The 72,089-nt window shown below is 37.8% G+C and overlaps 1 protein-coding gene and 1 long non-coding RNA gene across 9 annotated transcripts; one reads left to right on the forward strand and one right to left on the reverse strand.

The window, feature by feature from the left end:
* Positions 1-19,236: 19,236 nt before the first annotated feature.
* On the reverse strand, positions 19,237-19,779 carry LOC138871141 (uncharacterized). Its single transcript, XM_070149001.1, has one exon. The coding sequence runs from the start codon at positions 19,777-19,779 to the stop codon at positions 19,237-19,239; it is 543 nt and encodes a 180-aa protein (XP_070005102.1).
* Positions 19,780-30,115: 10,336 nt separating this feature from the next.
* Positions 30,116-40,662, forward strand: LOC104245431 (uncharacterized). 8 transcript variants are annotated; one of them, XR_011400201.1, is made up of 6 exons: positions 30,116-30,324; positions 31,636-37,984; positions 38,145-38,237; positions 38,316-38,414; positions 38,502-40,327; positions 40,417-40,662. It is a non-coding gene; the product is annotated as an uncharacterized lncRNA (long non-coding RNA). The 8 variants fall into 8 exon arrangements; XR_011400198.1 differs by having other exon boundaries at positions 30,117-30,324; positions 38,316-38,857; positions 40,278-40,327; XR_011400197.1 differs by having other exon boundaries at positions 30,117-30,324; positions 31,636-37,676; positions 37,775-37,984; positions 38,316-40,327.
* The last annotated feature ends 31,427 nt before the right edge of the window (positions 40,663-72,089 follow it).

A 72,089-nucleotide genomic window follows, 5' to 3' on the forward strand; every position in this document is an offset into this window, starting at 1 on the left:
GGATTATTTCTTGAGAAAGAAGCACATTATCAGTGATTAGCCGGCCCTTCACGAATCTACTTTGATTCTCTGAGATTAGCTTAGGCAGCAATGGATTCTGTATTCTGGCCAATATTTTAGAAATGATCTTAGCAGAGAAGTTGCTCAGACTTATTGGTTTGAAATCATCAAATGTGGCTATAGATTAAACTTTTGCTATTAAAACCAAGAATGTATGTGAGTAGAACCTTGTAAGCTTGTTGCCATTGAAGAAGCTCTTTACAAATTCTATGACATCTCTAGCAATAATAGACCAGCACTTATGGTAAAAGGTGCCATTAAATCCATCTGGGCCTGCTGAACTTGTTGGACTCATATCTAGGATCGCTTCTCTGACCTCATCTCCACTCATCATTTATGATAGGAAGTCATTATCTTCCATGGTTATGCATTCTGTAATGCAACTAATTACATCCATATTTACAATAGTAGAATTCAGATTGAACATAGACTTAAAATGTCGAACTGCAGCCTTGGATATCTTTCCATCCCCTTGAATCCATCTTCCTCTATGATTCTTCACTCTTCGGAGTTGTAATCTTCTTCCTCTATCCTTGATAGCATTGTGAAAGTATCTACTATTGCAGTCTCCTTCCTCGAACCATTTTATTTGGGATTTTTTCTTGAGCATAGATTCTTGCATTGCCATCCATCGAACATACTCTGCTTGAGCTTTGTTCAAATCTGTTCTTGATTGTTCTGAATTGTTTCTTTGGTCGAGTTCTTCCATTCTTTGTACTACTCTTTCTCATTCATCAACCTTTTTATACACATCTTTGATGACTTCTCTAGACCATTTTCTAAGTCTCCTGCCCAGTGCTTTTAGTTTCTATTGAAGTCTCCATATAGGATTCCCATTCACCTGTGTATCCCACACCTCTTGAACTAATTCATAGAATCCTAGTTGATCGACCCAGAAGTCTAAGAATTTGAAGTACTTAATATGGTCAACTTGATCCTCTTTATGTTTCACTAGTAAGGGTCTATGGTCTGATCCTGATCTACTAAGATGCCTCATTACTATATTCTGGAATTTGTAAATCTATGAATCATTAGTGAGGACTCGATCGAGCCTTTTCTAGACTCTTTTCCTGGGACACCAATTATTACACCAAGTATATATCTATCCAACATACGCTGCATCTGAAACCCTGCAAAGATCAAGATATTCTACAAAATCATAGCTTCTTGAAGCTCTATTAGGCCTCCCTCCGAGTTTTTCACAAGGTTCTAAAATAACCTTGAAGTCACCACCTATACACCATGCACCATCAACTTGCGATTCTATATTCACCAAGCCTTCCCAAAGGTCTTTCCTTTCCCCAACAGTACACTTTGCATAAACCGCAGTTATGAAGATCCCAACATCATCATTATTTGATTCAAATCGTAGAGTTATTTGTTCATCATCTATGCTTATCAAAGTAGCATTCACATATTCTGACCAAAAGCACCATATTTGTCCAATATCATTAGACATACAGTGTTCAAATTCCAGGAACCTTTTGTATACCTCTATTTTTTGTTTATAAACAAATAGTTCAAATATTGCAGCAAACTAAACCTTATTCTTCTTTACTAAATTTTTAAGCCAATGATCGGTTTTTTGAGACCTTATTCCCCTAATATTCCAGAATATTGCATTGATCATCAATTAGTTACGATTGTTGGCTTTGTATCCTCCCCTCAGAGTGAGGTCTGGATTTTAGGTTCATTCCTTTCCACTTTTCTTGAATCTACTTCTGCTTCTGCCTTTGCTTCTTCCTCTAGATGACAACCCTTCATTATTCATCACTTGTTTTAGATGTTGTTGGTAGCTATCTTCTTGCACATCAATCAGGCTATCTACTTGTTCATCTTCCGAGCTATTAGGAGCCTCCTCCTCAAGCTGCTTTAAACAGTCATTGTTTGTTGTTTGTAGAGCCATCTTGTTTGTAGTTTTGAGAGTCATCTGATGCTTCCCCAGATCCACCACCAGCTGTATACCCGGTTGGTTCTTAATTTCTGATCCTAGGATTGACAACTCCATTATAGACTTCTCTACTCTCTAAATGTTGTTGCCAGATTTTTCAGTATAGACCTGCTTTGCTTTTCCTTGGACTTCTGAGCTAATTTGTGGTATTTAATTTGTCTTCTTCTCCACATTGTATATATTATTAGAGGTCTCCAATTATTTGAGTTGTCCCTGCCATTTGGTCCTCTTTTTGACTTGCCTGTTCCCCCCTCGATGAGGTTCTCTATGATCCTTTGCTTTGCCCTATTTCTGTTCTCTATCTTCTTGCTTGTCCCCGGTTTGAAAGTCATATTTGGTTTCTTTTTAGTAGCTTTCTTTGCACTTCCATTCCTCTTCTTCTTCCTTCTTGTTCTCTTCCTCATTGTGTGTTCTTCTTCTGTGTTATCTATCTTTTCTGCGATGGGTACTTCTTCTTTCCTTGTATTTTTCAATTTGGAAGTTTTATCTCTTTCTGCATTCTCAGGCTGGTATTAATTTTTATCATCTTGTTTTTCCTTGGTTTCATTAACTTTCACCCCTCCCTGTTCTTTCCTCTTTTCTACTCTGACTGTTCCTCTGCTACTTGCCTCATCGTTGGGATTAATTAGTTGTTGAATAGCTTGTTGTGGTTTACCCTTCTCTTTGATTTCATCAGTCATCTGGTTTGTCGCTCCATTACCCTCTTGTGTTTTTTCTTCCATTCTTTCTATCTCCCTTTGTTCTGTCTTTTTCTTCTTCTCCAATACCCTACATTCGATCAATGAATGCCCGAGTTTTTTACAATGCCTACAGTACTTGGGAACTCCTTCATACTCCACCATTTGTGTAATACAGTACTTGGGAACTCCTTCATACTCCACCATTTGTGTAAAGCCACTCAATGGAGAGTCTTCATCTTCTAATCCTACCCAGACACTGGTTGGCAGTGGCTTCATTAGATCAACCTCCACTCTAACCTTTGCCATACTAGGACGGGTCCTTCAGGCATTCGTTATGCCCATCTCTAATGGGATTCAACTTCACTCGTTACCTGCTTGACTTAGTGCCAAGTGTCTATGTGAAATGGAAGTTGAGGTAATAGAATCCAAACTGGGACAATTGGGATGCCTTCTTGTAGTTTAAAATCTAACGTCCATTTTTGGAGCCACATTTGACGACCTTCAGTTTCGATAACCCTTTTGAACCATATTGTATTGACATCCTCACCGTTAGTAAAATCCAGAAACACATTGTGATTATCATAAACTCCAATCTTAACTGATCCCTTTAGGGTAAATTTCTCCGTACTCGATCTGATTTTCTCAATTTGTGGTCTGATTTTGATAAATCTTCCTATAATGGTTCTTCTACATTCCTCAGCCATAACTCCATAGTAGTCCTTTGCTTTGAAATTACAGCAGGCATTCCATTATGGGTTGTCTTTCTTGCAGTTACAGCTTCACATCCACGGCGAGAGGATGACACTGATGCGGGAGAAGCTGTGGTCACTCTAGTGGCATATGAGATCTTCCTTGTGTTTCCTTCCGTAGGTTGAATCGGCACTTCTTAGGGTTTCTTTTGGGCTGCCGAACGTGTCGGATTTGCGCCGTCCGGTGGCTCCATGGGGGGTCGTGGAATTTTGGGCTGATGGTGGTATCTTTGGCTGGGATTTTATCGGGCGCGTGAGGCGCGTTTTCAATACACCGGATAGTATGATGTACACTTTTAACTGATTTCTTTTTAAGTTCATAGTTTGATTTCATTTTTTCCATCCCCAACTCATGAGAATGTTATGCAATATTTTTTATAATTTCCAAAAGAACACCTTTGGTAAAATTTCTTTTTATATATAGTTGATATACTGCAATAGAAAATCTATTGCAATGCATAAATAAGAATTTAATTAATTAAGATCCACTTTGGGGACATGATTTAGTGGAAACCACAAAAACCAAAACATTACTATTTCCTTTTAGAATTCAAAAACCATAATCATGTGTTATATTAGGTACAAAAAAGTGGATAATAGCAGCAAAAAAGTTCTTAACATGTTGAAAACATCAATGAAATGGTGGGGGCCAACTAATTAAATTAATCAACTATTGAAGGACATTATATTGTGGGATGGTTGGTTGAGATTTTTTTATTCTCAATTAATGAGAGATTTAAAGTTTGTAGCCCAGAAATAGAAAGCCTTTAGGAAATTCTTGGAGGGAAGGATGTCGAGGGTCTATTTGGAAACAACCTCTCTACCCTAGGGTAGGGGTAAGGTCTGCGTACACACTATCAATCCCAAACCCCATTAAGTGGGATTATACTGGGTTGTTGTTGTTGTTTAGGAAGCGGTTTATGTTCCTTATGAGCTATCAGGTCATAAACTGAAAAATAAATAAAATAATGAAGCAATTAGGCAGATGATGTTCTGACCTAGCCTTCAAGAACAGTTTTTTTCAGCAACCTGCTTTGAAACTTAATCTAGTACTCATGTGGTTTTTCTTGTTTTAAACGTCTAGTACGTACAATTATTGTTCTCCACTAAGGAACTCATGATCTTGAATTGCCAATAACGTTACCCATCCTGTATTTAATGAATGCAGTTGCCCTGGTTTGAAGAAACCACAAGCTCATGATGACGTTTGAGGAAACTTTCCTATCCTTAAATATATTATTAAATATAATAAATGCAAAAGTATTTGCTGCCAATCTTCCTTTGATGCCCTACGGCTACAGTGATGCAATGGTCATGCGCTCTGATAAATTTGGTGAGTGCTACTGAAAGCTTATTTTGAAATATTTCTTATAAAGTAAGCATTATTATGAGGAGGGATGAATTCAAGACTAAAAAGGTCGTTGGGTGAATGAGTATTAGGGGTGTACATAGGTCGGGTTAGTTCGAATTTTGTAATTACCAAATCAAATTAATTATGTCAGATTATTAAATCTAAAGACCAAACCAAACCAATAAAACTCGGATTTTTCACTCTCGGGTTTTCTCGGATTTTTGGGTTATTCGAATTTTTTCGGGGTTTTTTTCCAGTAAAATCTTCGTAGAACAAAACATTTAAATTGTGCTCAAAATATTTCTTTAATCCTAGTAAAATACAACTATATAAATCATTTTACAAGAAAATAATACAAAATATGAAATGTGTCATGGCATTATCTTAAAATATTCAACAATAAAGACAATAAAATTATGAAATATAAATATTGATAATTAAAAATTTATAATAAAATAAACATAATCTAAAAGTACTAAACCATGCTAAAATAAATAGACTAGTTAAGGGATTATTAATTACATGACTAAATGCTAAAGAAAAAATAAAAATATATTATGCATTTTTATCTAAATTATTGCAAAACAAAAAAAAATAGATATTCAATACATTCCCTTTCGAAGTATTTAATTGAATGTCTTTTGTTAGCATTAGTGTTGATTTGATTTTGGTTTGGGCTTTTGTTAGCATTATTTAATTTACTAATATTAATGGCTATAAAACTTATTGGAACACTCAAAAGTTCTAAGTCCAACTTTGAAATAATACCATAAAAGATAAAATTATGAAAGTTTTTAAGAAATATTTATAAATTACATCACAATAAGTATATTTATATATTAAATATATCTAAAATTTCTATATATGTAATGCCGGGTTGGTTTGGTTTCGGTTTGACTTTCTTTAGTTAAAACCAAACCAAACCAATAATGGTCGGATTTATTTTTCAACACCAAGTCATAATCGGATTATTTTCCTCGGTTTGATTCGGATTATCGGGTTGGCGCGATTTGTCGGTTTCCTCTGTACACCCCTAAGTATAATTATAATGATGCACAAAGTGGACAAATTACAACCTGTCTCTACTCTCTAGCTTGATGTGTTTATGGTGAAGAGATTGAAACATTAATACTACGAAAAAGTAAACATTACGCAGAACTGCCCAATTGATAACCCAGGAAAGGACAAAGATTGGAAGTCATAATCACTCGAAGGCAAGGTTAATTAAAGGTTTGTGTATAGTCTAAGCAAAACTTTACCTTTTCAGAAGAAACAAAAAAAATATGTTTACGTGTCTTCTTCTTTCTCTTGTGAACTAACAGGGGCAAATCTTCACGATCCCACGTGTATATATATATACATATACTAAATTCTCTACACATGCGTTATACGTGTATACCGAATCATATAATATACGATTTTATAAAATAATACTAATATTATTGAAAGAAATATTTGATTAAATAATTATACATAAAATAGTGAAGTACAAGTTGATGTAAATGATCGATGTGGATCATAGTGTGTTGACTTATTTGTCGAGGTCAAGATGATTGGATATTATTAAAATTTATACAAATAAAAATTAAATTTTAAATTGTGATATTTTTACTCATAATTTAATTTCATGAGGTGCACACATGTAATGAAGCATACCTCACTTAATAACAATATTTGTGGAGTATGTTTCTTTCATCCATTTTTGTTGCTCTATCATGATTAGGACTCTTGTTGTAGACATTGATAGGCCTTGGAATGTAAATAGGGCAGGGTAGGGCGGGGCAGGGCAACCCTTGACCCATTAAAATTTGACCCACTCTGCCCTTCTGCCCCATTGAGACTCTCTTTTATTTTTTTCTTTATTTTTTATTTTGCAATATGCTTAATTTCTTTTATCTTTTCAACTTTCTATTGAAACATTTAAATATTGTTTAGTTGTTTATGCATATTGATTGAATAAAATATAATTTTTATCAATATTATATAATTTATCAAAGACAAAATTTTCCTTATATTAATGTTACACTCCAAGAACCACTCCAAGAACAAATATAAAAGCATCGATGGTCGTTAGTGGTCTAGAAATATTTCGTCTTTAAAAATGAATAACATCTCTACTACTCTAGATCGATTTCTCTTCGGTGGGTAATACTTACTATTCTAAGATACATTTATCAAAAGCAGGATTTTGTCACTGTTCACTAATTAGAATACGATAATGCACATTCGTTTTAAAATGCAGACATTTGTAGATAATTGAATTGTGCAGGAAAAATTACTACTAGTAACGGGGACAACATAACACAACGGCTATTTCTTAAAATTCCGTCCCTCTCATGCCCCACCAGATGGAATCGCCAGACGGCGCCGCTCCGGCGTGTCTAGGTGGTCAACCGACTCCTTCTAACACGGCGATCCAACCCTCAGGTCCAATTGACACAAAATTAGCTTATGCAACCAAAGTCATTTCTTCATCGATTGCCCCGAATCCTTCAAACTGCCATGGCAGGGAGGCTGTAGTTGTGACTCTCACAACGCACAACGGCATGCCGTCAGTTCTATTTAAAGCAACGAATTATTATGGTGTTATGGTTGAGGAGTGCAAACTCACAATTGTAGGGAGATTCCTCAAGCCAAGGCCCCGAATTGACAAAATTAGGTCAAAATTCAAGGAATTAATATCGATTAAGGGCACTGTCAAGATTGGGGTCTATGATATGTATAATGTGTTACTAGATTTCACTAATGAAGGTGATTTTAATTTCGTCTGGTTTAGAAGAGTTATTGAGATTGAAGGTCAGCAAATGTGGCTCCAAAAGTGGTCGCCGGATTTCAAGCCGGAGGAAGATTTACCGATTGCTCCGGTATGGGTCCTCCTCCCCGGACTTCCTTTTCATATGCACACTTGGAATTATGTTAAACAAGTGGTGTGTGCAATTAGCACTCCCCTTGAAATGGACTTAGCGACTAAGGAAAGAACAAGGCCTAGTATGGCCAAAGTAAGAGTTGAAATCGACTTGATGAAAGACCAACCAAACTCTATCTATGTTGGTCAAATATATGATAATGCACCTCAAAAAGGCTTTGTGCAAAAAATAGAATATGAGGGTGTACCTAAATATTGTAAGTTCTATCGAAAATTGGGACATAATTTGATTAATTGTAGAGCTTTATAGAGGAAAAAAACTGGTGAAAATAGGGACTTATAGACCCTAAAGACTACTGAAAATCAGAATGAGGATAACAGGGGAATTGTTGATCGAAATTTGGAAGCTGATATTGCTCTTAACAGGGAAATTGCTGATCGAAATATGGAAAAATGGGACTGAACATGCTGGTAAACAGAGTGAACATGCTGAAAATCAGAATGAGGCTACACAAATTGATCAAAACATGAAACTGTTAAATAGAGGAATGGTTACTGTTGCTGTTAAACATACTGATCAAAACATAAAGTTGTCAAATAGAGGAATTACTATAGTTGCTACTACACAAATTGATCAAAACAAAGGGACCGAATCTGTCGAATCTGCCTTCAATAGAAAGCTGCTAAACAAATTGATCAAAAAAGAGGGAATGAACCTGCTGAATCTGCTACTGCTGTGAACACTGGGCAGACTGAAAATAGAACCACTCCAAGGTAGAAGAGTGAATTTGATTCTGATAATCACCTCCAACAGCCATCAAGCAACATAAGGGAGAGATCCATGAAAAAACCCAAAAAAAGAAAACAGGGAAAACTTCCTAAGAAAAAGGCCAAATTCTTTTTCAAACCAATGCTCTACATATCTGATGATCCTAGCAGGAGGAAGAATCATAACAAAGAGTTAAGTTTGGCCCTTCAAAACCTAGAACAGAACAGTACCATTGAAAATGCTATGAATGTTAAAGGGCAGCTTAAGGAAGATGAGAAGAGAGATCAAGCTAAGGCATCCAATGATCATGCTAAGGTTGTTAACGACCAAACAGTGAGCAGTTATCTTCGAGAACTAAGCTACACAGGGATATACAGGAGGATACTGAGAATAGAGTTACAAAAGTAGATATGCAAGAGTCTATCCGAGAAAATGTTAGTCAGAATGTGAAGAGGGATACTGAAAACAAAAAAATGCAAAAAAGTGCATTAAACATAAGTGATTATGTCAATGCATCTTCTAGTGTGCCTTCTGAAATTCGAAATCTTCCTGGAATAGAGATGGTGGTTGATCTCAATATGGAATCCAAATCAAAACAAGAAAGATATGTGACTAGTCAACAAATAGATGTGACATCTCCTAATAGGGTGATAATAATGGTTCCTGAAGACCAAATACAAACTGATTCAAAGGATGAGTCTTTCCATATCATATGCTCCAAGAAAAGAAAAAGAAAATAGGAAAAAAGAACAAAAGCAAAGATACTACACCTCCTAAAGGGGGACACTCATGCTAGCCTGAACTATTTCCATGCTAAATGCCATTTTTTTGGAACATTAGGGGTGTGAATACCAAAAAAGCCTTACCAAGGCTAAAAAAATTGATCTCTATCTATAAAGTCGAACTAGTTGCTATTTTGGAACCTTTTGTTAGTACTAATCAAATAGAAATGTGCAGGAGGTTCCTTGGTTATAAACACTGTATTTCTAATTCAAATGGTCAGATTTGGATCATGTGGTCAGGAAACAACATGACTACTATACTGAGCAACCATGATCAACAACTTACTATCAAATTGTATTATGGGGCTGCCAACAGTGATCTCTACATCACAGCAGTATATGCTAAATGTACTTTGAAGAAAGGAGAGAGCTATGGAATAGTCTTGAGTTAACCAATCTTCATGTGAACGGTCCATGGTGCATTGGAGGTGATTTCAATGTCATTCTGGATCCCGATGAGAAAAAAGGCGGCAGACCTCACAGAATGAACAAAAGTCTAGAATTCAACAATTGTATGGATAACTGTGGTATGATGGACTTGGGTTTTGTTGGTCCAAAATACACATGGTGTAACAATTGGGAGCCAAGAAGAAGAATATGGAAGAGATTGGATAAAGTTTTTATCAATGATGATTGGTCCCAAATCTTTCAAAATAATATTGTCAACCACTTGGCTAGAATTGGCTCTAACCATAGACCTATTCTAATTCAATGCAAGGACACTAACCAGCAGGGGCCTAAATACTTCAAGTTTTTAAATTTTTGGACTAATCAACCAACTTTTTTGCAGGTAGTTGAAGAAGTTTGGAGAAATCATGTCAATGAAAATCCTCTGTGGAGACTTCAACAAAAGCTTAAAATGTTGAGCAGAAGACTAACTTAATGGTCCAGACATTGGCAATGTTTTCAACCAATTTCAATACTGGGAAGATAAAATGAAAGACCTTGAACATATGGATCTTATGAACAACAATGATACAACTAGAACTGAACTGAACAAAGGACAAGCTGAGTACATTAGATGGATGGGGATGCATGATGACATCCTCAGACAGAAAGCTAGGATGAACTGGTTTGAAGAAGGAGATGATAACACTAAATATTTCCATAGCACCATCAGAGGGAGAAGGAGAAGGCTGCAAATTCTTAAAATCAAAGATCATAGAGGCCACTGGATTGAGGGGGATGCTAATATTGGCAAGGTAGATGTCCATCACTTTCAACAGTTATTTAACATCAATCATCACTACAATGATCATGACATCATCAACTGTATTCCTCAATGTGTAACAGATGCAGAAAATGAAAGTCTCACTGCCATTCTGACACAGAGGAGGTTAGAGATGTTGTCTTCAACATGAGTCCTGACAGTGCAGCAGGGCCAGATGGATATAATGGAAAATTCTTTCAATCCTGTTGGAATATCATTAAGGAGGATATCACTGATTTTGTTCAAGCTGTTTTCAATGGCAGGAGGCTCACTAAATTTTTTTCTCATACTTGTTTATTTCTTATTCCTAAAGTTGACTCTCCTAGTAGTTTCTCGGACTTGAGACCTATTAGTTTGAGTAACTTTACAGCCAAGATTATCTCCAAGATCCTTTCCAGAAGGCTGAATCCTATTCTTGGGAAGCTTATATCAGAGAATCAAAGTGGCTTTGTGAAAGGAAGATTGATCACTGAAAATATCCTTTTAGCTCAGGAGATTGCTCAGGGCGTGAACAAGAAGAACAGAGGAGGCAATGTTATTATAAAACTTGACATGGCAAAAGCTTATGATAGAATTTCCTGGACCTTTCTGATAGCTGTTATGAGGAAATTTGGTTTCTCTGAAAATTGGATTGACATGATCTGGGGACTTCTACAAGATATATGGTACTCTATCATTATCAATGGGGTTAGAACAGGTTTTTTCACATCTACTCAAGGCCTCAAACAGGTCCCTTATCCCCTTCTCTATTTATTATTGGAGCTGAGGTTCTCTAGATCTCTAAATGATCTAAATGACTTTATTGGCTTCACTCCTTTTAGCATGGATCCGAGAGGTCCGATGACCAATCATTTAGCATACGCCGATGATATTGTTATATTCTGTGGTGGAAACAACATGACTCTCAAGTTAATTAAAAAGGCTATTGTCAGGTATGAAAAGGCTTATGGGCAAAAAGTTAACAATGATAAGAGCTTCTTCATTACAGCCCCTCACACCGGTGTTGCAAGAATCAATAGAATTAGGAATGCTACAGGCTATATGGATAAGTCTTTTCCTTTCTCTTATTTGGGATGCCCCATTTATTTTGGGAGGAAGACTAGCAATCTTTTTGACGGTATGCTCTCTAAGGTGGTCAAGAAATTTAGTGGATGGCAAACCAGTATGATGTCCTCTGGAGGGAGAATGATTTTGATTAAACATATCTTACAATCCCTCCCCACATACATCCTATTCACTATGAACCCTCCTAAAGGAATTACTAAGCTCATGGAGAAACATTTTGCAAACTTCTTCTAGGGAATAAATGAAGGTAAAAACAAATATCATTGGTCTTCATGGCATAATCTTTGTCTCCCCAAAGATGAGGGAGGAGCTGATGTCAGAAAAATAGAGGATATCATAGATACTCTTAGCATTAAAAGATGGTGGAGATTCAGAACTCATCCTTCCCTACGGGCCAACTTTCTCAAGAATAAATATTGCAAAAGAGCCCATCCAGTGAACAAAATGGTAAATCCCACTGATTCTCATATTTGGAGAAACATGCTCAAAATCAGAGACAAAGCCAAGGAAAATATTATATGGGAAATATAGAAAGGTAATTGTAGCTTTTGGTGGGATAACTGGACAGGTAAAGGTGCATTGGTCAAAATCTTACAAGGTAGTGAGAGATATTCTAAAGTTCAGCTGAAAGACTTCATTATTAATGGAGAATGGAATATTGTCAAACTCAACGATGTTCTCCCCATGCATATTATGGATAGTATTGCTCAACTGGATATATGAGACCCAAATGAGGATGATTTCCCTGTTTGGACTACTTCTAAGGATGGGAGATTTTCTTCTAACTCAGCATGGCATTCTATTAGATTCAAGAAACAGAAGAATATCTTCATAAACAAAATCTGGCATAATTCTCTCCCCTTTAAAATGTCCTTTATCTCTTGGAGAATTTTCAAAAATAGATTGCCTTTTGATGATGTTATTTGTAGATTTGGTACTAACATTATTTCTAGATGTTCTTGTTGCTCTTCTGCACATGTAGAAACAGTTCAACATGTCTTTAATAGTAGTGAAGCTGCCATCTTCATATGGAACAACATAGGGAATGCATTTGGAATCAAACATCAGCAGGAGCCTATTATTGCTACCTTCAAAAGATGGTGGGAGACAACGACCAACAATAAAGTGCACAATCAAATGCTTCAGATAGCTCCCACAATCATATGCTGGGAACTGTGGAAACAAAGAAATGCATGCAGATATGGAAAACAGAAGAAGTATCAGCTGAACTCGATGAGACACCAAATCACATAGACATTGAAAGCGGCTATCTCCAACATGGTACCAGGTGACTACACTCAGATGGAATGGCCCCTATTATGTGATAAGGTCGAGAGACTCAGACCATCTCAAAAATGGATTCAAGTTACATGGGAGTCTCCTCTATCCGGCACTGTAAAAATTAATACAGATGGAAGCTTTTGCAGAGAAAGTGGTAAGGCGGGCATTGGAGGAGTGGTCAGGAACAATCAAGGGGATTTTATTACGGCCTTTTCTATTCCTATCAGTTGAGATGATAATATCATGGCAGAGGCTAAAGCAGCAGAGTTTGGAGGAAAATGGTGTAGTCAGAATGGGTACACTAATTTCTCTATCGAACTGGACTCAAAGATCATAGTGGATATGCTCATGGATAGAAATCCTAACAACATGAAGATTAAAAAGGTTATAGATAGAGCCTCCCTCATTATTAAACAAACTAGAGCTACGGTCAGGCACTGTTTCAAAGAGGGGAATCGGGTAGCGAATTGTCTTGCTAAATTGGCTACAACCACAAATCAGAGAAGGGTGTATCATTCACTCCAAGATGCCTAGCAATGCAAAAGGACTCTTTCTCCTTGATAAATGGCATCTTCCTAGTATAAGGACAAAGTATGAAAAATTTAATTTCTTTGTTAGTTAATTTTGCTCATAGGTCTTAGGAAGGAGGGTGTATATATGTGAATCTCCTGTCCTTCTTTTGGGGTGATTACATCACCGTTGTTGTATTTTGTGGGGTCAGGTCTAGCCCCCCTCTTGCGTTTTTTGAATACAACACAACCTAGACGGCTGTCTAGGTAACTTTATATATAAAAAAGAATTGGGCAGCATATCTCATTGCCTAGAAAGAAGACCGTGAACAGTTCAAATACTAAAATCAACCAAATAGTCTATACTCCATAGTTTGCCCCGCCTCGCCTTATTAAAATTTTTCATAAATAACATTTTGCCATGTCCTTCCCCGCCCCGTCCCGCCCCAATAAAATCTTCCCCGTCCCGCCCCATTTAAGGTTTGACCTGCCCAGCCCTGCCCCATTTAAGGTTTGCCCCGTCCTTCCCCAATTGCCATCTCTAAATATCCCTGTTGAATGTGCAATGTAAAGTTCGTTATATGACAAAACATGAGAAAATTATACTGTACATATAAGGTAAAATTTATTTTGTATGTCTATATCTTATATTTTTAATCCTCTTGGCACAACCCAAAAGCATAGCTGAGTGGTGAAGGGGGTTCAAAACCTTTGTAAGGTCATTGGTTCAATTCTCATTGATCACATTTTCTTTTATTTTAGACCCCTTAACGTTAATCCTGCCTCCGGCGATAGTTGGGGAATGTGGGACCTTATTAAATTGGTCACATTTTCTCTCTTGTTTAATGGGTTAATTTCATAAGAGATTACTCAATGTGTAGCATAATTTAAAATGCACAATAGCTTTATGTTAACGGCAGTAAGTTTCTCAACTTTTTCATATGTCGAAGTTTATGAATAAAAATTAGATAAGTCGCTATTTCCATTAGCGTTAATACTATTCGGTTATATTTGTATCAGTTTTGTAACTTGTTTAACGTTTATACTATTCATGCTATGGAGTAGATTATTATGTTATGGTATAAATATTTAGTTTCAATACTTCTCATTTTTTATTTTTCCTCACTAATTGATTAGGATGCTAAATCGATAGGATTAATATCCACGATAAAAAGAATACTTCAAATCAGAAAACATTTTCTCTTTTTTATGTATTCAGATTTTATTTTACTCTATTGTAGTTGGAGGTTAAGGAGATTTCTATCGCTTTCATGGCAATCTAATTTAACTATATATAGTATTTTGTAAGCATGTGACGACCCGACCGGTCGTCTTAAGAATTAATGTCCCGATCCCTTATTAACAGCTTTCCCCAAATTTATTTCTGCTATTTTGATTTGCCGGGATGTTCGGTTTTGAGTTTCGGAGAGTTTTGGGATACTTAGTCCCTAAATGAGAGCTTAAGTGTTGGAAAGTTAACTGTAGTCGGAGAAATGTGAAGACGGTCTCGGAATGGAAATACGATGGCTCTGTTAGCTCCGTTGGGCGATTTCGAGCTTAGGGGCGTGATCGGATTGTGTTTTGGAGGTCCATAGCTAATTTAGGTTTGGAATGCCGAAAGTTGAATTTTTGAAGTTTCCGGTCCGATAGTGAGATTTTGATACGGGGGTCGGAATGGAATTCTGAAAGTTGGAGTAGCTCCGTAGTGTTGAATGTGACGTGTGTACAAAATTTCAGGTCATTCAGACGAGGTTTGATAGACTTTTTGATCGAAAGCGAATTTTGAGAATTTTGGAGTTCTTAGGCTTAAATCCATGGTCAATTCCAAGTTTCAATGTTATTTTAGGTGTTTCAAGGATTGGTACAAGTTTGGGTAGTATTTTGTGACTTGTTGGTGCCTTTGGTTGGGGTCCCGAGGGCCTTGGGATGAATTCAGATGGTTGACGGAGGAAATTTTGGAGTTAAGTTGCAACTTCAGCTGTTGGTGCTGTCATAACCGCAACTGCGGTTTGGGTTCTGCAGGTGCGGTGCCGCAGATGCGGCTCAGCGATCGCAAGAGCGGATATGTGGAGAAGCAGCAGGTTCTGCAGATGCTGGTAGTTAACCGCAGAAGCGGTACCGCACCTGCGGACGGGTAATCGCAGGTGCGAGAATTGGACCTTAAGTGTAAGTCGCAGATACGACCCCTTGTTCCGCATATGCGGGACCGCAGAAGAGGTCCAAAGGCCGTAGATGCGGAAACTGCTGGGCAGTTTATTTTAAAAGGGGTTCCGTGACTTTGGGGTTTATTTCACCAATTTTATCATGTCTTGGGAGCTTTTGGGGTGAGTTGAAGGAGAGATTTCAAGGGAACTTCATTGAGGTAAGGAATTTGGACCTAAAATTCGTTCCTATGCTATTATTTCACGGATTAGGACTAGAAATCATTGAAATTGAGGGTGAAAATTTGGGGAAAAACTAGGTCTTAGTGTTGGAGACCTTTGAGCGATGATTTGAGGGGCCATTTGAGGTCCGATTTTGGTACTTTTGGTATGCATGAACTCGTGAGAGTGTGAGGATTCTGAAAATATAAATTTCACCCGATTCCGAGATGTGAGCCCGAGGGGCATTTTGGTTATTTTACATAATTTAGCGTATTAGCTTAGAATTTTTTATACAATCAGTTACTTGAAGTGTTATTTACCTTATAAAATTTAATTGAATAGATTTGGGCCATTTGGAGTCGAGTACTCGTGGCAAGAGCGTGGTTTCGAATTGATTATTGAGTCGGTTCGAGGTAAGTGGCTTGTCTAATGTTGTGTGGGGGACCTTCCCCTTAGGATATGATATATTTGATAATTGAAATGCCTTATACGTGAGGTGACGAGTGTGTACTTGAGCTAATTGTTAAAAATCCGGTTTTCCTTAAGTATTTCAATTGAGTTCCTTTTCCTATTTTATTCTACTTGCGAATTTAGCCTGTTGCTAGTTTAGAAAAGTATGTTTAGTGGACTTAATTGCCTATTTGCTTAAACTGCCTTAATTGCATTACGTGAAGTATGTTAGGCTAGAATTAACTGTTTACTTGCTACGAAATTTAGCTTAATTGGGTATTCTTGTATTGCTACTGTGTGTTTTTACTTTGGGACTACAGGACGACATCCCGGGAGATCCCCTGCACGTATTTATGATCAGAACTAAGGTGCGGGATACCAAGAGATCCATAGCATATAATTGAGGATACCAAGAGATCCTCGGAATACCAAGAGATCCCTAGAATATAATTAAGGATATGAAGAGATCCTCGGGATACCAAGAGATCCCTAGCATATAGTTGAGGATACCAAGAGATCCTCGGGATACCAAAAGATCCATAGCATATAATTGAGGATACCAAGAGATCCTCGGGGTACCAAGAGATCCCTAACATATATTGAGGATACCAAGAGATCCCCGACTATCATCCTTGTTATGAGTGGTACTTCCTGGTGTTTGCCTTTATTTCTGTTTCCGTTATTGTACTCCTTGCTATCTTGTGTAGATTCTTCTGTAGATTCTCAATTGTACTGCTTATCTTATCCTGTCATCTTATTATTTATTTAATCTTAGTAGGGCCCTGACCTTCCTTGTCACTACTCAACCGAGGTTAGACTTGGCACTTACTGAGTACCGCTGTGGTGTACTCATGCCTCTTCTGTACATGTTTTTCATGTGCAGATCCAGGTACCGCTACTCAGGCCTATCATCCTTGAGGAGGCAACTACTCTAGAGACTTCGAGGTACATCTGCCGCGTCCACAGACCGAGAAGTCCCTTTCTATTCCTGCTTTTAGTATTTAGCCCTTCTATATTTTTCTATTCTTATTAGACATTCCGGAGTTAGAGCTATGTAGTATTGATCTTAGCTTGTGATTCATGCGTTTCGGGTGTTGGATTTATGTACTGGTATTGAGAGTTAAACATGGTGTAAGCCAAGCGGCACATTTAAACATTGTTACTACTTTATTTCCGTTTTAAATTGTTTTACTTCCGCAAAGTTTTGATTTTCTTCCGCAAATTAGGCTTACCTAGTCATAGAGACTAGGTGTCGTCACGATGGATCACGGAGGGCGAACCGAGATCGTGACAAAACAGTATATTTATCTGCATCTCTCCATATTTATTTTATTATTTCACATTAAATCTGGAAAATGGTAACACAAAGCCAGAGGTAAAGAATAAAGCTTCATGCTTTTTTTCCCAATAAATTAGAAGTTACAACATCAGAAACCAAAATACAATAAAATTCCATTAGTCTAAGAGTATAGTTTTAATTAAAAACGATTTAGACTTTATTCTAGTTCTTGAAATTACTCAAACTTTTTTTTATAAACTTTCCCTAGATTACCTGGGGATATTACAACAACAACAACAACGACCCAGTATAATCCCACAAGTGGGGTCTGGGGAGGGTAATATGTACGCAGACCTTACCCCTACCCCGAAGGGTAGAGAGGCTGTTTCCAGGAGACCCTCGGCTCAAAAAAAGCAATAGGAGATAATATATTAGTACCATAAAAATGCGTAATAAAATAACAACAATATATAAGAGATACGAAATATGAAATATAGGATACGAAATACGAAATACGAAATAGATGGCTGGTATAGTACAACTAGAAGGTAAAGCCCTGCATCAATAGACGACCACTGACATTCCTAGTCTAACTCCTAACTAGATAGTCTCTCTCAGTTGTGCTGTAGAAATATTCACCCTCTCCCCTAACCTACAACCTTAATGCTCGACCTCCATAATTCCCTATCAAGGGCCATGTCCTCAGTAATCCTAAGTCGCGCCATGTCCTGTCTGATCACCTCTCCCCAATACTTCTTAGGTCTCCCTCTACCTCTCCGCGTGCCCACTACAGCCAGTCGCTCACACCTCCTCACCGGTGCATCAGTGCTCCTCCTCTGAATGTGCCCAAACCATCTGAGTCTTACTTCCCGCATCTTGTCCTCCATGGGGGCCACACCCACCTTCTCTCGAATATCTGCATTCCTAATCTTATCCATCCTTGTATGCCCGCACATCCACCTCAACATCCTCATCTCTGCTACTTTCATCTTCTGGGTGTGTGAGTTCTTTACCTGGGGGTATTGTATTAGTAAAAAATAGAGTTCGATGGGAGCTTTCCATTTTTCAAATAATCGATATACTTATTTCTCCAATCTCAAGTCAAGCTCGTGGAATTTATTTTGGCATGACCTTCCTCGACTACGGATCTCGATAGCTGAATGACAGTCCCCGGGACAATGTCGTCTTCTTCGACCGACGATCCCAGATTTGCAAGCGCATCGGCCTCCTAGTTTACCATCTAATCATATGTCATTCAACAAAGATGTCATTCGAATAAGGTGACTGCTCATAAATTTAAGTTTGTTCTTTTATCCCTTAAATTTTCTATTACTCATTACACTTCAATTTTAATATGATGGATAAGTTATTTCATTCAGTACTACTTGCATAGGACACACGTGCGTTACACGTGTTTAAGAACTAGTATATAGAAATGTACTAAACTCACAAAAAAAACAGAGGGATTCAACATCTACTATACATACATGCAATGTATATTGTATATGTTAATCTGCATAGGGGTATGTTTTGCTCCTTTTTCTCCTATTTCTGTAAATTAATCTGCATATACATGCCACCAACGCCTAAGGACGACAACCGCTTATTTTTCATCTTTTTGTGGATTAAAATTTTGAATTGCAAGATCAGAGTTTTTTTAACCCCCCCCCCCAAATGACTATGGGTGTTCATATATTATCTCCAAAAAAGTGTGGCATCTGCCAACACTTCAAAAGAGGCCAAGGTACATTCCACCTTAACCTGTATCAACTATAACAGAGTTCTTAGCTTACAAAAAAATTCGTTTTGTCGTACCTTAGCCTAATGCTAGGTAACTACATTCTATCTAATTGATACGGTCATACTACACATCAAGGCAAGCTCTGCCAATCAAAATACATACAAGGATCAACTAAGTTAGCAACAAACTTTGCCAAGCTATCAACAGTCTGGTTCGCTTCTTTGAAACAATGAGACACTATACAATTAAGCTGGAGCATGATCTGTCTTAATGCATCAATTGACTCCTTCACTTTCAAGTTAGTAGAGTGATTTAGCATTTCAACCACTACTAGAGAATCCATTGCCAAGTCGCAATTTATATAGCCATGATGCATACACCATTGAACACCAAAAGGGGCTGCTTGGGCTTCTGCCAGATTGTTACTAGAGCATACAATTGGAATTGAGTATGCCATAATCATACCACCTGTATGATATCTAACAACCCCGCCTATTCCTACTTTTCCTTCTGCGAAGCTACTATCACTGTTGATCTTGACTCTGTTTTCAAGTTGTCTCAACCACTTAACAATCTTCCACCTAGGAGTTGGTTTGAGTCCTTCAACTAGTTCACATAGTTCCAACCATGAATTTCCAAAGTTATAGTTTTTAAAGGTTCTTCCCATCATCATTTTGATTATCCACCAAGACTAGTGTTCCATGGTTCCCTTCCACATTTTCTTCTGCTCCCCGTACCTATATGCGCATTCATACTTCCTAATTTCCCACACAATCACAATTGATGAGATGTGTAAGACCATTTTATGTACCCATTCTTCGGTTTAGTCTCGCACCATTTCTTTAGCATGTTGTTAATGGATATGGGCCGATCATCACTACCTAAAGGTTCACCAAACTTCCTCCAATTCTGTTAGTAGCTTCCCCATTCAGAAATACATGTTGAAGAGTTTCCCTCTTTGGATCATTGCAACAAGACACACTTAGATACAACATTGCTTCAAAAAACTCCCATAGTATCATCAAAGGGCAGCTAACTTTGTATCAATATCCAAGCCAAGAATCATAATTTAAAAGGAAGCTTTGGATGCCATACCTTATGCTTGGATGGATCATTCTGCCTTGGGGTGTTAGAGAGGAGATGAGTCGACTTGGTTAAGAATTGCCCATCTGCTGAAGGGTCCCAAACAGCATAGTCTTTTGCATTTGGATCTCCAATCTTTATTTTGGATATTTGGCTAATAAATTGCTCAGGTATGATCTCTGCTAGCTTCATAACATTCCATGTGCCTCCTTGAATGTAATCTTCCGCCTTTTCTTTAGCAAACTTTGCTGACATGGGATTACCTCAGCCAGTGCCCCTTTTCCTATCCAGTTATCCCACCACAAATTGTTGTTGCCCATTTGAATTTTTCAAGTCTGGTTTTGTTCTACTTTCCTCTTGATCTGCATCATCTTTCCCCATGAATGGGATTTTTTTGAGCTGCTAGCCTTGGCAAATGGATGAACTCTTGAACAATATTTTGCTTTCAAGAATGATGCACATAGAGAATCTTCAGTTTTGAATTTCCACCACCTTTTTATAAGCAAATGAGTCGCGTATTGCTTCCATTCTCTTAATTCCAATTCCTCCTTCCTCTTTTGGGTAGCACAGGTTTTTCCATTTTGCTAGGGTATATGTTGGAAGTGATTGGAGTACATGTTTGATTAGTATGACCTTTCCTCCACTAGATATTAGCTTGCATTTCCAGCCAGAGATCTTTTTAATAATCTTGGTGAGGAGATCGTCAAAGTAACTTAACTTTTTCCCTCATATATATAAGGGGTAGCCCAAATAATTGAAAGGAAACTGCTTATGCTTGTAACTGGCCTTGTCTATCATCCTGTTAGCCCTATAGATACCTTTGGAGATGTGCAAAAGAAACTTTTGTCTTCGTTAACTTTCTATCCAGAACTCTTCTCAAAGAGCTTAATCTACTTCATCACAAGCCTTATCGATTTACTCTTCCCTCCGCAAAAGATAACCATATCATTTGCATAGGCCAGGTGATTGATTCTAGGCCCTCTATTGTTCACAAAGAATGGAATAAACCTCTGATCATCATACAATCTATTTAATAATCTAGAGAAGATCTCAGCTCCTAATATGAATAGAGTTAGGAATAGAGGGTCCCATTGTTTCAAGCCTTGAGAAGAGGTGAAGAAACCCCTCCTAGTGCCATTAACAATTATCAAGTACCATACCTCTAAAATCAACCTACCAATAATCTCAGTCCACCAGCTAGAGAAGCCAAATTTTCTTAGGACAGATAATAGGAACTCCCAAGATACTCTGTCATATGCCTTCTCCGTATCCAGCTTTATCACCATATTTCCCTTTGGATTATTTCTTGATCAAGAAGCACATTATCAGTGATTAGCCGGACCTTCACGAATCCAATTTAATTCTCTGAGATTATCTTAGGCAGCAATGGATTCAGTCTTCTGGCCAATATTTTAGAAATGATCTTAGCGGAGAAGTTGCTCAGACTTATTGGTTTAAAATCATCAAATATGGCTAGAGATTCAACTTTTGGTATTAAAATTAAGCATGTATGTGAGTAGAACCTTGTAAGCTTGTTGCCATTGAAGAAGCTATTTACAAATTCTATGACATCTCTAGCAATAATAGACCAACACTTATGGTAAAAGGTGCCATTAAATCCATCTGAGCCTGCTGAACTTGTTGGACTCATATCTAGGATCGCTTCTCTGACCTCATCTCCACTCATCATTTGTGATCAGAAGTCATTATCTTCGTGGGTTATGCATTATGTAATGCAACTAATTACATCCCTATTTACAATAGTAGAATTCATATTGAACATGGACTTAAAATGTCGAACTGAAGCCTTGGATATCTTTTAATCCCCTTGAATCCATCTTCCTCTATGATTCTTCACTCTGTGGGGTTGTAATCTTATTCTTCTATCCTTGATAGCATTGTGAAAGTATCTAGTATTGCAGTCTCCTTCCTCGAACCATTTTATTTGGGATTTTTACTTGAGCATAGATTCTTGTATTGTCATCCATCGAACATACTCTGCTTGAGCTTTGTTCAAATCTATTCTTGACTGTCTGAATTGTTGCTTTGGTCCAGTTATTCCATTCTTTGTACCACTCTTTCCTATTCGTCAACCTTTTTATACACATCTCTGATGACTTCTCTAGACCATTTTCTAAGTCTCCTGCCCAGTGCTTTTAGTTTCTATTGAAGTCTCCACATAGGATTCCCATCCACATATCTATCCCACACCTCTTGAACTAATTCATAGAATCCTGGTTGATCGACCCAGAAGTCTAAGAATTTGAAGTACTTAATATGGTTAACTTGATCCTCTTTATGTTTCACTAGTAAGGGTCTATGGTCTGATCCTGATCTACTAAGATGCCTCACTACTGTATTCTGGAATTTGTGGATCCATGAATCATTAGTGAGGACTCGATCAAGCCTTTTCCAGACTTTTTTCTTGGAACACCAATTATTACACCAAGTATATATCTATCCAACATACCCTGCATCTGAAACCTCACAAAGATCAAGACATTCTGCAAAATCATAGCTTTTTGAAGCTCTATGTGGCCTGCCTCCCAACTTTTCACAAGGTTCTAAAATAACATTGAAGTCACCACCTATACACCATGCACCATCAACTTGCGATTCTGTATTCACCAAGCTTTACCAAAGGTCTTTCCTTTCCCCAGCAGTACACTTAGCATAAACCGCAGTTATGAAGATGCCAACATCATCATTATTTGATTCAAATCGTAGAGTCATTTGTTGATCATCCATGTTTATCACAGTAGCATTCACATATTCTGACCAAAAGCACAATATTTTTCCAATATCATTACATATACAATGTTCAAATTCCAGGAACCTTTTATATACCTCTATTTTTTGTTTGTGAACAAATGGTTCAAATATTGCAGCAAACTGAACCTTATTCTTCTTTACTAAGTTTTTAAGCCTATGATCGACTTTTTGAGACCTTATTCCCCTAATATTCTAGAATATTGCATTGATCATCAATCAGTTAGGATTGGTATCTTTGTATTCTCCCCTCAGAGTGAGGTTTGGATTTTAGTTTCATTCCTTTTCACTTTTCTTGCATCTACTTCTGCTTCTGCCTCTGCTTCTTCCTCTAGGGGACAATCCTTCATTATCCATCACTTGTTTTAGATGTTGTTGGTAGCTATCTTCTTGCTCATCAATAGGCTGTCTACTTGTTCATCTTCCGAGCTATTAGGAGTCTCCTCCTCAACCTGCTTTAAACAGTCATTGTTTGTTGTTTGTAGAGCCATCTTGTTTGTAGATGAGTCATTTGATGCTTCCCCAGATCCACCACCAGCTGTATACCCAGTTGGTTCTTAATTTTTGATCCTAGGATTGATGACTCCGTTATAGAATCCTCTACTCTCTAAATGTTGTTGCCAGATTTTTCAGTATAAACCTGCTTTGCTTTTCCTTGGACTTCTGAGCTAATTTGTGGTATTTCATTTGTCTTCTTCTCCACATTGTCTATATTATTAGAGGTCTCCATTCTGTGAGTTGTCCCTGCCATTTGGTCCTCTTCTTGACTGGCGTGTTCCCCCCTCGATGAGGTTCTCTATGATCCTTTGCTTTGCCCTATTTCTGTTCTCTATCTTCTTGCATGTCCCCGGTTTGAAAGTCACATTTGGTTTCTTTTTAGGATCTTTCTTTGAACTTCCATTCCTTTTCTTCTTCCTTCTTGTTCTCTTCCTCATTATGTTGTCTTCTTCTGTGCTATCTATCTTTTCTGTGATGGGTACTTCTTCCTTCCTTGTATTTTCCAATTTGAAAGTTTCATCTCTTTCTGAATTCTCAGGCTGGTATTCATTTTTGTTATCTTGTTTTTCCTTGGTTTCATTAACTTTCACCCCTCCCTGTTCTTTCCTCTTTTCTACTCCGACCGCTCCTCTGCTACTTGCCTCATCACTAGGATTAATTATCTGGTGAATAGCTTGTTGTGGTTTACCCTTCTTTTTGATTTCATCGGTTATCTTGCCTGCCTCTTCATTACCCTCTTGTGTCTTTTCTTCCATTCTTTCTATCTCCATTTGTTCTTTCTGTTTCTTCTTCTCCAATACCCTGTATTCAATCAATGAATGCCCGAGTTTTTTATAATGCGTACAATACTTGAGAACTCCTTCATACTCCACCATCTGTGTAAAGCCACTCAATGGAGAGTCTTAATCTTCTGATCCTACCCAGATACTGGTTGGCAGTGGCTTCAATAGATCAAACTCCACTCTAACCTTCGCCATACTAGGATGGGTCCTTCAGGCATTCGCTATGTCCATCTCTAATGGGATTCCAACTTCACTCGTTACCTGTTTGACATAGTGCCAAGTGTCTCTGTGAAATGGAAGTTGAGGTAATAGAATCCAAACTGGGACAATTGGTATGTCTTCTTCTGGTTTAAAATCTGACGTCCATTTTTGGAGCCACATTTGACGGCCTTCAGTTTCGATAACCCTTTTGAACCATATTGTATTGACATCCTCACCGTTAGTAAAATCCAGGAACACATTGTGATTATCATAAACTCCAATCTTAATTGATCCCTATAGGGCAAATTTCTCCACACTCGATCTAATTTTCTCAATTTGTGGTCTGATTTTGATAAATCTTCCTACAATGGTTCTTCTACATTCCTTAACCATAACTCCATAGTAGTCATTTGCTTTGAAAATTACAGCAGGCATTCCGTTATGGGTTGCCTTTCTTGCAATTACAGCTTCGCATCCACGGGGAGAGGATGACGCAGATGCGGGAGAAGCTGTGGTCACTCTAGTGGCATATGAGATCTTCCCTGTGTTTCCTTCCATAGGTCACTCTAGCAGGCATTCCGTTATCGGTCGCGTTTTCAATACACCGAATAGTATGATGTACACTTTTAACTGATTTCTTTGCAAGATCATAGTTCGGTTTTATTTTTTCCATCCCCAACTCATGAGAATGTTATGCAATATTTTTTATAATTTCCAAAAGAACACCTTTGGTAAAATTTCTATTTATATATAGTTGATATACTGCAATAGAAAATCTATTGCAATGCATAAATAAGAATTTAATTAATTAAGATCCACTTTGGGGACATGTTTTAGTGAAACCACAAAAACCAAAACAGTACTATTTCCTTTTAGAATTCAAAAACCACAACCATGTGTTATATTAGGTACAATCTGAAATTCTCTATTACCAAAGTTGAATTGAGTTTTTTATTTTAATAAAAATTTTAAGACATGAGTCAGTGTTTAAGACGAGAAATTGCCCTTTTAAAAGAAAAAAAATCCTTCTTTACGGTATTAATGTGTGATTTTTTTGTGGTCTTTTTTTCTTCAGAAAGATGTCTCATGTGGATGATAGCAGTAAAAAAATTCTTAACATGTTGAAAACATCAATGAAACGGTGGGGGCCAACTAATTAATTAATCAACTATTGAAGGTCATAAACTAAAAAATAAATAAAATAATGAAGCAATTAGGCAGATGATGTTATGACTAAAAAATAAATAAAATAATGAAGTAATTAGGCAGATGATATTATGACGTAGCCTTCAAGAACGGTTTTTTTCAACAACTTGCTTTGAAACTTAATCTAGTCATGTGGTTTTTCTTCTTTTAAACGTCTAGTACGTACAATTATTGTTCTCTAATAAGGAATTCATGATCTTGAATTGCCAGTAACGTTACCCATCCTGTATTTAATGAATGCTAAAGAAAAAATAAAAATATATTATGCATTTTTATCTAAATTATTGCAAAACAAAAAAATAGATATTCAATACATTCCCTTTCGTAGTATTTATTTGAATGTCTTTTGTTAGCATTAGTATTGATTTGATTTTGGTTTGGGCTTTTGTTAGCATTATTTAATTTACTAATATTAATGGCTATAAAACTTATTGGAGCATTCAAAAGTTCTAAGTCCAACTTTGAAATAATACCTTACAAGATAAAATTATGAAAGTTTTTAAGAAATATTTATAAATTACATCACAATAAATATATTTATATATTAAATATATCTAAAATTTCTATATATGTAATGTCGGGTTGGTTTGGTTTCGATTTGACTTTCTTTAGTTAAAACCAAACCAAACCAATAATGGTCGGATTTTATTTTTCAATACCAAACCATAATCAAATTATTTTCCTCGGTTTGATTCGGATTGTCGGGTTGGTGTGGTTTGTCGGATTCTTTTGTACATCCCTATGTATAAGTATAATGATGCACAAAGTGGTCAAATTACAACCTGTCTCTACTCTCTAGCTTAATGTGTTTATAGTGAAGAGATTGAAACATTAATACTACGAAAAAGTAAACATTACGCAGAACTGCCCAATTGATAACCCAGGAAAGGACAAAGATTGGAAGTCAAAATCACTCAAAGGCAAGGTTAATTAAAGGTTTGTGTATAGTCTAAGCAAAACTTTACCTTTTCAGAAGAAACAAAAAAAATATGTTTACGTGTCTTCTTCTTTCTCTATGAGCTAACAGGGGCAAATCTTCACGATCCCACGTGTATATATACAGCGGAGAGATAGCCCGGGCTTTGCCCGGGCCCAACATAATATTGGCTTGTAAACTTATAAGCACTCAAAGATTTATTCTACAGTATTATATATATTGAAAGTAAATATTTTAATGTTATTAAATTTGTTTCAGAACCTGATATACTTTCATTGTCTTTTTCGCTCATAGTCAGGAAAATAAAGTAATGGCTGTTGTAGAATGTTGATACTGCTTAATGTTAGCAAAAAATTCAATCTAGCGTGAATCTTACAAGTTTTTAATCAAATTGCATATATGATCAATCTCTACACGAGATGTCTTACTTCTGTGTATGTAGTATGAGAATAAGTGATGAAACATATTTTTATGTTATTGTCTGTATTGGTTGTGCCTTTTTAATAGGAATTGATTTTCAATAGCTATTACGTTGCATGTTTATTTATCATATTATAAAAGGTCTCTTGTAAAACTATTTTCGCCTGCATGATTATCCATGTTAGTACTTCCGAGCAGGAATAATTGCCTACTTTGCTCTTTTTATGTCAAATACCTACATTAAACAGAGAAGACTTAGTAGAGCAAAAAATAATATAGTATAGCTCCTAGAATTTTTACTTGTTGTAAAAAAAAGAAGCGAATGAACAACAAAGTAGCAGAATCTCATAGGAGATAGGACCAATAGCTAAAAATAGTATTGGTAGAAACCCAATTATCAAAACTCTAAGAAAACCTAAAAAATCCACTATGTTGTTGACGTACATACCTCTGAGTTCTCTAATAAAAGTCAAGATAGGACTATAATACATTGATACTTGAGAACATTTTTATTGTATATAGATTGTTTACTATCCTTAGCATAGTAGAGAAACTCTAGTAAAAAGATATAGTACATACCAAACAGTAGGACAAAAATGAAGTTCTTGAGAAGCAGCAAGAACACGTCACACCTATAATTTATGTTATGCATTCTATTCTCTCCATATTATATTCGTTCTCTCTCTTCTTATCTCATCAGCCCAATACCAATCTGAAAAGTACTATTTCTCTGATCTTATGCCGTTTATTTTTCCATTCTTTTTTTTTGTATGTGTCGTCTTGTTTGCAGTTTCTTATCCTTGTTATGGTAGCAGTGTTCTTTGGCTCCTATTATGAATTCCAGTTTCTATTTACTTTTTTCTTGCTTTGCTTCTTCTTCTTTTTTTCCTTGCCTCTATGAGCTTCCTTTCAGGTAAAATAAAAATGATATTGATGGTTTGTTAGCCCTAATTATACAGTCTTATTAATATTAGCAATAGGGCCAATATATTTTTATTTAATCTAGTAAAATTGTGTAACTACTGTAATTTTATTTATTTGTCAATCGTTGATTCGTTTCTAATCCTACTATCAAAATCAATTAACTAAATAGAGATAAATGACAGGAATTAAATTTTATCAAACAAAAAAGAACCTTTATGGGATTGAAGATAATATTAGTGAGATTATTAGTTTAAATTATAAATTTATAAATGTCAATTTTCAAGACATTGGATAAAAGAAATTAACATTTCTACGTACTCATCTATAATAACTAATTATAACGTAAAAATGGAATCAGTAAAATAGGACATTTATTTTGGGTGAATACATTTAATGTGGATAAAACTATTAAGTACCACTGTAACCTACTTAGCGTCAAAGTAGAGAATTTCCTTTTCTAATTTCATGGCAAACTTGTAAGGATATACTATCAGATATATTAAAACCAAATAGAGCTCTACAGTCTTAGTAATTAATATCACTAAATTTCCTAACAAAATCAAATGCATTCTCGTTTGAGATTCATTTTGCTGACTATATATTTGTTCTCTTAACTATTTATGGGTGCAATATGAATTTGTAAAGATAGTGCACACGAAAAGTTGAGTCAACAATGCTAAAAGTTACTCTGATAAGGAGGGCCCACGTGGTGAGATAGTAAAATAGCCATAAAGCATGCGACTGTACGTGTCTGGAAAAGTCAAGTGGGACCTAATGGTTCAGTGATGTGAATGACGCGTGTTATGGAATAAATTAAAATACCAGGGTTTTTCGGTCATTTCGCTTTGACGGGAAGCTCCTCTCGATTACACTTTATTAATAGTAGTAATATATATATACTAGATTCTCTACACATGCCTTACACGTGTATACCGAATCATGTAATACACTATTTTATAAAATAATATTAATATTATTAAAAGACATATTTGATTAAATAATTACACATAAAATAGTGAAGTACAAGTTGATGTAAATGACCGATGTGGATCATAGTGTGTTGACTTATTTGTCGAGATCAAGATGATTGGATATTATTAAAAATTATACAAAGAAAAATTAAATTTTAAATTGTGATATTCTTACTCACAATTTAATTTCATGAGGCGTGCACATATGTAATGAAGCATACCACACTTAATAACAATATTCGTGGAGTATGTTTCTTTCATCTATTTTTGTTGCTCTATCATGATTAGGACTCTTGTTGTAGACATTGATAGCCCTTGGAATGTAAATAGGGCAGGGTAGGACGGGGCAGGGCAACCCTTGACCCGTTAAAATTTTGACCCACTCTGCCATACTCCATTTAGCCTTTTGTCAAAATTTTGCCCCGCCCCGCCCTATTAAGCCACGTCCCGCTCTGCCCCGTTGAGACTCTCTTTTATTTTTTTCTTTATTTTTTATTTTGCAATATTCTTAATTTCTTTTATCTTTTCAACTTTCGATTGAAACATTTAATATACTGTTTAGTTGTTTATGCATATTGATTGAATAAAATATAATTTTTATCAATATTATATAATTTATCAAATTTTTTCTTATATTAATGTTTCACTCCAAGAACAAATACAAAAGCACTGATGGTCGTTAATGGTCCAGAAATATTTCGTCTTTAAAAATGAATAACATCTCTACTACTCTAGATCGATTTCTCTTCAGTGGGTAATACTTACTATTCTAAGATACGTTTATCAAAAGCATGATCTTGTCACTGTTCACTAATTAGAATACGATAATGCACATTCGTTTTAAAATGCAGACATTTGTAGTTAATTGAATTGTATCTCATTGCCTAGAAAGAAGACCGTGAACAGTTCAAATACTGAAATCAACCAGCACTACAAGAAAAAGCCTTATCTGCGACCAACATTTTGGGACGAGTTAATAATCCCATCTTTAAAAGTATATGTATTGGGACGACATTATATTGTGGTCCTTAATTTTGTATTCTATAGCGAAGGTACTAAATCTGTTCCCTAAATAAATTAGTAACTGGTCCCAAATGATATTAATAGTGCCAACAGGGGCGATTGGCGGGAGAAGTACCGCCAAATATAATATTAAAATATTAAAAAATTATTATTTTCTAAAAAATAGGCGCCAAAACTAATATCCTAAAATTAAAAATTCCAAAATATTAAAAGAAACTCTCTGTTTTCCCAAAAGAAAACTCCCAGCTCTACCCTAGTTTCTAAACATCCACACATATGTCGTCTGCCTAGATCTCTATTCACAACTCAAGACCTGTGTTTTCTCAAAGTAAAGGTTGTGAATTTGTTAGTTTGTGAATCGCAGGTCTACCTAGTTTTCAACCTCGCTCGTTTGCGAATCCCAGGTATGCCTCCTCTTCTGAGTTGCTCTGTTTCTTTTATAAGTTGGAATTCGCTTTATTGCTTCGTTTTATTCAACTTCTTCTTCTTCCTCTTGTTCTTGTTCTTCTTCTCTAACATTAAATTTGATTTCTCTGAAGTGTATTCAAGTTTGTAGCATGTGTCTGAATATTATGTTTCATACAAAGTGAATATCGAAAAAGCAAATTATTTCATGAATGACAGATTTAGTTTTATGTTATGAGTGTTGAGATTTAGTTTTCGTGTATTCGATGAAGGAACAACAGACAGACCATACGGCCATTGTTTACTTACAAGTATAAGCAAATACCCCAAAAAAGTAATTCGATAAGATTCAGCCAAAAAAAGAAAGAAATCACGAGTTAAGGCTTTTATTAAGCTCGTTAATTGCAATCATATTATGCCGACTCGTTATACACTTGATGTAGATCTGAAGGATGTTGTTAGTGTAGATGTTCTTCAGTTTCGTGATAAGAAGGTTACTGCTGCTAAGAAAGCTATAGCTCGGCTTGAGGAAAGGTTTAAGACCGGAAAATATCATTGGTTTTTTACTAAGCTTAGGTTCTAATCTCTTGATTTTTACTTTAAAATTGAGGTTTTGTCTCTGTTATTGAAGATATCAACAGGAAATATTGTTATTATTGTCTAATAGTAGTAGTTAATGTGAGTTTGTTTTGTCTTTGAACAATTTCTTAAAATGAAAAATATCCAGATTTGCTTTTTAGAAAAAGTATTGTTACTCCTATTGAAAATTTTATTTTACCTCTGAAAAGATTTAAAGTAAATGCATTTATATCGTAAGACATTTTAATAGTGTATTCACAAATATATTTCTTTCATATAACTAATCTAGGGAAATATGAGTGTTTGTCTATAAGAAGAAAGAAATAGCAGGGAACATGATTATGATACATGTTAAGAACTCAGGGAAATTTACTAACAAGCAGTCTTTTTAGTTGCTAGCGATATTTTGGATGATTTAAACTATATTGTTTGCACTTTTTTTGAATGTAAGTACTTACTTCGATCTCGGGGCGGGCCAGAAGGAACCATGTATACATGTTTTAGGAATTAGCATCTTAATTACAAGTTAATTTATAATCTTTTATTTATCTTAGTGCCAACTGATTGTACATTGCAATGCATTAGCCGGAAAATAAAGGAGCCTAATCTCCTAGTGCGACCTTAGAGTTCAACACACGGTTATGTGCATTTGATCGTAATAAGTATTGCGTATCTTAGTATTTTTCTTATCCTTTATCTTTTTTTAATCTAATTTTTATCTACTCTCCAAGGTTATGACACCTAGTAAGCAATGGATGCAACTTATTGATAATCGACTCGATGAAGCCTACTCAATGGTGCGGCAAACCTTGTATGTTAGTAGTTGAATTAAAATCAACATATGAAAACATAAATGTTTTTTTCTAGAAAAGATAGCACCTCCAAACTGGTAAGTCAATCCTTCTAATTTCAAATTCAAAAAGATGTGGTTTTGCAAAGTTACTTAGTGAGGGATGTCCATACTTCTTACTTATGCGAAAGCTAGGGAGTCTCAGAAAGAACATTACTGCTAGCAATAGAAAGAGGTATTTGGCAAGGTTGATGCAAAAATAAGCAAAGCACTGGATGAACTGTTAGTAGTAGAGCAGACGTCTATCTTACACAAGCTGAAAAAGATAAAAGACTGAATCTGAAATTGAACTGCCAAGGAAATTAGTATTAAAAATAGAGCTGCCTACAAAAGTAGATTGTTTCATCTGCACTTTTTTTTGAAGCTTGTTTGACTCAGAACATTTGCAAAAGGAATATGCAACCAATAAACAGATACTACAACATCTCTATGCTTGGTCTTTCTCTTGTTCAATGAAATACTTGCTTACAATATGTATGAAGGTTTAGGTTTGTATCATTTTTTGTACTATCACTATTATTCAAGTCCATCTGAATGTGTAGTCCTAAAGATATTGTTTTGTTATTTATGTTATATTCATCATGTTCCAGAAGATTTGCCATTTATGTTATGAAAGATCCCAAATAATATGTATTTTGAAGATTTTATCAAATGGAGTTTTGCATCGTCTGCTCTCTAGTTGTACTTTCATGCAACAATAACTAACAATATGGAGCAGCTTATCAAATTTAGTGCTTGCATATTAGTTTGAACAGTGCATTATTTTTTCACACCAGAAAATTTCTATGATCATCATGATCATATTTGAATGGTGCATTATTTATCTTGTAATTGTTGGGATAAAATAAATAATCCCGCCCAGGAATAATATCCACAGCAAATAATAATAACACAAGAGAGTAACAATGACACCAAATATTTTAGCGGGATAAAATACAATATCCGAGTGTAGCAATATTACCACTATAATATTACAACTCAGTAGTGTCAAGAGACTACTACAACTTTGAAAGAAATAACACTCTTTATATAAAACACCTCACTGCAATATTACTACCATTCACTAGTTATCTCACAGACAACAATCTGTGGATTACTCTCTCTAACTTTTATTGTTTCTCTTTTATTTTGGTGTGTTTAAAGGAGAAATGAAGCCTGCTATTTATAGGCACATTTTCACCAACCAAACCAATTTGATTGGTTAATCAATGTGCAAATTCTAGCAGCCCAATCTTGAAAAATCTGAAGTTTTTTTCTTCCATCCATCACTCCTCTTCCTTTTATTCAATGTAGCAAGTGAGTCAATCACTCCTCTTTCTTTTTCTTTTATTCAATGTAGTAGGTATGGACCCCACAAATCTCTCCCTTAATTTTGATTTTTCTTCTTCATTCCAAGTCTTGATCTCAATCTTTGAAAATCTTCAAACTTGAGAGCCTTTGTGAAGATATCTGCAACTTGATCATGAGACTTCACATATTTGAGCTTGACTTCCTTTTTGGCAATGCACTCTCTGATGAAATGATACCTTGTATCTATATGCTTGCTTCGATCATGATACACCGGATTCTTCGCGAATGCCTGCGCTGATTTGTTATCAATACAAATCTCTGTAGCTTCCATTTGTGGCAAATTGAGCTCCTTCAATAATCTTCTTAGCCAAATAGCATGACAGGTACATGATGTTGCTGCTATATATTCGGCTTCACAAGTCGAGAGAGTAACAATGGACTGTTTCTTTGAACTCCAAGAAATAACAGAATCACCCAAGAAAAATACAAAACCAGTTGTACTTTTTTTATCGTCAATATCTCCCGCATAATCACTATCACAAAATCCCATAAGGTTGAAATCATTAGAAGAAAGAATAAAATAACCCAAAATCGATCGTACCTTTTAGGTAACGAAGAATTCTTCTAGTGACCTTCAAGTGAGTAGAGGTAGGAGCCTCCGTGAACCGGCTAACTACTCCAACTGCAAAGAGTATATCTGGCTTGGTACAAGTCAACTACCTCAAACTTCCCACAAGACTTTTGAAAAATATGGGATCCACTTTTTCTCCTTCATCAAACTTGGACAATTTTGTCCCACTTTCCATCGGTGTGTTCACGGGGTTGCAATCGAGCATGTTGAACTTCTTCAATATCTCCTTTGTATAACTTTCTTGAGAGATAAAAATTCCATCCTCCATCTGCTTCACTTCTAGGCCCAAGTAGTATGACATGAGCCCTACATCTGTCATCTCGAACTCATGGGACATATCTTTCTTGAAAGCTTCAAACAAACTTGGGTTATTACCCGTAAAAATAAGATCAACATAAAGACAAACAAGTAAGATATCTCCATTAGTATGAACTTTAAGGTAAAGAGCATATTCGTGGAGACAACGAGTAAACCCATTGTCCTGAAAATACTTGTCGATGCAACTATTCCATGCTCGTGGGGCTTGCTTTAATCCATATAAAGCTTTCTTCAACCGTAACACTTTATCTTCATGGTTTTTGACCACGAAGCCCAATGGTTGTTCAACATAGACTTCTTCTTCAAGATAGCCATTCAAGAAGGCTGACTTGACATCTAGTTGATGAATCTTCTACTTCATTTGCGCCGCCAAAGAGATCAGCAAACGAATCGTCTCCATGCGGGCAACGGGTGCATAGACTTCTTCATAGTCAATGCCTTGCCTTTGCTTGTAGCCTTTAGCCACAAGTCGTGCCTTGTATTTCTCCACATCTCCATCAGCATTCTTCTTTATTTTGTATACCCATTTTACTCCAATTGCTCGATGACCCTTGGGAAGAGTTGTTAACTCCCAAGTGTTGTTCTTCTCTATTGACTTGATCTCCTCCTCCATGGCTTGTCTCCACCTTTTGTTTGTAACAGCTTCATCAAAGTTCATTGGTTCACTGTCAGCAAAGAGACAACATAAAAAATCAAAATTAGTAACTTCTTCTGTGTCCTCATAGAGCTCTTGAATGCTCTTTGTCCTTTGAGGCTGGTCATTTGAACTTTCTTGAGAAGAGGGAGATGCAACATTTGTTGGAGAAGAAGGTGGAGTTGTGTCCTGCACAGGTTCCACGGTCTCCGGTTCTTCTTCATCACCAAAGTATGGAAGAAAATCATATGAAGTTTCTTCCTCAGCTTCCCAATTCCATGCCAGTTCTTCATCAAATTCAACATCACGACTTACCACTACCTTTCCGCTGCTTGGGTTGTATAGCTTGTAGCCTTTTGAACTCGTATCATAGCCAACAAACACATGCTTGACACTTCGATCGTCAAGCTTTGCTCTCCCTTGATGTGGCACATGAGCATAGGCTATGCTCCCAAAGATTCTTAAGTGCTTGACACTTGGCTTTCTTCCACTCCATGCTTCTTGAGGGGTTTGATCTCTAACATTTCTTGTTGGAGACCTGTTATTCAAATAAACTGCACAAGAAACAGCTTCGGCCCAAAATTCCTTAGGCATACTTTTAGCTTTCAACATACATCTAGCCATATTAAGAATCGTTCGATTCTTTCTCTCTGCAACACCATTTTGTTGAGGTGAATAAGGTACCGTTAGAGGGCGACAAATTCCATGAAGTTGATAGAAGTCATTAAATTCGTTTGAGGTGAATTCGCCTCCTTTATCGGACCTTAGAGCTTTAATTTCATAGCCACTTTCTTTCTCCACAAGTACTTTGAAATTTTTAAAAACAGCAAAAGTTTCAGATTTTTGGTTCAAGAAATAAACCCAAGTCTTTCTGTTGAAGTCATCAATGAAAAGCAGAAAGTATTTTCTTTTACCAAAAGAAGGTGGATTGATTGGTCCACACACATCAGTGTGGACAAGCTGGAGCGGCTTGGTTGATCTTGACATGGCCTCCTTTGGAAAACTCCTCCTTGCATGTTTTCCAAGAAGACAAGCTTCACACAATTGATTGGGATGGTTAATTGATGGTATCCCATGCATCATGTTCTTTTCTCCCATTGATTTGAGCGCTTCAAAATTTAAGTGCCCAAATCGCATGTGCCAACACCATGATTCATCTTGCACATTAGCCTTCAAACACTTTGCATCAATTGTTTTAAGATTCAGAGAAAACAATCTATTCTTTGCCATATGCACTTTAGCAATTAGAATTCCACTTGAATCTCTAAGCCAAAGATGCATATTTTTCATGTGGATGTCATATTCCTTTTCAAGAAGTTGGCCCAAACTTAAAATATTACTTTTTAATTTTGGCACATAATAAACATCTTGAATTAACTTGTGACTACCATCTTTACAGGAGATCAGAATCGTACCTATCCCTTCGATTTGAACCTTTGAGGTATCTCCAAAGGACACATTACCTCTCACTGTTTTATTGATCTCCACAAACTTCTCTTTGCATCCACACATATGATTGCTTGCTCCATTGTCCAAATATCACGAGCTGCAATCATCTCTGTCTTCTTCCTTGAGTGCCATCAACAACGTTGACTCATTTTCTTCTTTCTTGTCGTCAACAAGGTTAGCCTTTTCTTCAACATTGCTACGACATTCCCAAGAGTAATGGCCAAATTTATGACAATTATAACATTCAATTTTTGATTTGTCATACCTTTGTCCATTATTTTCTTGGTAGTATCCACGTCCTCTTCCTCCTCTTTGTCCACGACCACGACCTCTGAATGTTTGGTGGATTTTAACTTCATTGTTGAAGTTGTTACCATTACTTCTTCCTTTTCCATGACCTCCTCGATCTCGGCCTCGTCCTCGTCCGTTTCCTCGATAGCTTGTTTCACCTCCTTAATCCTTGAAGGATGCCTGAGTTTTAAGAAGTTGCTCCAATGGCACTTCTTGTCTCCTTTTGATCTTTTCTTCGTGAGCTTGTAAAGAACCTTCCAATTGCTCCACCATCATAGAGTCTAAATCTTTAGACTCCTCAATAGCACACACCACAAAATCAAATTTAGGTGTTAAAGTGCGAAGGAACTTTTCTACCACACGGACATCTTCTATGTCCTCCCCGTATCTTCTTAGTTGATTTACAACAGCCTTCATTTTTGAAAAATAATCCGAGATGCATTCGGATTCTTTCATTTTTAAAACTTCAAAATCAGCCCTTAGAGTTTGAAGTTTTACCTTTTTCACCTTGTCAACTCCTTGAAGAGAATTTTGTAAAATCTCCCAAGCTTCCTTTGAGGTGGTAGCATCTGCCACCTTCTCAAACATGGCATCATCCAAACATTGGTGGATGAGCGTGAGGGCTTGTTGATCCTTCTTCCTTGTCTTTGCCAAGACCTCTTTTTCATTTTGGGGCAGAGCTTCCTCATTATCGGGTTTTGCATACCCTCTGTCTACGATTTCCCATACATCCTGAGAGCCAAGGATGACTTTCATACGTAGACACCATTTCTCATAATTATCTTTTGTTAGACGGGGGTATTGAAAAGATAGCAGACCATTATTTGCCATGGCTCTGATACCACGTTGTTGGGATAAAATAAATAATCCCGCCCAGGAATAATATCCACAACAAATAATAATAACACAAGAGAGTAACAATGACACTAAATATTTTAGCGGGATAAAATACAATATCCGAGTGTAGCAATATTACCACTATAATATTACAACTTAGTAGTGTCAAGAGACTACTACAACTTTGAAAGAAATAACACTCTTTATATAAAACACCTCACTACAATAATACTACTACTCACTAGTTATCTCACAGACAACAATCTGTGGATTACTCTCTCTAACTTTTATTGTTTCTCTTATTTTGGTGTGTTTAAAGGAGAAATGAAGCCTGCTATTTATAGGCACATTTTCACCAACCAAACCAATTTGATTGGTTAATCAATGTGCAAATTCTAGCAGCCCAATATTGAAAAATCTGAAGTTTTTTTCTTCCATCCATCACTCCTCTTCCTTTTATTCAATGTAGTAGGTGAGTCAATCACTCCTCTTTCTTTTTCTTTTATTCAATGTAGTAGGTATGGACTCCACAGTAATGCATTAACTCAATGGATATTTTGATTATTGTAGGATAAATTTGAGAGTGTTGACATGATTGATCATCATGATCATATATTGGGATGGATGAAAGAGTTATGGAACAAATGGAGAGGACACTTACATGTCAAATATGTGAAGGATAAGCTAATCTATCAGGCTCTTAAGAATCTTCTAAAGGGAGTAGACAAGAAAGAATGAGAGTGGTTAGTAAAGGAACATTTTTCTTCAGAAAATTTTCAGGTATGCCCAGTAATTTAATATTCTATTTTGCCAAAGCATCTGTAGTTTGATTCCCCTCCCTAGCACCATATATCTTTTTTCTGCTATACCTAGAATCAAACCTAAGTATACTATTTAAGTTTATTATAATAATTATATTTAAGCTTATTGTTTCACAAAGGCGAGAAGCATCAAGAATGCAGCAAACCGATCTAAGTTGAAAGTGCTTCATCATATTGGTAGCAAACCTATTCGAGAGATAATTTATTAAAAGGTATTATCATAAAATCTCTATTTTTTTAAAGAAAATATTTACGAGTTGTCTTTTGACACGTTTGCCTTTGATGTGAAGGGCGGAAAAAACTGCAATCCATCAGATTTGGCAATAATTATCTTTGAGACTCGTAAGAAAAATAACAAGCTTGTTGAACCTAAAGCAATTGAAAAATATGTATGTTCGGAAAATTAAATATGTAAATTAATTACAATGATATGGATTCTGGTATAAAATATTTCTTCGTATGTTTTGTAAGCTCAGATTGAAGAAATAGTTCAATAGGATCCATCTCTACCTAGCATAGAGATAGTAGAAAAATATTATGGACCTCAAACTCGTAGCCATGTATTGGCTTTGGGGGTGGAGTAACGGCGAAAGACATGAAAGGTGGCACTTCTTCAAAGGTTGAATTACTGTCCGCTCTGCGTTCTACTAGAGAGGAAAATAAATCTTTGAGTGAGGAAAACAAATCCTTACATGATCACTTGTCTACCATAGAAGATGAGATGAAAGAAATGAAGAAAATAAAGGAATTCTTTGCTGCTCAACAATCACATGTCTCGCCTACGACATCGCTCGTTTCAACTGAATGATCACTTTATTTGTCTACTGATCAAGTTAGTAACCATAGACCTTGTTTTTAATTTTTTTTTGTTGATTTTTATAGTCATTTCTGTCTTATTGCTATCTCTGTTGCATCCATGAATTTATATTCCTTCAAATTAAAAACTATGGGCAGACGCACTCAACTCAACTGGTACAAATAGAAAGGCTCGTCCACTGAGTAATGATGCTAGCGAGTAAACTACGAGTTTTATACTCCTGTTTATCTGTCATGTTTGGTGGAGGAAAATTCCCTTCAAACTCCCCAATAATGGTTCCTTTTTTGTAGCAGATGCTCTTAGGAACTTAGGAAGAATATTAACTCATATGTAAGTTGATGCAGAATTAATACTATTCTAAAGAAATTTTAAACAAGTAAAAAGAGAGAAGGACGAAAGAACCTGTATTCTGTGGTACTATATATGCTTAGACAAAGTAAATTGTACTGTGCTTAAGGATATTTCTGAATTAACTTTGCCATGTTTTGTGACTCTGAAACTAATTCTTGTTTGTAGTAGTATTAACTAGACCAGCTATGTTGAAAATACTATTCTAAAAGAATTTGGAGTGGGGGAGCTCTTCACCTTTTTACATAAAGATAAGTAAGACAAGAGGGGAAAAGATGAATAATCTCGTAAAGTTCAAAGCAAATTTGCAATTCCTTGCAGCAAAGTAACCGGCACAAAACTTTCCGGCAAATGCCAGAGGTCTTGCTCTTATAGTTTTTGTAAGTTGATCAAGTGTTCATGAATTGCAACTTCTTTTACAAAGGAGTAATAGTTATGAAAACTAAAAGAGGTTGACTGGATTTTGCTGTTCCTTTCATATCCTTCTAGTAACTCGAAGTTCTGGTTGACTCGAAGTAACTCGAGGTTGACTGAGAGGAGAATTGTTCTGGTTCCACTATCTTAAGAGGCAAAGATGGAGTTATTTAGAATGTTTGCCACCATAAGATATCTAGAGAAAAACTAAGACACATCATGCTCGGAATTCTTCCCTACAAGTGTCTATAGCAGTAATATTATCAATAAAATATTTTTGAAGTGCAATTACTTTGTCTTCCTTTTTTGCTTCTGCCATTGATTTTAAGTCCTTGAGTAGTAATATGTACAAATAATTAGTTGTTTCTTGTTTCAAGATTCATGTGTGACTTGTTACTCGAAGAGCCTAAATTGCCAATTCCAGCAAATTTTGATGAAGAATGTAGACTTTAACTTTGGAAAAGGCAAAAAAAACATACATAGCAAAATAAGAAGGAAGAAGGAGAATATATTCAGTTAGTTGCACTTGCCGCGACACATGATATGTTCTGGTGAAAGTAGCTGGACTTATACAAAATAACAAAATAAACCTTCTCCTCTTCTTTTAATATGGAATCGAAGTTTAATTTACCGTTCCAATACTTTTATAATTAATTTTCTTATATTCTTGTAGCCTTGTTCATGTTGTTGGATAACACCTGATGAATTTAGACTGCTTTTGGGGTAAACGATTTAACCATTTCTAGTATAAATTTACATATATTATTTTATCAATAGTTATTCATCGTCTTTTCAAAATTTTGTACTTATAGGTTTTGAAGATTGAAGCTACAAGTCAAGATACAAGTTTAGAAGAAACACAAGCTCATTATTATTTTTCTAGGAATATTATGTAAAACATGATATCATAGTCTAGCTTAGGATGTTAGCTATGTTTTTTTGCTAAGGTGTTGAGCAAATATTGAAACTAAAATCATGGGATGTCACCATTGTAATTAATAACTTTTTATATAGCAATTTGATATTTATTGATAAAAATTAATGTTTTGTGACATCGAGCTTTAAGACTACTTGTGGTTAATAAGAGACCAGAAATATGGTCGTTATAGTTACTACAATTATTTTAAATAGGGACCAGTGCTACTCGTCTCTAAAAGATAATCTACGACCAGTTAAAGGTTGGTCGCTAAAACTGGTTAACGACTGAAAAATATATATTTTCCATAATATATTTATTGTCTATTAGGGAGGAGAAGGCTGGTCGCTAAAACTGTTTAACGACGGGCAAATATATATTTTTTACAATATATTAATTATCTACAGGGACGAGAGATGTGGTCTCTAAAAGTATTTAACGACTAGATTTTTCTTCCGTCTCTAAAAACATTTAACGACTAGGTTTCTGAACCCGTCACTATTGAGCTTTAGCGGCTGAAGCTATTACGACGGGTGGCGACCGGCTTTTTCCCGTCGCAATTGTTCTATTAGGATCAAATTTTGATCTTTAGGGATCATATTTCCCTTCCTTAAGGGCCATTTTTCTTATAGTGCAGATAGTCTATACTCCATAGTTTTCCCCGCCTCGCCTTATTAAAATTTTTCAAAAATAACATTTTGTCGTGTCCTTCCCCGCCCCGCCCCATTAAAATCTTCCCCGTCCCACCCCATTTAAGGTTTGACCTGCCCTGCCCCATTTAAGGTTTGCCCTGCCCTGTCCCAATTGCCATCTCTAGATATCCCTCTTGAATGTGCAATGTAAAGTTCGTTATATGACAAAACATGAGAAAATTATACTGTACATATAAGGTAAAATTTATTTTGTATGTCTATATCTTATATTTTTAATCCTCTTGGCACAACCCAAAAGCATAGATGAGTGGTGAAGGGGGTTCAAAACCTTTGTAAGGTCATTGGTTCAATTCCCATTGATCACATTTTCTTTTATTTTAAACCCCTTAACGTTAATCCTGCCTCCGCCGATAGTTGGGGAATGTGGGACCTTATTAAATTGGTCACATTTTCTCTCTTGTTTAATGGGTTAATTTCATAAGAGATTACTCAATGTGTAGTATAATTTAAAATGCACGATAGCTTTATGTTAACGGCAGTAAGTTTCTCAACTTTTTCATATGTCGAAGTTTATGAATAAAAATTAGATAAGACGTTATTTCCATTAGCGTTAATACTATTCGGTTATATTTGTATCAGTTTTGTAACTTGTTTAACATTTATACTATTCATGATATGGAGTAAGATTATTATGTTATGGTATAAATATTTAGTTTCAATACTTCTCATTTTTTATTTTTCCTCACTTACTAATTGATTAGGATGCTAAGTCGATAGGATTAATATCCACGATAAAAAGAAAACTTCAAATCAGAAAACATTTTCTCTTTTTATGTATTCAGATTTTGTTTTACTCTATTGTAGTTGGAGGTTAAGGAGATTTCTATCGCTTTCATGACAATCTAATTTAACTATATATAGTATTTTGTAAGCAATATATTTATCCGCATCTCTCCATATTTATTTTATTATTTCACATTAAATCTGGTAAATGGTAACACAAAGACAGAGGTAAAGAATAAAGCTTCATGCTTTTTTTCCCCCAATAAATTAGAAGTTACAACATCAGAAACCAACATACAATAAAATTCCTTTAGTCCGAGAGTATAGTTTTAATTAAAAACGATTTAGACTTTATTCTAGTTCTTGAAATTACTCAAACCCTTTTTTTTTTATAAACTTTCCCTAGATTACCTGGGGGTATTGTATTAGTAAAAAATAGAGTTCGATGGGAGCTTTCCATTTTTCAAATAATCGATATACTTATTTCTCCAATCCCAAGTCAAGCTCGTGGAATTTATTTTGGCATGACCTTCCTCGACCACGGATCTCGATAGCTGAATGACAGTCCCCGAGACAATGTCGTCTTCTTCGACCGACGATCCCAGATTTGCAAGCGCATCGGCCTCACTATTTTGCTCTCGAGGCATAAGATCCAGAGTCCATTCCTTGAAGTGGTGCAACGTCACCTGTAATTTGTCTAAGTACCTCTGCATTCTATCTTCTCGAACCTCGAAACTCTTGTTTACTTAGTTCACCACCAATAGAGAGTCACATTTGGCCTCAATGACCTCTGCCCCCATGCTCTTAACTAGCTCGAGACCTGCAATCATGGCCTCGTACTCGGCCTCATTGTTAGTCAATCTTGAAGTTTTGATAGATTGTCTAATATTACTACCTGTTGGTGGCTTCAATACGATGCCGAGCCCGGACCCTTTCATATTCGAGGCACCATCCATGAAAAGGATCCATACCCTCGATGATGTACCCGATCCCAACAAAAGTTCTTTTTCTACTTCGGGTATGAGGGTCAGCGTAAAATCATCCACGAAGTCAGCCAAGATTTGGGACTTGATAGCTGTTCGGGGTTGATATTTAATATCTTACCCGCCAAGTTCGACCGCCCATGGATATCACCATGGCCTCGTACGAGTACGAACTTGGCGGCCATGGTACGAACTACGGAGCTACTCCAACTTTCAGAATTCCATTCCGACCCCCGTATCAAAATCTCACTATCGGACCGGAAACTTCAAAAATTCAACTTTCGGCATTCCAAACCTAAATTAGCTACGGACCTCCAAAACACAATCCGATCACGCCCCTAAGCTCGAAATCGCCTAACGGAGCTAACAGAGCCATCAGATTTCTATTCCGAGTCCGTCTTCACATTGCTCCGACTACAGTTAACTTTCCAACACTTAAGCTCTCATTTAGGGACTAAGTATCCCAAAACTCTCCGAAACTCAAAACCGAACATCCCGGCAAATCAAAATAGCAGAAATAAACTTGGGGAAAGCAGTTAATAAGGGATCGGGGCATTAATTCTTAAGACGACCGGTCGGATCGTCACATGCTTACAAAATACTATATATAGTTAAATTAGATTGCCATGAAAGCGATAGAAATCTCCTTAACCTCCAACTACAATAGAGTAAAATAAAATCTGAATACATAAAAAGAGAAAATGTTTTCTGATTTGAATTATTCTTTTTATCGTGGATATTAATCCTATCGACTTAGCATCCTAATCAATTAGTGAGGAAAAATAAAAAATGAGAAGTATTGAAACTAAATATTTATACCATAACATAATAATCTTACTCCATAGCCTGAATAGTATAAATGTTAAACAAGTTACAAAACTGATACAAATATAACCGAATAGTATTAACGCTAATGGAAATAACGACTTATCTAATTTTTATTCATAAACTTCGACATGTGAAAAAGTTGAGAAACTTACTGCCGTTAACATAAAGCTACTATGCATTTTAAATTGTACTACACATTGAGTAATCTCTTATGAAATTAACCCATTAAACAAGAGAGAAAATGTGACCAATTTAATAAGGTCCCACATTCCCCAACCATCGGCTGATGTAGGATTAACGTTAAGGGGTTTAAAATAAAAGAAAATGTGATCAATGGGAATTGAACCAATGACCTTACAAAGGTTTGAACCCCCTTCACCACTCAGTTATGCTTTTGGGTTGTGCCAAGAGGATTAAAACTATAAGATATAGACATACAAAATAAATTTTACCTTATATGTACAATATAATTTTCTCATGTTTTGTCATATAATGAACTTTACATTGCACATTCAAGAGGGATATCTTGAGATGGCAATTGGGGCAGGGCGGAGCAGGGCAAACCTTAAATGGGGCTGGGTTAGGCAGGTCAAACCTTAAATGGTGCGGGACGGGGAAGGACACGACAAAATGTTATTTTTGAAAATTTTTAATAAGGCGAGGCGGGGCAAACTATGGAGTATAGACTATCTGGTTGATTTCAGTATTTGAACTATTCACGGTCTTCTTTCTAGGCAATGAGATATGCTGCCCAATTCAATTATCTACAAATGTCTGCATTTTAAAACGAATGTGCATTATCGTATTCTAATTAGTGAACAGTGACAAAATCTTGCTTTTGATAAACGTATCTTAGAATAATAAGTACTACCCACTGAAGAGAAAATCAATCTAGAGTAGTAGAGATGTTATTTATTTTTAAAGACGAAATATTTCTGGACCACTGTCACGATCCTAAACTCGAACCCGGTCGTGATGGCGCCTCTCGTGAAGACAAGGCCAGTTGACTAACCCAGTTCACTTTTTAAACAGTTAAACAACAAGAAAGCAGTATAAAACATGATTTAATAATATTAAGTAGCAGGTAATATCATAAAAATGCGGAAGTTCAACCCAACACAGCCCTAACCGGGGTGTCACTAGTCATGAGCATCTATATGTCATAATACAAATCCGCTAAGTCAATAAACTAGTACAACTGTCCGAAAAGAGATAGAAGTGATAAAGGAGTAGAGGCAAGGGTCTACGGACGTCAAGCAGCTACCTCGTGTACTCCGAATGTCCGCCGGGAGCTCTCAACTCGCACTGGCAGGATCAGCAACGCCCGAATCTGAACATAGGGGTGCAGGGAGTAAAGTGAGTACTCCAACTCAGTGAGTAACAAATGTAAAAAACGACTGAAAATAAGAAAACACGTAAGGCACAAAACATTCTATAAAGAAGCATTAAAACCATTTAGAATCAGTAAATCAGTGAAAGGTAGGAAAAATCCTTTAACTCAAATATAGTTTCATGAAAAGCCTTTTTTCAATAATTAAGTAGGTAATTGGCAGTCAATTATAAAAAGTAAACACATAACGAATCGCCCCTCAGGCACAGTATCAACAAATCCGTCCCTCGGGCAACATCTCAGAACAGTACCAACCTCTCGGGCAATCACATAGAACAATACAAGCCCCTCGGGCTCAATCTCACATCACAATGGGTACCCGCGCTCAATGGGGGTGTGCAGACTCCTGGAGGGGCCCCTTACGGCCCAAATGCAATATCAAGCCACCTCGTGGCATCATCACTAGGCCCTCGACCTCACATCAAACAAGCCACCTCGTGGCGTACATACCTCAGGCCCTCGGCCTTATAATCAGTATCAAATGTTTTCTCACAACATAGACAATCGGCCTCACTCAGTCAAAAATTCTCACAAGCCATTCAGGCAGTAGTAAAACATGTTTCTCAGCACAAAGATATCATTTAAAAGATCATTTAAGCATTAAAACAGAATAAACATAGTTGAGTACGAAAACAGTGAAATATAACATAACTGAGTTCAAGTATAAAGTCAAAACTGTGAGGAAATACTAGTAAAAACCCCCGAAGGGTTCAAATAGTTGGCACATGCCCCAAATATGGCATTCAGCCCAAATAATGATGATAGCAATTAGTTTCCAGTCAAATACGCGGTAAAATCATCAATCGGGATGGACCAAGTCACAATCTACAAAAGTGTACGGCCCCTCGCCCGTCATCAAGCGTGTGTCTCACCTCAATATAGCATTACGATGTGCAAATCCGGGGTTTCAAACCCTCAGAACATCATTTACAATCATTACTCACCTCGAACAAGCTAAATCTCTAGCTCGCGATGCCTTTACCCCTCGAATCAGCCTCCACGCGCGTCGAATCTATCCAAAATCAGAACGAGGGCGTCAAAATATGCTAAGGGAACGAAGCCCAAGCGAAAACAATCAAAATACTACACAAATCCCGAAATTACCAAAACCCGACCCCTGGGCCCGTGTCTCGAAATTCGATAATTTTTATATCAATAGGTTCCTTATCTCCCCACGAGTTCATACATATCAAAAGTTCTCAAATCCGACTCCAAATGGTCCTTCAAAATCCTCAATTAAAGGCCTAAGTTTCCAAGCCCTAGTTTTCCCAATTTTAACCTTCGATTTCCATAATTTCTAACTCTAATCCATGAAATAATAGCATAGGAACGGGTTTTAGGTCCAAATTCCTTACCTCAATGAAGTTCTCTTGAAATCCCTCTCTCAAATCGCCCAAAAAGCTCCCAAGCCGAAGTAAAAAATGGTGAAATAACTCAAAATCGCGAAATGAAATAACTTATATGTTCTGCCCAGTTGTTCCGCATCTGCGTCACAATAGCCGCTTCTGTAGTACTGCATATGCAGTCTTTCCTCCGCTTCTGCGGAAATCACTTAATGGGCCAATCCGCATCTGCGGTCAGCTCTCCGCACCTACGACTCCGTAGGTGCGGTCAAACTACCGCATCTGCGGTTCCTAACACTCCCTCCCAAATCCGCTTCTATGGCTCCCTTTCTGCACGTGCGACGCCGCACCTGCGGTCCCCAAACCGCAGGTGCGAAAACACCAGAAGCAGCAAATTTCAGCAGCTGCAATAACATCTCGACTTCTCCGTTAACCATCCGAAATCATCCCGAGGCCCCCGGGACCTCAACCAAAAGTACAAACATATCCTAATACCTTATACAAACTTGTTCCAATCATCAAAACACTTCAAACAACACCAAATTAACCAAAACACCTCGGATTCAAGCCTAAGTTTTTAAAATCTTCTGAATTTCGCTTTTGATCAAAAACCCAACCAAACCACGTCCGAATGACCTAAAAATTTGCATACACATCCCAAATGACCCAAAGAAGCTACTGCAACTCTTGGAATTCCATTCTGGCCCCTATTTTAAAATCTCGCCTACCAACCGGAAATCGCCAAAATATCAACTTCGCCAATTCAAGCCTAATTCTACTCCGAACCTCCAAAACTCATTCCGATCACGCTCCTAAGCCATAAATAACCTCCCGAAGCTAACCGAACCATCGGAACTCACATCCGAGCCCTCTAACATATAAGTCAACATTCGGTTGACTTTTCCAACTTAAACTTCCTTAAAAGAGGCTAAGTGTCTCAAACCTTACCAAAATCATTCCGGATTCGATCCGACCAACCCGAGACCACATAACACGGATAACGAAGCATAAGAAGCAGAAATGGAGAAAACAGAGCGGTAACTCAAGAGACGACTGACCGGGTCGTCACAACCACTAACGACTATCGTTGCTTTTGTATTTGTTCTTGGAGTGTAACATTAATATAAGGGAAATTTAGTCTTTGGTAAATTATATAATATTGATAAAAATTATATTTTATTCAATCAATATTCATTAAAAACTAAACAATAATTAAATGTTTCAATAGAAAGTTGAAAAGATAAAAGAAATTAAGCATATTGCAAAAATAAAAAATAAAGAAAAAAACAAAAGAGAGTCTCAATGGGGTAGAGCGGGACATGGCTTAATAGGGCGGGGCGGGGCAAAATTTTGACAAAAGGCTAAATGGAGCAGGGCAGAGTGGGTCAAAGTTTTAACGGGTCAAGGGTTGCCCTGCCCCGCCCTACCCTGCCCTATTTACATTCCAAGGGATATCAATGTCTACAACAAGAGACCTATTCATGATAGAGCAACAAAAATGGATGAAAGAAACATACTCCACGAATATTGTTATTAAGTGAGGTATGCTTCATTACATGTGTGCACCTCATGAAATTAAATTGTGAGTAAAAATATCATAATTTAAAATTTAATTTTTATTTGTATAAGTTTTAATAATATCCAATCATCTTAACCTCGACAAATAAGTCAACACACTATGATCCACATCGGTCATTTACATCAACTTGTACTTCACTATTTTATGTATAATTATTTAATCAAATATTTCTTTCAATAATATTAGTATTATTTTATAAAATCGTGTATTACATGATTCGGTTTATACGTGTAACACATGTGTAGAGAATTTAGTATATATATATATATATACGTGGGATCGTGAAGATTTGCCCCTGTTAGTTCATAGAGAAAGGAGAAGACACGTAAACATATTTTTTTTTTGTTTCTTCTGAAAAGGTAAAGTTTTGCTTAGACTATACACAAACCTTTAATTAACCTTGCCTTCGAGTGATTTTGACTTCCAATCTTTGTCCTTTCCTGGTGTTCTACTCCGTTATCAATTGGGCAGTTCTGCGTAATATTTACTTTTTCTTAGTATTAATATTTCAATCTCTTCACTATAAACACATCAAGCTAGATAGTAGAGACAGGTTGTAATTTGGCCACTTTGTGCATCATTATACGTATACTTATTCACCCAACGACCTTTTTAGTCTTGAATTCATCCCTCCTCATAATGCTTACTTTATAAGAAATATTTCAAAATAAGCTTTCACTAGCACTCACCAAATTTATCTGAGCGCATGATCATTGCATCACTGTAGGCAGGGGCGGATCTAGCATGTCATATACGGGTTCCCGTGAACCCAGTAGCTTTTGTCCAAAGAGTGTAAAAGTGTTCTAAAAATTCATTAAATATCTACAAATATTTAAATATGAACCCAGGTACTATTGGAAATTTACTCAAAGTCGTTGCAGGAACCCATAAACATTAAATCCTAGATTTTCCTCTGTCACGACCCGAATTTTCCATCCTCGGGAGTCGTGATGACGCCTACTAATGGGAGCTAGGCAAGCCAAACCTTAACTACTTGCTACACTTTCATTTTTGCTTCTTTTAACAAACACAAGCCGATAATATGATAAAAGCGAAATTTTAAATAAATAAGCGGAAGTCAACAATTATATATCTTAAGGCTACGTCTATTACAACTTTTAAAAACCTCAAATACCCCAAAACCTGGTGTCACAGTGTCACAGACTGTCTAAGAGTTACTATATACAAGGTCTGAAGAAATACAAAACACTGTTTCTGAACAAAGGAAATGAAACAGGAAATAGAGATAGAGGGAGACACCAGGGCCTGCGGACGCATGCAGGTCTACCTTGGGTCTCCGAGTGGACTGAGGGTAGCCCTCCAACTACTGCCCGAAAGCTACTTTTGGATATGCACACAGTGTAGAGTGTAGTATCAGCACAACCGACCTCATGTGCTGGTAAGTGTCTAGCCTAACCTCAACGAATAGTGACGAGGCTAGGACCAGACTACCAAATAAACCTGTGCAGTTCATATATATATACAGCGAAAAAGAAATACAAAAATAACCAGTCAATGTGGGAGGGGGAAACATGCTGTGGGGGCGACAATAGTTCTGAATAGATAGGCATCAAGTAAGGAAAGAACGACATAACTAGAATATCAACAAAGAAGCAGAAATCAACAATTGCACGGCATCACCCTTCGTGGTTTTACTCTCAGCCTCACCAAATCAGTTATATAATAAAAACGTGCACGACATCACCCTTCGTGCTTTTACTCTCGTCCTCACCAAAATAATCATATAATCAAAATGTGCACGACATCACCCTTCGTGTTTTACTCTCTTTTCTCAATATATAATCAATAGAATCGGCACGGAATGGTACGTCATGCGGCACGACATCACCCTTCGTGCTTTTACACTCTTTCCTCATAATAACAAATAATGCACGGCATCACCCTTTGTGCTTTAACACTCGTCCTCACCCAAACAACAATCACAAATAAAGGGGAAAAGGAATAAACAAAATTATAATAGAAATCCCGGCAAGGAAACACAATTAAACAATTAAATACCGGCAAGGGAACAACATCAATAATCTCAACATTTCGGCAAGGGAGATAATTAACAAAGCAACAATATCCCGGCAAGGGAACAATTTAATAAATCTTTCTCAATTTTACTTCACAATTCACTTCGCAACTCGAGCCAATGCTCTAGCGGTTCGATTATCACTTATACTTTCACAACTCATTTCACAACTCGAGCCAATGCTCTAGAGGTTCGATTATCACTTATACTTTCACAACTCATTTCATAACTCGTGCCAATGCTCTAAAAGTTCAATTGTCACTTATACTTTCACAATTTCACTATACAACTTGAGCTAACGCTCCTCAATGTTCATAGGTCACAATTCTTTCCACAAGCTTTATACAACAATTAGGAATCTTCACCAAGGCATGAATAATACAACGAAATCGTGAAAACCACAATATAAGACCCATGGTCATGCTTGACGCCAACGTATAGATACTCGTCACCATGCCTATACATCGTACTCGACAAGAAGCAAATAGCAAATAGGATACAACTCCTAATCCCTCAAGCTAAGGTTAGACCAAACACTTACCTCGATGCCTCGAACAGAACTCAAGTTTCAATTATAGCTTTACCCCTCGATTCCACCGCCAATTCGCTCGTATCTAGTCACAATTTACTTAATTACATCAATAAATGTTAAATGAATCAATTTGAATGCATGAAAATGAGTTTTCTAAAGTTTTACCCAAAAAGTCAAAAATTGCCCCCGGACCCACATGGTCAAACCCGAGGTTCGAACCAAAACCCGATTACCCATTCCCCCACGAACTCAAATATGTAATTTCTTTTGAAATTGGACCTCAAATCGAGGTTCAAATCCCCAATTTTTGAAAAACTTAGGTTCTACCCAAAACTAATGCTGTATGGTGAGCTGGGCTGGGACCGGACCGGGCCCGCGGTCCTAACGGGCTAAACGGGCCTGCGTGGGCCGGTCCTGGTGTGTCGGACCTTAATGGTGCAAAAAGCCCGAGGCGGGCCGGGTCACATAAAATAGCCCACGAGCCCGGGACCGCTAAGCCCGAGACCGGCTGGCGGGCCTCTAACGGCTACTTTTAATTTTTTTTTTTAAAATAGCAACGGTCAAAACTTAAAAAAGTAGCCGTTGGGCTGTAATTTTGACCGTTTGGAACTTTCAAAAATAGCCATTTGGCCCCCAAACTTTATTTTAACCCCAAACTTTATATAATTATACTTTTTCCCAATTCTCAATTATAAATACCCCCTCATTCTTTCATTTTTACTCACCAATTCATCAATCTCTCTCAATATCTCTACTATAATTGCTTATTTTATTGTTGAAATTTCGTGAAAAATTGTGAAGTTGGTGAATTGAAGTATTCAAGTCTTCAACGATTTTCAATTTTCAAGAAGTTGTTCGGCAATTCGGTAAACTCGTTTCAACTCTTAAGTTTTAAGAATATATTTTTGTGTGTTTTAGTTTGCATAATTGTAATTAATATGACATCTTTGATAAAAATGTTTGGTGGTAAGGGAAAAGCTAAAACTGGTGAAAGTAGTGGCCAACCTACTACCCTTCCCCCGGCTCCCCGACCCAGACCTGGTAGACGTCCTGCTGCTCCTATTATTCTTGATAGTGATAACCCCTGTTTTCAATTTTCCGATAGTCAATTTTGCCATAATGTTGCACCAGGTGAAAATTTAGATGATGAAACTATGAATGCTCTTTATCCTAATCAAACTATCTTTGAAAATGATGAGGAAAATGAGGATGAAGATGAAACCCAACCGGATTTAGATGATACACCTACTAGTCCTTTTAATAACCCTACTGATGTACCGCCCGACCCACCTGTAGAAACCCCTAGTTTTAATAGACAACCTCCTAAACTCCTAGAAACATCATTAGTTTGGAATTTTTTTACTCAAGTAAGAGAACAAAATAAGGCTAAGTGTAAAACATGTGGGAAGTTACTGGCACATAAATATACTGGAGACCGTAGCGGCACGGGTAGTTTGACTAGGCACATAAAAACACACCCTAGAGATAAAGTTAGATATTTACAAATGAAAGCGCAGCTAGAGGGGACACGTGCAGATTCTGCGGATAGCCCTAGTACAGGTTCAAATCTAGTTCAACCAGGAATTAACACTGTGATCGGAGGTATTTTATATTACGATCCAAATAGAGATCGTGAAGAATTAGCAAAGATGGTTACCGTTATGTGCTTACCCTATTCTTTTCCTTCTAATCCTAATTGGGTGCATTATATTAGAAGAGTTTTTAATCCTACTTATAAAGGTTGGCCTCGCGCAACAGTTAAGAGCGATATTTATAAATATAAACATGAATATGAACAATATTTGCGGTATTTATTTACTCATATAACTAATCGGATTTCTATTACTACTGATATTGGTAGAAGTGGTAATGATTGTGATTATCTAACTGTTACAAGTCATTGGATAGATGAGGAGTGGACAATGCAAAAACGCATTATTGCGTATAGAATAATTAATTCATGTCACACAGGTAAGTTTATAGCTAACACTGTTGCAGATATTTGTAGATATTTTTGCTTTAGAGATAAAATAATGGCAATTTCTATGGATAATGCTTCTAGTAACACTAGTGCTATAGGCATACTTACAACAACACTAAATCCTGCATTTAGGAATATATTCCATGTTAGATGTATTTGTCATATTTATCATTTAATTGTCGGTGATGGGATGCGAATTTTAAATTTAGAAATTGAAAAGGTTAGAATGGATCTTAATTGGCTTTTTTATTCAAACCGTAGAAGTGGACTTAGAGATTATTTTAAAAAATGTGATGAATATGGCCTTAGAGAAAGAAAGGTTCCTAAAGCTTGCCCGACTAGATGGAATTGTATGTACGCAAGTTTAGTAGTTGCATATGAATATAGAAACCTAATTAATGCAACGTTTAATGCTTGGGTAGGTGGTGAGGATGATGATGAAATGCTTACTACTCAAGATTGGACGAATGTTAAAATTCTTATAGATTTTTTAGAACATTTTCAAATTGCTACAAATGCATTTTCTGGGTAATATTATCCTACTATTTCAAACTGTTTAGTTTATATTGCAGCACTATGTGATTTGTTTGTTGAATTTTCGGAGGGTGGGAAAATTTATCAACTTGCTATAAATGAAATGAAAGAAAAGTTTAAAAAATATTTTTTCCCTATCCCTCCTATTTATGGTGTTGCTGCAATGTTAAATCCTACAATGAAATTAGGAGGTCCTCATTTTTGGTTACTCAAATATTTATAAGGCTTTAGATCTTTCAAATGAGGAATTTGCTACACTTGCAGATGCAAAAGCCTCAATTAAAATTAATGCTCAAATAATTTATAATGATTATCAACTTGCCTTAGAGCATGCTAGGCCAAATGTTCCAACCCCTACTTCGTCTAGTTCACAATCGTCTAAAAGAGCTGCGGGCTTAAAAGCACTTAAATCCTGCACGGAGTTCAGGGGTTCTCAAGGTGATAATTATGATGAAACTTCACATCTAAATGAGCTTCAAGTTTATTTGTCGCAGGGACTTGAAAAGGAGAATCCAGACGGTACTTTTGATCTTTTGGAATGGTGGAAGGCAAGGGAAAAACATTTTCCGGTTCTTGCAAGGATGACTCGGGATATTTTATCTATTCAAGCTTCAACTGTTGCATCAGAGAGCGCTTTCAGTCAAGCAAGACTTCAAATAGGTGATCATAGAGCGTCTATGAGGGAGAGCTTGGAAAAATCTATACTGTTCAGATATTGGATCCGCTCGGAAAGAAGAAACTTTGGAATTGCGGAATCATAACCGGCGATAGATGAAGCTTATGAAGAAATGATGGCGGAACTTGCGGAGTATGCTTCTTCGCCCGGAAGTGGTGATGAACAAGCTTCTTTTCCACCACCACCAACGCAACCTCCTCCGAACCTTGAAGGATTTATGAGATTTGTTAGAGATACAATGTAGATTATGGTGTAACTTGTACTTTGGCACATCTTCTTTTAGTTTTTTCCTTTTTAATGGTGGTATTAGTACCTTGTTGTGCTCATTCCATTGGGGGAGCAAGACTAAGAAAGATATGCCATTTTTGGTAATAAAAATTATAAGACATGCTCTTATCTTTTTGCAATATTTTTTTGTCTTTAACTTGCAATTATTTATAAGCTATAATATATATACATAACATACAATATATACTACAAGAAAATATATAAGGGAATATATATACATAACATACAATATATACTACAAGAAAATATATAAGGTAATATATATACATAACATAACATACTATATATATATATATATATATATATATATATATATATATATATACTACAAAACATTATAAGAAATTATATTTGGAAATATATATACATAACATACTATATATAGTATACTATACTAGTATACTATATATATATATATATATATATATATATATATATATATATATATATATATATATATATATATTTCAAAATTCAAAATGAGGGCCCCACCCCCAATGACCACCAACGGTCATATTGCACAAATAGCCGTTTTTTTTTTTCAATTTCAAGTCTCAATCTTAATTTTCAAGTTACATCATGCCTCGTTCGGAAAGAGTGCGCTTATTTGTTTCGCACTACTATGAAGTGCTTGAAGAAAATGAAGAAGGCCAAATATTAAAATGCAAGAACTGTGGAAGAGTCTTAAATTTTCGTTCAGGGTGTACCACAGGCATTTTAAGGAGGCATATAACGTATTGTGTTGATGGTATTTATCCGCAAATTCGTCTTTAAGATATTTCAACAATTTGTGTTATTTTAAAATTATTAGACGTATTTATGCTTCATGTTGTACTTTCTTATTAATTTATTATGCATGGCAATTTAGTTTTACTATTGTTTTGTTATTTTACTTTTTCGTCAAGCACTTTAATAATTAGATTTCTACATATATACTACATATATATATTTTTTATATAGCCATGATATGGTTTACAAGAAATTGCCTTAAACAAAAATTTTTTTTAAAAAAAACCCCGAAAAAAAAAACCCGTTAGGCCTGCTAAGCCCACGAGCCTGGCCTGTTTAGCCAAGGACCATATGGGCTTAGGTCCGTCACGGGCTGGTTCCACCCATTGAGCCCACGAAGCCCGGGACCGTGAGGTCCGGGACCGTGAGGTCCGGGACCGCTAGAGCCCAGGCCCGTTAAGCCCGGCCTGTTTGGCCCATTTAGGCTCGGACCCAGCCCAGAATACAACATTACCCAAAACACCCAATTTTCCCCATGAAAATAATTGATTTGAAGTTGAAAAGATGTTAATGATTGAAGAAAACTAGTTAAAAATAACTTACAATTGATTTGGAGAAGAAAGGTTGTTTGAAAAATCGCCTCTTATGTTTTAGGGTTTTGAAAAGTGAAAAATAACTGAAAATCCCGTCTATTTATACCCCTCTCAAACCCCCGGTGTGCACCGCACAAAATGGACTGCGGCCGCACAGTCTTTTCTGAGGTACTGCGGTCCAGTGCCCTGTGCGGACCGCACGAAATGGACCGCGGCCGCACAGGTCTCTACCGCGCACCTACGAATTCGACTGCGGACCGCACAAGTCTCCACCGCGCACCGCACGAAATCGACCGCGGACCACACTGGCCCTCTTCTGCGGTCGCACAAGATTTTGTGCGGACCGCACTGGCGGGTTCAACCTGCAACTTCTGGTTTTAAGTCTAAAAATTCTGAACCTACCCGAAACTCACCCGAGCCCTCAGAACTCCAAACCAAGTGTGCATACTAACTCAAAAACATCATATGGACCTACTCGTGTAATCAAATCATCAAAATAACATCATGAACATCAAATTAAGTCCCGAGATCAATGAAATTTTCTCAAAACCTCTTTAAACATAAATTTCGCGATTTAAGTCTGAATCACGTCATATGACATTCGTTTTTCACCAAATTTCACAGAAATGTCTTAAATCATATATAAGACCTGTACCGGAACCAAAATACGGGCCCAATACCATCATGTTTTAAGCAAATTTCATTTTAATTTTCTTTAAACAATTCCAGAAAATAATTTCCTTTGAAAATTCATTCCTCGGGCTTGGGACCTCGGAGTTCGATTCCGGGCATATGCCCAAGTCCCATATTTTCCTACGGACCCTCCGGGACCATCAAATCACGGGTCTGGGTCCGTTTACCCAAAATGTTGACCGATGTCAAATTATCTCATTTTAGAATCAAAACTTATCATTTTTCACAGATTATCACATTTAAGCTTTTCGGTTATGCGCCCGGATTACGCACGTAAATCGAGGTGGTTCTAAGGGAGGTTTTTAAGGCCTCGGAACGTAGAATTTCATTGAAACACAAGTGATGACCTTTTGGGTTATCACATTCTCCACCTCTAAAACAACCGTTCGTCCTCGAACAGACAGAAGAAGGAAGTACCTGAGTCGGGGAAAAGATGGGGATAACGGCTCCGTATATCGGACTCAGACTCCCAGGTCGATGCCTCAGGAGGCTGACCTCTCCATTGAACACGAACAGAGGGAAAACTATTCGACCTCCACTGACGAACCTGCCGGTCTAGAATAGCTACCGGCTCTTCCTCATAAGACAAGTCCTTGTCCAACTGGACAGTGCTGAAATCTAACACATGGGATGGATCGCTGTGATACTTCCGAAGCAAGGACACATGAAACACTGGATGCACGGCTGATAAGCTCCGCGGAAATGCAAGTCTATAAGCCACCTCTCTCACTCGATCAAGAATCTCAAATGGACCAATGAACCTAGGGCTAAGCTTGCCCTTCTTCCCAAGTCTCATCACGCCCTTCATAGGCGACACTCGAAGAAATACCCGCTCACCTACCATGAAAGCCAAATCTCGAACCTTGCGGTCGACATAACTCTTTTGCCTGGACTGAGCGGTATAAAGCCTATCCTGAATAATCTTGACCTTGTCCAAAGCCTCCTGAACCAGATCCATACCCAATAATCGAGCCTCTCCCGGCTCAAACCATCCAACCGGAGATCGACATCGCCTACTATATAAAGCCTCATAAGGAGCCATCTAGATACTTGACTGGTAACTGTTGTTGTAGGCAAACTCTACTAAGGGCAAAAACTGATCCCACGAGCCTCCAAAGTCAATGACACAAGCTCGGAGCATATACTCCAAAATCTGAATAGTCCGCTCGGACTGCCCGTCCGTCTGAGGATGAAATGCTATACTCAACTCTACCTGGGTGCCCAACTCTCGTTGAACTACTCTCTAGAAATGCGAGATAAACTTCGTACCTCGGTCCAAAATGATAGATACATGTACACCATGAAGACGAACAATTTCTCGGATATAGATCTTAGCTAACCTCTCGGATGAATAGGAGACTGCCACAGGAATGAAATGCGCTGACTTGGTCAGCCTATCAATAATGACCCATACTACGTCGAACTTCCTCCGAGTCTGCGGGAGTCCAACAACGAAATCCATAGTGATCTGCTCCCACTTCCACTCGGGAAGCTCAATCCTTTAAAATAAACGACCAGGCCTCTGATGCTCGTACTTAACCTGCTGACAATTCAAACACCGAGCTACATATGCAACAATATCCTTTTTCATTCTATGCCACCAATAATGCTGCCGCAAATCCTGATACATCTTCAAGGCGCCAGGATGAATAGAGTACCGCGAGCTATGGGCCTCCTCTAAAATCAACTCTCGGAGCCCATCCACATTAGGCACACAAACTTGACCATGCAATTTCAAAACTCCATCATCATCTAAGGTAACCTGCTTGGCACCTCCGTGCTGTACCGTGTCTCTAAGGACACACAAATGGGGATCATCATTCTGCCGATCACAGATACATTCCAATAAAGGAGAACGAGCGATCGTGCAAGCCAATACACGACTAGGCTCAGAAATATCCAACCTCACAAACTGATTGGCCAAAGCCTGAATGTCCAAAGCAAGCGGTCTTTCACCGACTGGAATATAAGCAAAACAGCCTATACTGACTGACTTCCTTCTCAACGTATCGTCCACCACATTGGCCTTTCCGGATGATACAAGATAGTGATATCATAGTCTTTCAACAACTCCAACCACCTCCTCTGTCTCAAATTCAACTCCTTTTGCTTGAACAAATACTGAAGACTCTTGTGATCCGTGAACACCTCACATGCCACGCCATACAGATAATGCCTCCAAATCTTCAATGCATGAATAATGGCTGCCAACTCCAAGTCATGAATCGGTAGTTATTCTCATGAATCTTTAACTGCCGCAAAGCATAAGCAATAACCTTGCCATCCTGCATCAATACTGCACCAAGCCCAACACGAGATGCATCACAATAAACTGTATAAAGCCCTGAACATGTGTACAAAACCAACACCGGTGCCGTAGTTAGAGCTATATTGAGCTTCTGAAAGCTCACCTCACTCTCATCCGAACATCTGAACTGGGCACCCTTCTGGGTCAACCTGGTCATCGGGGATACGATAGATGAAAACCCTTCCACGAACTGACGATAGTAGCCTGCCAATCCCAAGAAGCTCCGAATATCTGTAGCTGATGCTAGCCTAGGCCAGTTCTTGACTGCCTCAATCTTCCTCGGATCAACCTGAATACCCTCTGCTGATACAACATGACCCAGAAATGCAACTGAACTCAGCCAGAACTCACACTTCGAGAACTTAGCATATAACTGGCTATCCCTCAAGGTCTGAAGAACCACTCTAAGATGTTGCTCGTGCTCCTCCCGGCTGCGGGAATATATCAAAATATCATCAATGAAGACTATCATGAACGAATCCAAATAAGGCCTGAACACTCGGTTCATCAAATCCATAAAAGCTGCTGGGGCATTAGTCAATCCAAATGACATGACCAGGAACTCATAATCCCGTACCAAGTGCGGAAAGCTGTCTTAGGGACATCGGATGCCCTAATCCTCAACTGATGATAGCCAGATCTCAAATCAATGTTTGAGAACACCTTGTCACCCTGAAGCTGATCAAACAAATCATCAATCCTCTGCAATGGATACTTATTCTTGATTGTAATTTTGTTCAACTGCCGGTAATCAATACACATTCTCATCGATCCGTCCTTCTTCTTAACAAACATCACCGGCGCACCCCAAGGCGAAACACTGGGTCTAATGAAACCCTTCTCAAGCAAGTTTTGCAACTGTTCCTTCAACTCTTTCAACTCTGGCGGGGCCATATGATACGGTGGGATAGAAATGGGTTGTGTGCTCGGAGCCAAATCAATGCAAAAGTCAATATCCCTGTCGGGTGGCATACCTGGTAGGTCTGAAGGGAAAACATCAAGAAACTCTCGAACAACAGGCACAGAATCAATAGAAGGGACCTCAGCACTAGAATCACGAACATATGCCAAATAGGCCAAACACCCCTTCTCGACCATACGCCGAGCCTTCACATACGAGATAACATTGCAGGTAGAATAACCAGGAGTCCGTCTCCACTCTAAACAGCGGAAATCCGGTAAGGCTAAGGTCACAGTCTTGGCATGACAGTCCAAGATAGTGTGGTAAGGTGATAACCAATCCATCCCTAATATAACATCGAAATCGACCATGTCTAGAAGCAACAGATCCACACGAGTCTCAAGACCCCCAATCACCACAATACAAGAACGATGGACTCAATCTACCACAATAGAATCACCCACCGGTGTAGACACATAAACAAGAATACTCAATGAATCACTAGGCATGACTAGATACAATGCAAAATAAGAGGACACATACGAGTAGGTAGACCCTGGATCAAATAACACTGAAGCATCTCTATCGCAAACCAGAATAGTACCTGTAATGACTGCATCTGAAGCCTCAGCCTTGGGCCTGGCTGGAAGGGCGTAACATCGGGGCTGGGCCCCACCACCCTAAACTACATCTCTGGGACGGCCTGCAACTGGCTGGCCTCCACCTCTAGCGGCCTGACCTCCACCTTTAGTACCTTTACCTCCACCTCTAGCACCTTTACCCCCACCTCTAGCTGGCTGGGCGGGCTGTGGAACACCTGGTGCTTGTACCATAGCATGAGAACCCTAATTCTGAGAGCTACTCGGTGCTCGAGGTCAAAACCTAGCAATGTGATCCAGATCACCACACGTGTAAAAAGCCCTCGGCTGCTGAGACTGCTGGCCCTGACGACCTGAATGACCACCCCGAAAACTCTGAAGCGGTAGTGCACAGATAGGAGCAGGTGGTGCACTGTAGGATTGCTGATCGAGATACTACATCTGGGGACCACGACCACCTGAAGTACCGTGAGAAACCTGGAGCACTAACTGAAAGGGCCTAGGAGGATGGCCTCTACCATATGAATCTCGACCTCAGGATGAGGTAACACTGAATCGGCCTGAATGATGGGGCCTCTTGTCTGACCCATGACCGCCTCAATGTGACAAAACCATCTCCACTATACGGGCCACATTAGCCGCCTCCTGAAAAGTAATCTTACTCCCAACCTCTCTAACCATCTGAAGACGAATCGGCTGAATAAGACCGTCAATAAACCTCTTTACCCTATCTCTCTCGGTGGGGAGTATGATGAGAGAATGGCAAGCTAAGTCGATGAACCTGGTCTCATACTGGGTAAGAATCAGGGAACCCTGCTGGAGGCGCTCAAACTGACTCCGATAGGCCTCTCTCTGAGTAATGGGGAGAAACTTCTCCAAGAATAACACTATAAACTGCTCCCAAGTCAAGGCTGGCGATCCAGCTGGTCTCGCTAAGCAATAATCCCTCCACTAAGTCTTGGCAGATCCAGACAAGCGAAATGTAGCAAAATCGACCCCATTGGTCTCAACAATGCCCATGTTCCTGAGAACCTCGTGGCAGCTGTCTAGATAATCATGGGGATCCTCAGTAGATGCACCGCTGAAAGTAGAAGTGAAGAGCTTGGTGAACCTATCCAGTCTCCACAAAGCATCGGCGGACATAGCCGCTCCATCACCGGTCTGAGCTACCACACCCGGCTGTACTGCTCCAACTAGATGAATCGCTGGAGTCTGAATCTGATGAGCTACCTGCTCCGGAGTACGAGTAGAAGGAGTCTGGGACCCTCCTCCAGCCTAAGAGACGGCTGGTGCTACAAGAAGCAAGCCTGCCGGGTGACACTCTCCATGAGGCCCACTAATCAGATTAGAGCATCCTAAAGAACTGGGGTAGCAATAAACCCCTCTAGGACCTGAGCTAGGCCCACCAAAACTGTTGGAGCCAGAACCTCCTCGTCACTAGGGCTGCTGCTCGGGGCTGAGATCTGCCCCTACCTCGGCCTCTAGCACGGCCTCGGCCTCGCCCTCTTCCCCTCGTGGGAGCGGCTGCTGGGGGCTCGGGCTGCTGAGCGGAGGATGAGGAAATGCGTGTTTTCGCCATCTGCGAAAGAACAGAGTAGAAGTCCAATTAGCATTGAGAAACAAAACCACACGATAGGAAAGAATAAATGTAAAGTTTTTCCTAACTCTGTAGCCTCTGGGGGATAAATACAAACGTCTCTGTACCGATACCTCAGACTCTACTAAGCTTGTCTGTGAACTGTGAGACCTATGTAACCTAGAGCTCTGATACCAATTTGCCACGACCCGGATTTCCCACCCTTGGGAGCGTGATGGCGCCTACTAATGGGAGCTAGGCAAGCCAAACCTTAACTACTTGCTACACTTTTATTTTTGCTTCTTTTAACAAATACAAGCCGATAATATGATAAAAGCGGAATTTTAAATAAATAAGCGAAAGTCAACAATTATATATCTTAAGGCTACATCTATTACAACTTATAAAAACTTCAAATACCCTAAAATCTGGTGTCACAGTGTCATAGACAATCTAAGAGTTACTACATACAAGATCTGAAGAAATACAATACACTATTTCTGAACAAAGGAAATAAAACAGGAAATAGAGATAGAGGGAGACGCCAGGGCCTGCAGACGCCTACAGGTCTACCTTGGGTCTCCTAGTGGACAGAGGGAAGCCCTCCAACTACTGTCCGAAAGCTGCTCCTGGATCTGCACACACTGCAGAGTGTAGTATCAGCACAACCGACCACATGTGCTGGTAAGTGTCTAGCCTAACCTCGGCGAAGTAGTGACGAGGCTAGGACCAGAATACCAAATAAATCAGTGCAGTTCATATATATATATATACAACGGAAAAGAAATACAGAAATAACCAGTCAATGTGGGAGGGGGAAACATGCAGTGGGGGCGACAAAAGTTTCGAATAGATAGGCATCAAGTAAGGAAAGTATGACATAACTAGAATATCAACAAAGAAGCAGAAATCAACAATTGCACGGCATCACCCTTCGTGCTTTTACTCTCAGCCTCACCAAAGCAGTTATATAATAAAAACGTGCACGACATCACCCTTCGTGCTTTTACTCTCGTCCTCACCAAAACAATCATATAATAAAAATGTGCACGACATCACCCTTCGTGCTTTTACTCTCTTTTCTCAACATATAATCAATAGAATTGTCACAGAATGGTACGTCGTGTGGCACGACATCACCCTTCGTGCTTTTACACTCTTTCCTCACAATAACAAACAATACACGACATCATCCTTCGTACTTTAACACTCTTCCTCACCCAAACAACAATCGCAGACATAGGGGCAAGGGAATAAACAAAATAATAATAGAAATCCCTGCAAGGGAACACAATTAAACAATTAAATCCCGGCAAGGGAACAACATCAATAATCTCAACATTCCGGCAAGGGAGATAATTAACAAAGCAACAATATCCTGGCAAGGGAACAATTTAATAACCCTTTCTCAATTTTACTTCACAATTCATTTCGCAATTCGAGCCAATGCTCTAGAGGATCGATTATCACTTATACTTTCACAACTCATTTCACAACTCGAGCCAATGCTCTAGAGGTTCGATTATCACTTATACTTTCACAACTCATTTCACAACTCGTGCCAATGCTCTAAAAGTTCAATTGTCACTTATACTTTCACAATTTCACTATAAAACTTGAGCCAACGCTCCTCAATGTTCATAGGTCACAATTCTTTCAACAAGCTTTATACAACATTTAGGAATCTTCACCAAGGCATGAATAATACAACAAAATCATGAAAACCACAATATAAGACCCACGGTCATGCTTGACACCAACGTATAGATACTCATCACCATGCCTATATGTCGTACTCGACAAGAAGCAAATAGCAAATATGACACAACTCCTAATCCCTCAAGCTAAGATTAGACCAAACACTTACCTCGATGCCTCAAACACAACTCAAGTTTCAATTATAGCTTTACCCCTCGATTCCACCGCCAATTTACTCGTATCTAGTCACAAGTTACTTAATTACATCAATAAATGTTAAATAAATCAATTTGAATGCATGAAAAATGAGTTTTCTAAAGTTTTACCCAAAAAGTCAAAAATTGCCCCCGGGCCCACATGGTCAAAACCTAAGGTTCGAACCAAAACCCGATTACCCATTCCCCCACGAGCTCAAATATGTAATTTATTTTGAAATCGGACCTCAAATCGAGGTCCAAATTCCCAATTTTTGAAAAACCTAGGTTCTACCCAAACCCACCCAATTTCCCCATGAAATTAATTGATTTGAAGTTGAAATCATGTTAAAAGATGTTAATGATTGAAGAAGACTAGTTAAAAATGACTTACAATTGATTTGGAGAAGAAAGGTTGTTTGAAAAATCGCCTCTTATGTTTTAGGGTTTTGAAAAGTGAAAAATAACTGAGAATCCCGTCTATTTATACCCCTCTCAGACCCCCTGTGCGGACCGCACAAAATGGACTGCGGCCGCACAGGCCTTCCTGAGGTACTGCGGTCCAGTGCCCTCTGCGGACCGCACGAAATGGACCGCGGCCGCACAGGTCTCCACCGCGCACCGCACGAATTCGACCGCGGACCGCACAGGTCTCCACCGCGCACCGCATGAATCGACCGCGGACCGCGCTGGCCCCCCTTCCGCGGTCGCACACGATTTTGTACGGACCGCACTGGCGGGTTCAGAGACCTACAACTTCTGGTTTTAAGTTTAAAATATCCCGAACCTACCCGAAACTCATCTGAGCCCTCGAAACTCCAAACTAAGTGCACATACTAATTCAAAAACATCATATGAACCTACTCGTGTAATCAAATCATCAAAATAATATCATGAACATCAAATTTAAGTCTCGATATCAATGAAATTTTCTCAAAACTTCTTTAAACAGAAATTTCGCGATTTAAGTCCGAATCACGTCATATGACATTTGTTTTTCACCAAATTTCACAGAAATGTTTTAAATCATATATAAGACCTGTACCGGGTGCCGGAACCAAAATATGGGCACGATACCATCATTTTCTTTGAAAATTCATTCCTCGGTCTTGGGACCTCGGAATTCGATTCCGGGAATACGCCCAAGTCCCATATTTTCCTATGGACCCTCCGGGACCGTTAAATCACGGGTCCGGGTCCATTTACCCAAAACGTTGACCGAAGTTAAATTATCTCATTTTAGAATAAAAAATTATCATTTTTCATAGATTATCACATTTAAGCTCCGGCTACGCGCCGGATTGCGCACACAAATCGAGGTGGTGCTAGGGAGATTTTTAAAGCCTGGGAACGTAGAATTTCATTGCAACACAAGTGACCATCATAGCCTCTGACCGTAGGGCATCAAAGGAAGATTGGCAGCAAATACTTTTGCATTTATTATATTTAATAATATATTTAAGGGTAACTGCATTCATTAAATATAGGATGGGTAATGTTATTGGCAATTCAAGATCATGAGTTCCTTATTAGAGAACAATAATTGTACGAATTAGACGTTTAAAAGAAGAAAAACCACATGACTAGATTAATTTTCAAAGCAAGTTGCCGAAAAAAACTGTTCTTGAAGGCTACGTCATTACATCATCTGCCTAATTGCTTCATTATTTTATTTATTTTTTAGTTTATGACCTTCAATAGTTGATTAATTTAATTAGTTGGCCCCCACCGTTTCATTGATGTTTTCAACATGTTAAGAATTTTTTTACTGCTATCATCCACATGAGACATAGAACTCAGAAGAAAAAAAGACCACAAAAAAAACATCACACATTAATACCAAAAAGAAGAATTTTTTTCTTTTAAAAGGGCAATTTCTCATCTTAAACACTGACTCATGTCTTAAAATGTTTATTAAAATAAAAAATTCAATTCAACTTTGGTAATAGAGAATTTCAGATTGTACCTAATGTAACACATGGTTGTGGTTTTTGAATTCTAAAAGGAAATAGTACTGTTTTGGTTTTTGTGGTTTTCACTAAATCATGCCCCAAATTGGATCTTAATTAATTAAATTCTTATTTATGCATTGCAATAGATTTTCTATTGCAGTATATCAACTATATATAAATAGAAATTTTATCAAAGGTGTTCTTTTGGAAATTATAAAAAATATTGCATAACATTCTCATGAGTTAGGGATGGAAAAAATGAAATCGAACTATGATCTTGCAAAGAAATCAGTTAAAAGTGTACATCATACTATCCGGTGTATTGAAAACGCGCCTCACGCGCCCGATAAAATCCCAACCAAAGATACCACTATCAACAGCCCAAAAATCCACACCCCTGCCCATGGAGCCACCGGACGGCGCAAATCCGGCACGTTCGGTAGCCCAAACAAAATCCCCAGAAGCGCCGATTCAACCTATGGAAGGAAACACAAGGAAGATCTCATATGCCACTAGAGTGACCACATCTTCTACCTCATCTGCATCATCCTCTCGCCGTGGATGCGAAGCTGTAACTGCAAGAAAGACAACCTATAACGGAATGCCTGCTGTAATTTTCAAAGTAAAGGACTATTATGGAGTTATGGCTGAGGAATGTAGAAGAACCATTGTAGGAAGATTTATCAAAATCAGACCACAAATTGAGAAAATTAGATCAAGTACGGAGAAATTTGCCCTAAAGGGATCATTTAAGATTGGAGTTTATGATAATCACAATGTGTTCCTGGATTTTACTAACGGTGAGGATGTCAATACAATATGGTTCAGAAGGGTTATCGTAACTGAAGGCCGTCAAATGTGGCTCCAAAAATGGACGTCAGATTTTAAACCAGAAGAAGACATCCCAATTGTACTAGTTTAGATTCTATTACCTCAACTTCCATTTCACATAGACACTTGGCACTATGTCAAATAGGTAATGAGTGAAGTTGGAATCCCATTAGAGATGGACATAGCGAATGCTTGAAGGACCCGTCCTAGTATGTCAAAGGTTAGAGTGGAGGTTGATCTACTGAAGCCACTGCCAACCAGTGTCTGGGTAGGATCAGAAGATGAAGACTCTCCATTGAGTGGCTTTACACAGATGGTGGAGTACGAAGGAGTTCCCAAGTACTGTACGCATTGTAAAAAACTCGGGCATTCATTGATTGAATGCAGGGTATTGGAGATGAAGAAACAGACAGAACAAAGGGAGATAGAAAGAATGGAAGAAAAGACACAAGAGAGTAATGAAGCGGCATACAAGATGACTGATGAAATCAAAGAGAAGGGTAAACCACAACAGGCTATTCAACAGATAATTAATCCCAGCGATGAGGCAAGTAGCAGAGAAACAGTCGGAGTATAAAAGAGGAAAGAACAGAGAGGGGTGAAAGTTAATGAAATCAAGGAAAAACAAGATGACAAAAATGAACGCCAGCCTGAGAATGCAGAAAGATATGAAACTTCCAAATTGGAGAATACAAAGAAGGAAGAAGTAACTCATCGTAAAAAAGATAGATAGCACAGAAGAAGACAACAGAATGAGGAAGAGAACAAGAAGGAAGAAGAAGAGGAATGGGAGTGCAAAGAAAGCTGCTAAAAAGAAACAAAATGTTACTTTCAAACCGGGAACAAGCAAGAAGATAGAGAACAGAAATATGCAAAGCAAAGGATCATAGAAAACCTCATCAAGGGGGGAACATGCCAGTCAAGAAGAGGACCAAATGGCAGGGTGTGATGACCTTGGGTCATCTCTTGTCTTTAAAATGAATTCTACATCTCGAGGACTTAAAAACCTCTTTCAGCATCACCTCGATTTGTGTGCGCAGTCCGGGTGCGTAGTCGGATAGCTATTATGTGAAAATCTACAAAAATGTTGAAATTTTGACTTAAAATGCATTTTAGTTGACTACGGTCAACATTTTGGGTAAACGGACTCGGACCCATGATTTGATGGTCCCAAAGGGTCCGTAGAAAAATATGGGACTTGGGCGTATGCCCGAAATCGAATTCCGAGGTCCCAAGCCCGATAAATAAATTTTTAAAGAAAATTATTTTTTGGAAATTACTATGAGTTTTGGAAATAAAATGCATTTAGAATTTGATGGTATCGGACCCGTATTCTGGTTTCGGAGCCTAGTACAGGTCTTATATGTGAAATAAGATGAGTCTATGAAATTTGGTAAGAAACGGAAGTCGTTTGAGGTGATTCGGACCTGTAATTGTGAAAATTCATACTTTGAAAGTTTTGAGAATTTTCTTAGATTTCTATGCTAAATTAGTTGTTTAAGAGGTTATTTTGGCGATTTGATCGAACTGATAAGTTCATATGATGTTTTTGAGTTAGTACGTATGTTTGGTTTGTAGCCCCGAGGGTTCGGGTGAGTTTCGGAAAGTTTTTGAACTATTGAAAGTTGCAGGTTTTTGCTGTTCAGTGCCCAGGGATTTTGTTCTTTGCATTCGCGTGGTCCCACTCGCGAACGCGTAAGGCAAATCTCCCAGGTGCCAGATTTCTTCTTTGCGAACGCGAAGCCTGAGATGCAAACGCAAGGCTAGGGGGGAATACCCTTCGCGAATGCGTCCAAGCACTCGCGAACGAGTAAGGTTAAAGGCCTGGGGGAGGGGTTCACATTTTGTTCTATGCGAACGCGACCACTGGCCGGCGAACGCGAAGGCTCGAGGGGTCAAAGCTCCGCGAACTCGAGCCCATTATCGCGAATGCGAAGGTCACTGAGGAATAACTCATCGCAAATGCGACAGGCTTATCGCGAAAGCGATGAAGGCCTGTCCAGTGATTTTAAAACAGAAGCAAAACGGGACTTAATCAAAATTTCATAACTTCTTCTTCCAAACTCTAAATTGGGCGATTTTTGAAAGAGGATTTCACCACCAATCCATAGGTATGTAATCTTAGACTCACTTTCTCCAATTTCCATTAACACCCATTAGATTTGTAGGCTTAAAGCATGTTCTTAAGGGTAAAAAATTAGGGATTTTGGTAGAGTTAGGGCTTTTGTATAATTGTGATTTAGACCTCGTTTTGGGGTCAAATTTTGGAACTAATTATATATTCGGGCTCGTGGGTGAATGGGTAATCGGGTTTTGGTCCGAGCCCTGGTTTTTACCAAGGGGGTCCGGGGTCAATTTTTGACTTTTTGGGAAGAATGATGGGAAAACTATAATTAAGCATTGGAATTGGATTGTTTATTGATATTATTAAGTCGATTATGTCTAGATACAATTGATTTGGAGCCGAATTCAAAAGGAAAAGTGGTGTTTGAGGCTTGAGTTGGTCGTGGAAGTTCAAGGTAAGTGTTTGGTCTAACCTTAGCTTGAGGGATTATGAGTTGTGTCCTATTTGCTACTTGTTTCTTATTGAGTACGACGTATAGGCATGGTGACGAGTATATATACGTTGGTTTCAAGCATGACCGTGAGTCCTAAATTGTGATTTATTATGTTCTTGAATAATACTACGGATGCTTAAGTTGATGATTCTCTGTATTGAGCAAGGGTTATGGTTATTCTCGTGGAAATTACTTATGACTGAGTATTGGTGTTAGCTGAGTTAGTTAGGTATTGGAACAAGTTTGGTTATAGCTGTTTCTCCCTTGCCGGGACGTAGTTACTTATACTGTCGATCCCTTGCCGGGATAGTGTAGTTCTTTATTGATCTCTTGCCCGAAACTCTTGTTATAATCGTTGACAATGATATATGTGGATCGGGTTGCACGTCGCAACAATATTATATATATATATATATATATATGAATCGGGTTGCATGCCGCAACAATGATATATGTGGATCGGGTTGCACGCCGCAACAATGATATATATGGATCGGGTTGCATGCCGCAACAATGATATATGTGGATCGGGTTTCACGCCGCAACAATAATATATGTGGATCGGTTTGCACGCCGCAACAATGATATATGTGGATCGGGTTGCACACCGCAACAATATCATATATATGGATCGGGCTGCACGCCGCAATAATGATATATGTGGATCGGGTTGCACGCCACATCAGTGATAAATGATAGGGATCGGGTTGCATGCCGCAACAATGTTGTTATGTATTGGGATCGGGTTGCGCGCCGCAACAATTGTTGATACAAAGTGTTTATAGATCGGATACAAGTTTCTTATTGTTTTGTCGTGAATTCTAAGCTGTCCTTATGCCGTTACTCTTGATTTACTGTTGATATTGATACTACCTCGCAGCATGTACCCCCTCCCATCTTTACTTATTTATTTCTGTTTTATTTTCCGTTGTATATTATATAACTGCACTTGTTCATTTTGGTAGTCTGGTCCTAGCCTCGTCAATACTTCGCCGAGGTTAGGATAGAAACTTACCAGCACATAGGGTCGGTTGTACTGATACTACACTCTGTACTATATGCAGATCCCGGAACAGCTCTTGGACCATAGCATTTGGGTGGCTACTTTCAGTCAACGCGAGATCCAAGGTAGACTTGCAGGTGTCCGCATGCCCTGGCGTCTCCTCCATCCTTTATTTCCTGTTTCATTTCTTTGATTCGAAAATAATGTATCTTTATATCAGACTTTGTATTTAGCACTCTTAGATCGTCTGTGGTACTGTGACACCAGTTCTGGGTGATTAAGGCTTAAACAGTTGTATTAGATTCATATTTCAGATATTTAACTACATTTCTTCCGCTTAATGAAATTTCCACTGTTTTTCACATTATTGCTTTATAGATGCTGAAAAGGTATAAAAATGGATCAAGGTAATCCATTCATTAATTGGCTTGCCTAGCTCACATTAGTAGGCGCCATCACGACTCTCGAGGGTGGGAAATCCGGATCGTGACATAGGGACAACTCACAGAATGGAGACCTCTAATAATATAGACAATGTGGAGAAGAAGACAAATGAAATACCACAAATTAGCTCTGAAGTCCAAGGAAAAGCAAAGCATGTCTATACTGAAAAATCTGGCAACAACATTCAGAGAGTAGATGAGTCTATAATGGAGTCGCCAATCCTAGGATCAGAAATTAATAACCAACTGGGTATACAGCTGGTGGTGGATCTGGGGAAGCATCAGATGACTCTCCAAAATACAAACAAGATGCCTCTACAAACAACAAACAATAACTATTTAAAGCAGCTTGAGGTGGAGGCTTCTAATAGCTCGGAAGATGAACAAGTAGACAACCTGATTGATGAGCAAGAAGATAGCTACCAACAACATCTAAAACAGGTGATGGATAATGAAGGGTCGTCCCCTAGAGGAAGAAGCAAAAGTAGATGCAAGAAAAGTGGAAAAAAATGAAACTAAAATCCAAACCTCACTCTGAGGGGAGGATACAAAGCCAACAATCCTAACTGATTGATGATCAATGCAATATTCTGGAATATTAGGGGAATGAGGTCTCAAAAAGCCGATCATAGGCTTAAAAACTTAGTAAAGAAGAATAAGGTTCAGTTTGCTGCAATATTTGAACCATTTGTTCACAAACAAAAAATAGAGGTATACAAAAGGTTCCTGGAATTTAAACATTGTATGTCTAATGATATTGGACAAATGTGGTGCTTTTTGTCAGAATATGTGAATGCTACTGTGATAAGCATGGATGATCAACAAATGACTCTACAATTTGAATCAAATAATGATGATGCTGGGATCTTCATAACTGCAGTTTATGCAAAGTATACTGCTGGGGAAAGGAAAGACCTTTGGGAAAGCTTGGTGAATATAGAATGGCAAGTTGATGGTGCATGGTGTATAGGTGGTGACTTCAATGTTATTTTAGAACCTTGTGAAAAGCTGGGAGGCAGGCCACATAGAGCTTCAAAAATCTATGATTTTGCAGGATGTCTTGATCTTTGCGGGGATTCAGATGTAGGATATATTGGATAGATACATACTTGGTGTAATAATTGGTGTCTCTGGAAAAGAGTCTGGAAAAGGCTCGATCGAGTCCTCACTAATGATTCATGGATCCACAAATTCCAGAATATAGTAGTGAGGCATCTTAGTAGATCAGGATCAGACCATAGACCCTTACTAGTGAAACATAAAAAGGATCAAGCTGACCATATTTAGTACTTCAAATTCTTAGACTTCTGGGTCGATCAACCAGGATTCTATGAATTAGTTCAAGAGGTATGGGATACATAGGTGAATGGGAATCCTATGTGGAGATTTCAGTAGAAACTAAAAGCACTACTGGGCAGGAGACTTAGAAAATGATCTAGAGAAGTCATCAAAGATGTGTATAAAAAGGCTGATGAATGGGAAAGAGTGGTACAAAGAATGGAAGAACTGGACCAAAGCAACAATTCAAAAAAGTCAAGAACAGATTTAAACAGAGCTCGAGTAGAGTATGTTCGATGGATGGAAATGCAAGAATCTATGCTCAAGCAAAAATCCCAAATAAAATGGTTCGAGGAAGGAGACTGCAATAGTAGATACTTTCACAATGCTATCAAGGATAGAAGAAGAAGATTACAACTTCACAGAGTTAAGAATCATAGAGAAAGATGGCTTCAAGGGGATGAAAAGATATCCAAGGTTGCAGTTCGACATTTTAAGTCCATATTCAATCTGAATTCTACTATTGTAAATAGGGATGTAATTAGTTGCATTACAGAATGCATAACCAGGGAATATAATGACTTCCTATCACAAATGATGAGTGGAGA

This window comes from Nicotiana sylvestris, chromosome 6 (assembly GCF_000393655.2).
Source record: "Nicotiana sylvestris chromosome 6, ASM39365v2, whole genome shotgun sequence".
NCBI lineage: Eukaryota > Viridiplantae > Streptophyta > Magnoliopsida > Solanales > Solanaceae > Nicotiana > Nicotiana sylvestris.

Excerpts from the sequence above, each read along its gene's own strand:
- LOC138871141 (XM_070149001.1), bottom strand. The coding sequence starts at position 19,779 with ATGATGATGGGAAGAACCTTTAAAAACTATAACTTTGGAAATTCATGG.